Genomic DNA, 72,089 nt, shown 5'->3' with positions numbered 1-72,089 from the left:
CTTCCTAAACTATTCTTTCTCTCTCTAGACTCTCTCTCTAGCCCCCTAACCCCCCTAAAAGCCTAGGTAAACCCCCTAGCACCCGAAGGAATCCCCGAGGCTCCCGGAGTCCCGAGAAAAAGGGTCTTTCGGCTCCGAAACGCTGCTCCAACGAAGCCTGGTTTTCGAGAAAAACCCGCTGTAAGTGAGCTATGCCTACGCTATCTTTAGTATAGCTTATGTTTTAATATAGTAACATTATTAGGAACTTATAATGAGTATTTGGGCTATTATTATGAGTTATATTGAGTGTTATTTAACGCTTGTATAATAATAATAATAGTCAGACTATTAGTTTTTCACGGTTATCGTTAGACTAAACCCTAGTGGTATTGATACTAGGTTTTATCGAAGGAAATTGCTTTGAGAGTATCGAAGTGCTGTCCGAGTGTTGAGTCACCGCCTATCAGGTGAGTGCATAGTCCCTTTCATCTTACACATAGATATGAAGTATTTTATATAAACTACGTGCTATGTGTGCATATTATTTGAATACTTGCTGTCTATGCTGGATGAACGTTTTATACATGTTTTAAAGAATTTAAACTGTATACGTATTTTATATATACGAATATGTTGGGTATGAGATGCGTAGATGAATGATGAGAGGTAGAAGATGATGTGAGTATACATTGGCAGCTATAGACTTAGCGCCTATGGGACAAACACCGGTAGCTATGGACTTAGTACCTGTCAAATGTTGGTAGCTATGGATTTAGTACCTGTTAGGAGTTGGTAGCTATGGACTTAGTACCTATTTGTTAGACACTGGTAGCTATGGATTTAGTACCTGTAGGAATTGGTAGCTATGAACTTAGTACCTGTTGTGCACGGGTAGCTATGAATTTAGTACCCGATGAGTAAGATATAGCAACTATGGAATTAGTGCTTTACGAACGAATATCGGCAGCTATGGATTTAGTGCCAGTCCTAGAACCTTGGAAGTAAGGGACTTCGGAATAAACGAATGAAGGATAGATGACTCTTAGGTTAAATCCTTAAAGAGTAAAGAAGATAATGGGGATGTGTAATTGGGTTCATTGTTTGATTAAACATAATAATTATATTATTGTGGGTTGAAAACCCTATGTACTCACCAGGTTTCCCAACCTGACCCACTCAGTTTATGTATATCTAAAGTGACGAAATGAAGTGACATTACACTGAGAGATTTAAAGAGATGTAGATCACTAGTGTAAATAATTGTAAGTTCTGTTTATGCTTATGTTTCTGTATTAACGATGACATCCCAAACGTTTTAAGATGAATAAAAATACGTTTCTTCGAAAATGTTTTAATAACATATTTATCGTGTTTTTCTGGGAACAAATTCCGCAACCTTTTTATAAAATGAAGTACTCTGATTTTTATAAAGCATAAACAAAATCGGTCTTTTCTGGCCGTGATTTTGGGGATGTCACATGATCCATATCGAGTCCTGCTACGATTGCATAGGGTATACAAATCATATATAGCTTAGATCCGATAGGCCTTCGAATATGTGATACTCTAGAACCACATCCAAACGAGGAAAAGGAAATAGAGCGAAACCACACATTCTTAGCCTATGGGATCCTTATTATATATAACCTTGGAAGTATACTCTTTGTAGTTGTAGGTATATCAATAAGGATCTTTTAGTTCTCACACCAGGTTATCTATGTATCCTAAATACCCCTATGGTATTTTAATTCTTGTTTGGTTCTTATCTTTGAATTATGATTCTGGGTTTAGTGTGAATCTTTTAGCATTCTAAAATACTCCTATAGTATTTTAACTTTATGTTTGGCTCTAACAATCCTAGTTGGTAAGTTTCAGACCTGTTGCACACCACAATCACTCCCGAGCACACGTTCATCGCATCTCGAATAAAGGTAGTTGATCAGGTTACATTTATTCCAGCGTACGATTACATAACTGCCCAGATTTGACTGTAGTGCTCAACATCCGAAGACTTTTATTCTTGTTCTTCTTGTGATACTTGTGTTATAGTGCTTAGACTCTGCATGTTATTATACTTTGGTAAAATATGGTTATATTTTAAACTATAATTCTTGGTCAGAGTGTTTTATCCCTTTTGTATTTATAGGTTGTATATCTTTTATGAATTGATATACTTAGCTTACTATAAACAATGCTCTGATACCAATCTGTAACACCCCTAAAACCGGAACGGGGAAAACGTTCTGGGGTGGATGACGTCATGTCAAGTATCACAACACATGCATTATAGTAGTCAAAGTACAACAAAACATTGCATTAATAGTAATAGTTGTAGAAGGTTACATTACAATGCATCGAAGTAATACAAGTAATACAGACAGATATATATATATATATATATATATATATATATATATATATATATATATATATATATATATATATAAGTACAGCTAGGCACTAAGCCATCTTCATCAACAGCTCCGAGTTGTACCTGTCTAATGCTAAACTAAGAATACAAGTTATTTGAAAAGCGAGTATCAGCATTTTTACAAATGTCGGTGAGTTCATAGGCATTCAGTGACATTTTCATTCAAATAACTTTAATAAAAGTAGTAGTTTAATAGATTTCAGTGTATTAGAGAGTCCTTTCCAGAAAATCCTATATTTTCTTTAAAAAAAGTAGTCTTCTACCAAGACTGGTCAGTGATGTGTGGTAAAAAGTAGTTTTCCCTAAATTGCTATCGTTATCAAATACTTAATTTGATTTTTGAGGAAAGCAAACGAAATCAGGGAATATCATATGCCTCAGCAGTGAGGACTGCTGACTAAGGCCAGGAACCATAGACTCCCGGAAAGTATCAAACGAACGACATGCCTAGTTCAGTCTAACAATTAGAGACATAGACCCCAGAAGGTACCAAATGAAGGGTACAACTAGTATGGTCTAAACAGTGAATACCGACCGCAGACAATATCAAATGAAAGATACGTCTAGCAAGGTCTAGAACGGTGAACACAGTGAATACCGTGAATACAGTGGATTCTGTGAGTACAGTGGATACAGCCCCCAGACAGCATCAAATGAAAGATACGTCTTGTAAGGTCAAAACAGAGATAACAGACCCCAGACGGTATCAAATGAAAGATACGTCATGTAAGGTCAAAACAGTGTGACTCTGAAAATGAATTACCAACATACAATGTAGATTGCCGGTGAAATACCGTTACCTTAAGGCCAAAGAATTATAAGGTAACCCCGGATACTCGTAACCATACTAACCGACACTAGAGAACCAGACGCCCTACGAGCGTCTTGAGAATGTGACATTTGTCACCCCTTGGCTTGGTTTGCCGTGGACTGTAGCTAGCAGTCAGGGTGCGGGGGTGTCAATCCCGTATAGATCTATACACACAATGTCCGTTCTCCCTACAGGAAACTCTGGTTACCAACTAGACGACGGAGAAGGACGTGTCCTGAAGATGCATCCCAAATAGTGGGTAGAGACTTCCAAATAGTGGGTAGTGTGCAAGTGTTGAACTAGAGGTTGAGACTTCCCAATAGTTGGTTTCTAATGTAAGTGTAGACTAGAAGTAGAGACTCTTAACTGAACTGACTAGATAATTTCCTATATGTCCATTCTCATATACATAATATATAACTAATGAGTCAAACGACCTTCGGACGGCCATCCGATCCCACCAGACCACATCTCAACGAAGAAAAGGAAATAGGGCAGACAAGTCTTCCTAAGTCTTTCATTCATTACGTATATGTACCTATATAAGCACGGACATACATCTAACTACGACTGAGTGTGTATCCAGTAGAAGTGATCCTTGTGAAGTAGAAGTGTCTAACAAGTGAAGTAGAAGCGGTCGCAAGTGAAGTAGAAGTGTCGAACAAGTATAAGCGTATCACGAAGTAGAGGCGACAATAAGTGAAGCAAAAGCGTATCAAGTATAAGTGAAGTAGAGTCGTTATCAAGTATAAGCGAAGAAGAATCGTATCACTAAGTAAGAGCGTGAATAAGTATAAGCGTCATCAGGTATACGCGACTACAAGTATAAGTGAAAGCGTTACCGAGTAGGGGTATAAAATAAGTATAAGCGAACCAGCAGTATTTAACAAGTAAAAGTATACGTCTAAAAGGAAATCTTTAATGAAAAGCCTTTAAGTACAGAGAAAATCACAAATTGTATTCTTTTGTAAAATATGTTTAAAAACCTTAGAGGATCTTTCATAAACCAATTTAGAATGAATTTGGATAAATCAGTATAAGTAAAAGTTATGAAATAAGTAAAAATCATTATAGTGTCCCACTCGGTAAAACAGTGTAAAGTGGTAAAATCTTGTGCATGCGGGTTATCAATCACATGTGATTGACATGATAACTGGCATGTTTAACTTGTATTCCCCCCCCCCCCTTATAAAAACATTTAAACATTAAAAGGTTCATTCAGGGGTATGAACTCACCTGGTGTAAGTAGGTCCGACGAAGGTGCTGTTTGGGCGTTCGGTGTCACACAAGGACTTGAACACACACAATGACCTATTTTAACATATGGTAACATATGTTTACATGCAATTAGCACATTTAATACTAATTAAACAAATATACGTGCTCACAGGAGCGGAAAACACTTTGGCTAAGTGTTTGGGTGTCCCGGGTAGCGTTTAAGGGTGTGTATGGCTAAGGAATGAAGTTTACCCTCCAAGAATAAACCCTTATCAACTAGTTTACGGCCCAGGGACATCTCACCATGAGTTTACGGCCGTAAACTCATGGTGATGAGTTCTAGGGTGTTTAATGCTTCTACTTGCATCATGGAATTGTTCTAAGCATTTTTCTTCAAAGGCATGAGTGGATTCAAGGCTCCTAAGGGCTGTATATGGGAGTTTACGGCCTAGGGACACTCCTAAAGGAGTTTACGGCCGTAAACTCTCACCCTTAGAGTTTTGGGGAGTTTCAAGCTCCTAATGCCTTTCTAGTGATTTCTAATGAAGTGTGATGCTATTTTGGAGGATAAATCTATCATTTGAATGAGTTTTGGGGAGTTTACGGCCTAGACACTTGCTTGGGCCGTAAAATCCTTTTAGTCCCTCCATTTCTTGTGTTTAAGCCCTTCAATCCTTCCTAGTATTTTATGGTAAATGTCTAAGGCCATTTAGGGAAGCAAAACCACACTTTGGGCATGATTTGGGGTGTTTACGGCCTTGGTATAGACCTGGGCCGTAAAATCCTTTTTATCCTTCATTTTGATGTGTTTAATTGATCCAAACCCCAAATACTAAGTCCCTAAATTATGTATGAAGCCTAAGGGTGGTTTGGGAGTGTTTTTGGGGCATTTTGGCATGGTTTAGAGGGGTTTACGGCCTAAGCATGTGCTTGGACCGTAAACTCTCTTTTATGCCCTCAATCTTCGTGTTTTGATGTTTAAAGACTCCTAGGCTAGATCCCTAATTAGTTTCCAAGCTTAAGGGCAAGTTTAAAGGCATGTTTGGCACCATTTTAGGGGTTTACGGCCCTAGAGTGTTCCTGGCCCGTAAACTCCTTATTCCATGCCTTCTTGGATGGTTTTTGGGCTATAAATACAGCTAGTAATGTTTAGAACAAATTACGGTAAGCGGACTTACAATTTGGAAGCGTTTGGTTGCGGTTTCGGGGCGAAAACGGGTCTAGAGAGAGAGTATAGAGAGAGAGAGAGTGTAAAAAGTCTCCAATAGACTCCACTCACCCTTATATAGGGTTTTGAGTCAGGGCTCAGTGGGATTTTACCCGATACTGCCGTTAAACGGGGCTTTTGGTCGCACCCGATTTAGTGGTCGTGATAATAAACTAATATTTTCCAAGTAAATGGAAATATGTGTTATGTATTTTTATTTCCTTTTATCACGACTTAACGGCATATAAACATACACAATTGAAATTTTATTAAATTTGACGACTTCTCATTAACGGAACTTTTGAACAGTGGAATATTCCGTTAACGGTAACGGAGAAGTGTAACGGGGCAACTTGGGTTGTCACTCCATGAACCCCCCTCATGGCCGTGAACTCCTTTGATGTGTGATTTAGTATGTTTTAAGGTCCAATACTTGTTTATAAACACTTCTAGAATTTATCCCAAGGCTTTAGGTGTGTTAAAGTGGCATTTTAACACATTTATAGGAGTCTACTCCCCAAGAACATTGAGTTTACGGCCCAAGCATGTGCCTTGGCCGTAAACTCCCATTTACTCCTCAAAATTTATGTTCAAGGTGTTCCAAGGCCAAAACCATAATTCTACAAGTCGTATCTAAGCCTCATTGGTGTTTTGGAAGAGTTTAAGGGCATAAAAACCCCATTTATATGTGTTTACGGCCTAGCACTGTTCTAGGGCCGTAAACACATGAACAAGGCTCTAAATCATGGTTTAAGGCATTCTAGGTCCATTCCATAAAGTCATTTAGCCATATCTAAGGTCCAATTGTGGTTTGGAAGGGTTTTGTTGCTCCAAAAACCCCATTTATATGAGTTTATGGCATAGGACTGTTCTAGGGTCGTAAACTCATGATAATGGACCTAATCCATGGTTTAAACTCGAATTTGAAGGCTAGAGAGGTTGCATAACAAGTTAGTGAAGGTACCTCAAAGATTTGGAGCCTTAAATTGATGATTTGGACCCTTAAACTTGGATTTAGGAGAGAGGTTAGAGAGAGAGTAGAGAGAGGAAGCAAAAGCTTCAAATGAATGTTTAAACACGTTTAAATAGGTCCCAAAACTTGGACATGGTGGAATTCTACACGATACCGGCATTAAACGGGGTTTTAGGTCGCACCCGATTAAGTTTCCGTAACCCGGCAGGGATGTTTCTAAACTTTTTGAAATAAACATTTTTGGCCTAATTTCATGAGTTCCAAAGGGGTTTGGACACTCATTAGATTATAATAAACATATAAGTTTAATTAATTTAACCCAAAACGAAAACGGAACGAATTGATTAACGGCGAATTTTTACGGGTAGAACGAGTTTTCGACGATGGAAAACTTCGGGTTGTTACAGTCATGATTATCTCAACCAATGTACATAGTAATCATAATAAACACAAAACATTACGTTACATATGAATAATTACATTTGTTTGGAAGCAAACTGTTACAAAGGTTATACATATGTCATATGAACAAAAGTTAAGACGAGTCTTCTGTACGCTCTGTCTTCTCCAAAAGATCGTCGTGTACCTGTCGAATGTGGACCTAAGAATACAAGCAGTTTGAAAATCAGCATAAAGCTGGTGAGTTCATAAGAGGTTTGTTTTACTGAAAATGTACAAGTTTCCATTGGTTTTCCGAAAAAGTTTGTTATCCAAGAAAATCCCATATTTTCTTATAAGTAAAGTTTAGTTATTCGGTTATCCTATAGTTTAATTTGAAACATTTCGTTATCCAAGGAAAAACCCTTATTTTCCTTAAAAGTAAAGTTTAGTTGTTGAATCCAAAAGTAATGTACAGTTATCTTACATACTTGTTGTATTAGCTAGGTATTCTGATATCCTAGTTATTTTACACTCGAATGTATCCAAAGGCATGCTTTCGTATTCGTATTCGTATACCTATTCCTATCTGTATTCGTATTCGTATTCGTATTCGTAGTTGTATTCGTATTCGTATTCGTATTCGCATTCCTATTCCTATTCCTATTTCTATTTAAATTCGTATTCGTATTCGTATTCGTATACGTATTATTCCTATTTGAACTTTCTTATTCGCTCTGTTCCTAGTTGTACTTTCGTATTCGCTCTGTTCCTAGTTGTACTTTCGTATTCGCTCTGTTCCTAGTTGTACTTTCGTATTCGCTTTGTTCCTAGCTGTACTTTCGTATTCGCTCTGATCCTAGTTGTACTTTTGTATTCGTATTCGTATTAATCCTAATTGATGATTACCATGAATTATTCGTAAATTATGAAATATAACATAGATTATAACACTTTATAAAGGAATCTACATTTAGTCTGAAAGTTTACTTTGTAATTCGAACCATTGGTTAATACGATTTTTGATAATAAAAGCATACAAATTATGAAACATTTGAACTGAAAATAATAAGTTTAAGTACAAGATTTTCTTGTACTTTTGCTTGTATTCCACCCTGAAAACATTGAAAAACATTGAAAAATATTGAAAAAGGGTAGGGGTATGAACTCACCGGTCGAGAAGCCTGTCGGTTTGGGTGCTAAACGTCAGTTCGAGGCTTGAACGCGTGTGAGGTGCCTATGTAATATAAAAATATACACATTTGTATCTAATTAGGCTTTGTACTACTAATTAGTTGAGGATATACACTTCTAGTCGCGAAAACACTTCAAAATAAGTGTTTGGAGTGACCCGGGTGACATTTAGGGATGTATATTGCTTGGATATTGAGTTTACCCTTCAATAGTAAACTCATAGGAGGGTTTATGGCCCTAATGACCCATTCCCCATGAGTTTACAGCCATAAACTCATGGTGGGGTGTTCTAGGGTGCTAAATGGTCTTATATCTCTTGGGAAAATTAGCTAGGATCAATTCTAGGGTAAAGGAATGGATTAAACCAACATATGGACCATCTAATGGAGTTTATGGTAGTAAACTAAGAGTTTACAGCCATAAACTCCCCCACACACTTCCCTTTGATGTTTTGGTGGTCCTAGGTCATTACAAGTGTTTCTAGTTAATTCTACTAGCCATGGAATGAGTTTAAGGCACCATTTGACTAATTTTTAGGAGTTTACAACCTAAGAACCCATTCTTTGGGGTTTTACAGCCATGAAGTCCTAAGGGAGTTGTTTTCATCAAGTTTAAGGCTTCTAATTCGATTGTGGTTGTTTCTAGACTTTAATCCAAGGCTATTGTTGTGTTTAAATGGCATTTTAACACTTTAAATTGAGTTTACTACAAATGGTATGGATTTTATGGCCCAAGCATGATCTTGGGCAGTAAACTCATGTTTACTCCCTAAAATTTGAGTTTAAGGTGTTCTAAGTCCAATCCAATAAGTCTTTAAGCCATATCTAAGTTACAATGGTGGTTTGGAAGGGTTTTTGGGATCCAAAACCCATTTTATGTGAGTTCAAGGCTTAGGACTGTTCTAGGGCCGTAAACTCATGATATTGGTCCTATTTCATAGTTTGACCACGAATTTGAAGGCCTAAGATGTTATACTAGGAGCTAGGATACTTACCTTGATGATTTGGAGCTTGAAATGAGTGATTTTGTATCAAGAACATGGACTTGAGGAGAGAGGTTAGAGAGAGTGTGAAAAGGCTTCAAATGAGAGTTAATCAACTTTATATATGGTTAAATTTTAGGACACAGTGGAATTCTACCCGATACTGATGTTAAGCGAGGCTTTTGGTCGCACCCGATTAAGTTGTCGTAACCCGATATGGTCGAAACAAAAAATTTTCTAAATAATAGTTCGGGGCGTTTTCATGCGTTTCTAGTGTGTTTGGAGACCAATTAAGTCATAATGGAAGTCTCAAAAATAAATGACTTAATTTAAAAATGTAAACGAAAATGATTTGAAAAGGACGAATTTTATGGACGGAAACGGGTTACAACGATGGAGCAAACTTCGGGTTGTCACATTATCCGCCCGTTAGAGGGAATTTCTTCCCAAAATTCAAACTTTAAATACGACTCAAGGATATGGAAAAAGATATGGATACTTCTGATTCATCGGATCTTCACGCTCCCAAGTGAATTCGGATCCTTCACTTATCGGGATAGGGCTTTGTTTCGTACGTTAATCTCTCGATCTATGATTTCGATAAATTTACACTAGTACTTGGTTAGGGTTTAGACCATGCTAGGTCAAAATTTTTGATTTGTGACAATAACCTCAAGTGTTTGGATCATCCTCTCGCTATGGCCATCAATCTAGGGGTGGTACGTCGTACTAAAATGCAATTGAGTGCCAAGTTCCTCGTGGAACTTTTTCTAGAACCTAGATGTAATGCCAAAAAATTCCTATCAGAAAATACTGACACTGGTACCCTGTGTCTAGCCACCACCTCTCGCACATAAATATCCGCCAACTTTTCAGCAGATATACTCTCAGAGATCGGAATGAAGTGGGAACTCTTTTTTAATCTATCCATAATCATCTGTATGGCATCCACACCCCTTTCCATCCTTGGTAACTTCGTGATGAACTCCATAGTGCTCTCCTCCCACTTTCACATGGGAATGGTTAACGACTGAACCTTGCCATGAGGCTACTAATGCTCGGCCTTGACCTTCCTGCAAGTCAAGCACCATTCCACAAATCAAGTGATCTCCCGCTTCATGCAGGGCCACCAGTAACTCAATCTCAAATATCTATACATTTTTGTATCCCCTGGGTGTATAGAGAAATTGGACTTGTGTGCCTCCTCCAATAGCTTCTGTCTTACTCTTCCAGTCACTGGTATCTACACCCGGACACTGTGTTAGAAGACCTTGACTATCCTTAACAAACAAAAGATATACTCCTGGAATCCGCTCAAGCTTCTAATTTTCCTTCTTCACACCCTCAACTTGGGCCTTCGAGATCGTATCCAACAGTGGAGAGATCACCATCATCCTCAAAAAAACGTTACCAGTCGGGGAACCTGCCACCTTGCGTTTCAAAGTATCGGCCACCACACAGGCCTTCCCGGGATGGTACAAGATCTCATAGACATAATCTTTCAGTACATCCAACCACCTCCTCTGCCGCACGTTGAGGTTCTGTTGATCCATCAAGTAATTCAAACTCTTGTGATCAGTATAAATAGTGCACCACACCACATACATATAGTACCTCCAAATCTTGAGGGCAAACACCACTGCCCCCAATTCCAGGTCATGAGTGGGGTAATTCGCCTCATGAGGCTTCAACTGCCTTGAGGCGTAAGCTATGACATGCCTCCTCTGCATCAGTACCGCGCCTAACCCTAAGTTCGATGCATCATAGTACACCACCAAATCGTCTAACCCCTCAACCAGCACTAGAATCGGAGCCTCACATAACCTCCATCTCAAGGTCTCAAAACCCAACTGCTGATCCGAGCGCCATCGAAATGTCACATTATTCTTTGTCAAGCAGTTCGAAGGCACCATAATCTTCGAGAAATACTGGATGAATCTCCAATAATATCCCGCTAAACCCAAAAAGCTAAGGATCTTAGATGTGTTCTTTGGTACTTCCCACCACATCACAGCCTTAACCTTGGCTAGATCAACCGAAATGCCCTCCTGATTGATGATGTGCCCTAGAAACTTTACCTCTCTGTAACAGCCCGAAATTTTCAAGTATTTATTTTTGGTGTATTTTCGGAAAATTGTGAGTGGACTCGGCGAGTTGGAGCTCAAACTCGCCAAGTAGGATCGCGATTCTTGACGCGGGTTCGCGTCTGGACTCAGCGAATCCAAGAGTGGACTCAGCGAGTCCATGCTGTGTAATGAAACCCTAATTCCCAGGGTTTGAGACCTATTTAAAGGGGCTTATGGCCATAATTTGCGGCTACCAACCCCTAGAGAGAAACCCTAAAGAGATTTGAGCGTTTTGGGAGAGAAAAAAGGCCATTATTGACCTTTGGAGCTTGGTTTGGCAAGGCAAAGGAGATTCTAGCTAAGAAGAGGCAAGGGAAGTGGACATTCTGGGATTTTGGAGCTCAGAGCATCATCTTGGAGGTATATCTTGGCTTCCTTTTTCATTTTTATGATGAACATAGGGGTTTAGGGTTTCTTGACCCCTTTGTTGGCTAGATTTTATGTCCATTTCGTCCCTAATACTGATGTCCATTCCTTAAGCTTTATGAGTGTGCATGAGAGTATTGGCCTAAAGTTATGAGATATGGGGCTAAAACATAATTTATGAGCAAATAGTTGTTGTTTGAGCCCCAAGGTTTGGACTTTACGTGATTATCATGCTTGGGGCGGCCAGATCTATGAATGTATGGAACAGATCTGACCTCAGGAGTGAGTTTGATTCGTTGCATGGCATGGACTCGCCGAGTCTGAAGAACAGACTCGGCGAGTAGCATGAAGATTGCCCAGCACCACTCAGCGAGTGGTCTTGCCGAGTTGAGGGATTGACTCAGTGAGTCACGGAGATTCAGAGTGGGTTGACAGGTGGACTGAGTCAAGCTGGGACTTGCCAAGTTGTTATTGAGACTCGGCGAGTTGAGTCGTGGAGGCCCCACAACTCATGCCAAGTGGAACTCATCGAGCTAAGAGAATACTCGTCATGTCAAGCGAGGATCCCAGGGAAATCAGTGTATGCGCATAGACTCGCCGAGTTGCTATAGTGCACTCGCTGAGTCCGGTCAAATTTGACCGTTGACCATTGACCAGTGTTGACCTATGTTGACTTGTTAAGGGATAGTCAACCTTAGTTGTGAAGTGTTATTTAGAGATGTATTGTATTATAGGAGGACTATAGATCGGGAGATCGAGCACGAGTGATTTCAGGGACTTGAGAGTTACCGAGATACATGAGGTGAGTTTTCTCACTATACATACCTTGAGTAGGTAACTAGAGTTATGTGATACAGTGCTTGTATGCTATGTTTGTGTTATGTGTTGCGCTGCATTATTCTTTGTTATTTATGTTGTGCATGTTTACAGAGTTAGAACCTGAGGGTTCACAGAGTTTGGGTGCACGGACCCACAGAGCTATAGCCTCGAGTGGCTAATATGTGTTATATGTGGTATTTTGGGGAACTCACTAAGCTTTGTGCTTACAGTGTTTGGTGTTATTGTTTCAGGTACTAGTGACGACCGCGGGAAGGCGCCGGCTTGATCTGTACACACGCATGGGATTTATGATTTTGAGATCTTGGGATTTTTGTATTACTTGAATTGAATTTCAAACATGGTTGTTCTATGAATATTAAGTGAATTATGTTTTTATAAAATTTGAAAAAAAAATTGTCTTGAAATTTACGGTGTTACACTCTCGCAACCAAAAATCACATCTGGAGAACTTTGCTTCTCCGCCCTTAGAGTCTCCAATACCTCTCCCATATGCTGCTTATGTTGCTCCTTGGTCTTAGAATAGACCAGGATAGCATCAATAAAAATGATCACCGACCGATCCAACATCGGTCTGCACACTCTATTCATGAGATCCATGAATGTTGTTAGGGAATTAGTGAGCCCAAATGGCATTAGCACGAACTAATAGTGCTCGTACTGAGTCTTAAAAGCTTTCTTCGGTATGTCGTCATCCCGAATCCTCATCTAATGGTATCCCGACTGAAGATCAATCTTGGAAAACCAAAATGCACCCTACAATTGATTGAACAAATCATCGATCCTCGGTAATGGATAACGGTTCTTCATCGTTAGTTTGTTCATCTCTCGGTATAGGAAAAAGGCTTGAGTTCTCGATGTGATTATATGTATTGTTAGGGCATTATGGTGATACTTGGAACAAATATGGATAGGTATGGAAGGTAGTATGGGCACGTACTACTGAAAGCATAGGACCCATACGCGTGACAAGGAAGTCACAACTCCCATGCTTTTGTTGGGGGTTGGCCCCTAGTTGTTGTGTACGAAGTTATCTAATACCTTGTGTTGTGTTTCAGAATGGTGATGACCAGGCGCTTTGTGACTAGATCCGGGTCAGGATCAGGATCGAGATCCAGAGAGGGCGGACAGGGGGAGCTGACAGCACCCGAGACGATCGGCCAAATCAGGCCGGATGAGATGGACGACAGGATTCAAGCAATCCTACATGACGAGGTTGTTGCGTTGTTCTGGGCCGAATTGCCGAAAATGTTCGGGTCGATTAAGACCGCCATGGTGGAGTATTTCGATGAGCGTTATGCAGCCTTCGTAGAGACAGCCGCTGCAGCAGCTGCATCATCTGTAACTACGGCGGGGGGAGGAGTTGGTAGGGGTTTTCAATACTGGGACTTCGACAACACGAAGCCCCTTACTTTCGGTGGGACATAGGATTCCATCAAGGCTATGAGATGGATTTCAGATGTGGAGGGGTGTTACTTCACCTTCTCGTGTCCTACTGACCAAAAGGTCAAGTGTGCTCTTAACCTGCTTAGGTTCGGAGCCAAGGACTGGTGGAGGCTCGCAACTGGGGCTTACACTGATGATCAGAGAGCTGCTGTTACTTGGGAGCAGTTCATGGATATGTTCTGCGCTCGTTACATCCCGAGGGTTGAGCGGGAACGTTTGGCATAGGAGTTTCTGAGTCTGAGGCAGGATGGAGAGTCGGTGACGGAGATCACTCGTATGTTCACTGAGAGGGCGATGTTCTGCCCAGAGTTTGCTTCTGAGCAGTCTTAGATGACCCGTTATCTGAGTATGCTCAAGACTGATATCCAACAGTTCGTATGCACCCAGCAATGTGATATTCTTCCAGAGTTACAAGAATCAGCCAGACGGCGGGAGTTGGAGATTGAGTTGCAGCTGAGGGAGCAGCGGTCGGCCCCGGTACTGTCACAGTTGGCGCTGAAGCGGCCTGAGACTGTTGATGCTAGGACCGGGGGTCAACATGGCCGAACTTGTGGGAAGTGTAGCAAGGGTCATTCTGGGGTATGTCGGGCTGATAGTTGGTGCCAAAATGTGGCAAGGAGGGGCATTACACGAAGGCTTGTCATCAGACTGCCACAGTTCGGGGGAGAGTTGTAACGCCCCGATTCTCAGGTATTGTTCAATTATAGTTTCTTGGTTTTGGTCCTACTCGATGAGTTGGTTGCCATACTCGTCAAGTAGCAGCGGACTTTGATCGCAAATTAAGTGACTGACTCGGTGAGTCCACTAGTGGGACTCAGCGAGTAGGAGCTGGGAAGTGAAACTCTAATTCCCGAGGTTTATGTCCCTATTTAAAGGAGCCTTAGCCTCCCTTGGGCCTCTTTACAGTATTAGAGAGTCCCTAAGAGGTCTGATTCGAGTGTGTGTGCTTTGGTGAGTGTGTGAAGCTTGATTTAAAGATTTTGGAAAAATAAGACTTGAAGGAAGAGGAGGTTGGAGCAAGTAAGGTGGGGAAATCAGCACTATTCTCAGTTGTCATCTTCCAGAGGTATCCTAAATCACCATCTCTTCTGTGAGTTTTCCTTTTTATGAAGTTTTAGGGTTTTCTATGGACCTTAAGGGTTGATAAGTTGAACAATGAGTTGGATCTGAAGTTGTAACTTCAGATCTGAACCCTCTCCAAGCTCTAGCAACATAAAGTCGCAGAATTAATCATGCATGAGGTCCCTCTTGGGCATAAATCCCCATTAAGAGCTTAGAGTTGTCATTTAGAGCCTTAAAAGCAATGCATGTACGTAAAGTTTGTGACTTTACGTGATAAGTATGCCATAGAAGCCTAGATCTACGAATTTGAGCCACTGCATGGCTCAGAGTAAGTCTGTATGGAAAAAGGACAGGACAGACTCAGCGAGTCACAAGGATGACTCGGTGAGTCTAATGAAAAAAGCCGTGAACTCGACGAGTTTGATGAACAACTCTGCGAGTCCGATGCAGATCGTCGTGAAACTCGGCGAGTTAATGAACAACTCGGCGATTCAGATGAATTTCCCCAAGGTTATGCACACGTGTGTACCCATCGAGATTCATTTAGGAAACCTGACGAGTGGCTTTAGAATTCAGTCAAGAAACGATGGAAATTCGACGAGTCACTCGATGACTCGGCGAGTGCACCGGAAGCCAAGAAAACTCGGCGAGTAGTCGAGGGAACTCGGAGAGTCAGGTCAACATGGACTGTTGACCTTGACTGTTAACTTTGACCATTGACCCATGTTGACCCTTTGAATTTTGAGGACAGCTCTAGAAAGATTAGAAACTTATGTATACAATTTGTGATATATATAGGTGGTGGAGTTCGTGACAGTGACCGAGGGTTGGAGATTATTTCTGTGAGTCGACGTTGCAAGGTGAGTTATCCTCACTATACTAAGGGGTGTAAAGCACCAAGGTCAGCCCATTGTATTGGATATCCTAGTAGTCATTGATATGTTGAGTTGAGTTGGTAAGGTATGCCAGTCGATATGCTAGTCGGGTAGACCTGTAGGACTGCCTGTGATATTGATTGATTACTTGTATGTGCATTTATCTGTTACATGTCAACATGTTGTGTGGGGTGGGTTGAGGTTGTACTACTCCGTGCGGTAGCCAACAAACCCGAGAGTATTCCAGATATGAGTTGAGGGCCCGGTAGGCATTCCAGACTCATACTGAGGACTCGAGAACATTCCAAATACGAGCTGAGGGTCTGGAAGGCATTCCAGACTCGTACTGAGGGCTCGATGGTATTCCAGATACGAGCTGAGGGACCGATAGGCATTCCAAACTCGTACTGAGGGCCTAGGGGTAGTCCAGCTTGTAAAGCTGTGGACATAGTGCATGTTGTTCTGTTTTATTGATATAATATGCCAACGCTGATATTGCTATGTGAACTATATGTGTATTGGTATTTTGGGGTATCTCACTAAGCTTTCGAGCTTACAGTTTCAGTTTATTGTTTCAGGTACTCAGGGGATCACGGCAAAGCTAAGGCATGATCATACTGCTCCTCCTAGTATGTCATGTTTCTGGGAAAAGACTCTGATAAGCAATGTTTTGAAAACAAAGTTGTAATATATTGATGAACATGACATGTTTTAAAAAGTTTAAATTTATTTGAAATTTTGGATGTTACAAAGATGTTGCCCATCATGGAGTTCAACTCTTAAAATAAGACAATGTGCATTAAATATGTAAATAGTCTAGAGTGAATTATTAGTTGGCTTGAAATCTGAATTAATATGTAATGAAATTACAAATTAATTTAGGGACTATTAAGCAATAAACTTAATATATAATGGTGATCATCTATTTATCTTTTGATTCATATTTATATTTGTTTAAATTAACATGTTTTATACTTCCTTAAATAAAGATATTTAAGGAAGAAAGTAATGAATTAAGACTAATGTGGGATGTTGCAAGATTATCCATTGTAATGGATATTGCATATTGATCTTGCTAACATCCACGTGTACTTAATGGTGATTAAGTAATAGAGTAATCCTCGCCATATATTTATAATGAGAAACATAATACTTGAGTGTAAGAGCTAGATGAGATATCCATGTCTTGTGATTCAAAATAGATATAAAAATAAAGGATATATGATCACTTTTATGGGGTTGGATCAAATGCAAGGGTTTAGATGATCTACTAGTTGTCTGGAAGACAAAACATATATAGAAGTTGTGAGTTTGAACATAAAAATGTTGTAATGTATGCAAGTAGGAGACTGTTGGAAATATAAATACTACATAAAATTGGTTAACATAGGCATGTATAGGTTAGACATCTAACCCATGATGTAAAGCAAGAAAAATCTTATAAATAAAATAAAATAATGAATAACTTATTGTATGCAGAAGGAGTAATTAGAAAGTAATTTTTTAATTTGATTAATTTATAATTCATAAATTTAATATTGATAATTAACTAATTATGTCTACAATAATTGTATAATTATACAAAATAATTAATGTGTACATTTTTAATGATAATTACTAAGGATTAAGATAGTATTAACATGTGTTTTAAACATGGAAATGACATGGTTTCCTACTATTATATAAAAAGAGGAGCATCAAGGATTTAAGGCACCATAAGAAACCCTAATTCGGCCACCCTTAATTCAAATCCTCTTATCCCCTCCTCTTTTTCAATCACAAGCAACCCACATGGTTCTTTTCATTGAAAACATCTTGCTCCACATCTAGGGTTCTTATTTCCTTGTCTCATTAAGGGTGCGATACTATAAGAGGGACTCTAGTTTGCATCTTTTATGTTCCGAAAACTATTATATGCAACCCTTAACCTCTTTTTTATGGTTAAGGTTATTATTAATGGAAATAATCAAGATCCATGGCTTGATGATTAATGTTCTAATTTTGAATGCTTGCGTAGGTATTTGTTTATTTATATATTTTCCAAGAACACAAAGAATACCTTATGATCCAACACTTCCCATATACATGGCATCTCAATACCTAAGTCATGCATCACAGAATATTATCGGGGGCAACCTGGTAATGCTCAATACCTATTTTAGAGTGTGTGTGTGTGTGTGTGTATATATATATATATATATATATATATATATATATGCTCTGAAAGTATTTATGGAAAATCTAGTATTTGGTAGTGGTGAAAAGATTTCCTAAACCTGGTAATTCTCGACACGACACGAAATAAAAGAGTTTGGGTTGAGCTTTTCAATCCGCCAACCCGCCAATCTGTCAACCCGTTTATTAAACAGGTCATATATGGGTTTCTCAAAAAATATATGGGTTGACCCGCCAACCCATTTAAAATTTTAATAAAAAAATTCTACATTTTTTAAATGTATTAACTATTATACACTATATATTTTATACTTTATACTAGGATAGGATATCCAATATCATTGACCATTTGACATGTGGGTAACCATGTGCTGATTTGCATTGAAACGTGTTTGGTGTTTGCCCTAAATAATCTAAATATACGACAAAAGCGATGACATAAACGATTGAATCATTATCGAACAACGTCGACACATGCGATTGAATGTATCAATATTTGTATCAATGTTTTAGTTTGAACATATTTCCATATAATTTTCATTTGGATGTTTAAGTCTTAAGTTTATAAAATTCGGATATTCTTGCGTCATGAATTTATTCGTGTTTAATTATCAGTTTTATTTATGGAATCTGACTCACGAACATACGGACCCAAATCTGACTCACGAACCTGTCAACCTATGAACCCGTATAAATAAATGGGTTGACAGGTCATATATGGTTTTATGTTCCTAACCTGCCATCCCGTGACTTTTTATAATTAAATGAGTTGTGTTTGGTTTGGTATATATTGACCCACCAACCCGCCAACCGCGACTTGTCAACTCGATCACGACACGATTGTCAAGCCTAAGATTCCCAAATATTAAAAGGTTTTATTCAAATCTCCCTATTTAATAAAAGAAACCTAACAACCACATGTCATTTCTACATCCCATTTTCTTTCAAAGTCATTTTACCATTTTACCCTTAAAATGCTTTAATTTCCAGTAAATTGCCTTTCTTCCTAAACCATCGCATAAAATAAAGTGTAAGTTTCAAAATTGAAGGTAATAAATCAGGCTTGCGATTCTAATTATCCTAGGGTTTTATTCTCTATAACATTATGGGACGGTATTTGTGTCTTCCATTCTCTCGCCTAAGTCTTTGCATCAACCATCTGTATCTTTGATTATTTGTGTCTTCGTCTACCCCTTTTCCCAATGATATTCGATCACATATATACATGCACCACAATCTAGATTATTTGTGGAATTTTTCCTAGATGAACAGATACCGCTCGGACAGCTGGATAAATAATTTGAATATTCGACCTGTGTTCTCTCTCTCTCTCTCTCTCTCTCTCTCTCCCTCTCTCTCTCTGTCTCTTTTCTATGACGCGGAACATATCATCATTGGATTTGAATTTGTAAATGAGAAAGACTTATGCCAGATTTGAGTCTGTGCTCATAAAAACAAGGTTAGTATATCATCTTATATTATTGCGTTTTTAAATTTTTGTTTCAGTTGTGTTCAGGATTAAAGTTTTTTCTTACGTTTCTGATATATACAAATTAAAGAAATTACCTACATACCATAATTTAGCTTTCTCTAGGGATTATAACAAGGGAAATTGGTTGATTTTTTCAATTAATTATTCTACTTGTCTATAAATGTTGTTAGTTTGTTCATCATGTATAAATTCTTGGGTGTATTCACACATTATATTGTGGTTTCATCAGGTTGAAGGAAGGGTTTGTTTCTCCAGAGAGGACACATTGAAATTTCTGAAGCATAAGAGGCTTCGATGGATGAAAGATTGTATTGTGAATGATGCATTATTTGTGTCTAACCTAATAACCAAATTTGGAGGATATTCATTAAGATGTCTACATCTTGTCGTAATAGATTATTCAACAATCTGTACTCCTATCAGTAGCCTTACTTGATCAAAACAGGAGGGCATTGAGTAATATCACCAAGAATATCATCAAAGTTCCACCAACATATCCTTATGAATGTATGATGCTAATGGTTTAACCCAAATATTTCGTTTACATTATTCACTGTGCATTAACTTGGAGGTTTTTCCAGTGCAATTGGAAGTTGCTTGACCCAATCGTATACAAGTGGTGAGTACCCTTCTTCATTTTATTTTTTTGGTTTTCATGTTTTAAGAATTGATAGGTTTTGAATAAAAATGGTACCCCCTGTCTGATTCCAAAATCAAAATTGTTGTTTGTACATTGTAACTCAGTTTATTAGATTGTGGTTTGCAAAAGAGTTCATTAATAGAAACATACTTTAAAAAAATGAGTTTTTCGAATTCGTTTTAGAGGATTTGGAAAATTTTCATTTTTTACAGTTAGAGCTCATTAGTAGGTCATTAATATGATAATTTTCTGGGAAAACTTTTGTTTTTAGTATTGAACTTTTCACAAAAAAAAGTTCATTAACAACACTGTACTTTTAAAAAGTTATTATTTTGGATTATTTTTAGATAATATTGAAACGTTTCATTTTTCCTACATTGAAGCTCATTTGTATGATAGTGTTCTGAAACAAATTTCATTAATAGCATTGAACTTTGTAAAAAAGTTCAATAATAGCATCATACTTTGAAAAAATGACTTTTTTTTATTTTCTTTTAGATGATCTGGAATGTCACATGTTTACACAATGGATTGCTTATTTTTCTTTTATTTCCATGGCAAGTTCATTGACTTTTAGGGGTTTTCGTCTCTGCATTGAAAGGATATTAATTTGAAATTATATTAATTGTTTTTTCGAGGTTACTTTCAAATTTCTAAAATGTGAAACATCTTAATGTTTACTCCCTGGAATTTAATATTTGTTTAATGGATATATCTAAAAAATTTGAAACTATTGAAACCAAGAAAAGCATCATGTATATGTTTAACATATTTTGGTTTTTCTTTATTTTACATGTAGATGAAATATGAGTCAAAGAGTCCACAGAGGGATAAATAAGTAAAAACATGTTTGTTAAAACTCTCCATTTGGCATAGAGTTATTTGGCGAAGCTATATGTTTTGCCCATAGTCAAAAATCAAAAAGACTTTATGTCCTAAAATTGACAAATTTCTTTTATGAGAAAATTTTCCTCTATAAAGCAAGCAAAATTTCTTTTATTTTTCATTTAAATTTTATGAATTTCAATGATAATTTAATTTAATTTTTAAAAATTTTTATCCGTAGTTTCTACGGGTTGTAACCTAGTTAGTAAATATTACACGTTTAAACCTCATACACATGTCAAATCAACTATTAATCTCATTTATTACTTTTTTAAAATTGAAAAAAAAAAACTCGAAAATGCCATTTGGAACTAAAATCTTCAAAATGGAGTATTCAAAAATTCTTTGTACATAACACCCCACTAATGCAAACGATGGGCGAAGGGATTACTATCTAGGGGCGAAGCCAGGATCTTAGGATAAGGGGGTCTACATCATAATAATTTATTAAAATAATTTTTATATCAAAATATCATAAGAGTTCGTAAAATTCAAAAAACAATCAATAACAAAAAAATATCGTCTAGATAGAAACTAAATCGATTTTCAGTAGTATCACTAACTGAATGCAATTATAGGTCATACAAAAAGAATTTATGATTCTTTTTTAGTTTATGATGTACGTTATTATTATAATAAACCAAACCATCAAGCATAAATTAATAATTACAAGTTATAGAAAATAAAATATATAATAAAAAATGTATCATATAGAATTAAAATCTTCTTGATATAATAGTTTTGTCAAAACAAATTCTTAACTAAAATATTATACAGGAATAAAATAGCTATTGACAATAAAAAAGTATTTATACACAATGAGGATATTATCAAAATAGTAAGTGACAATTTGATGTAAATAGGGTATATAATCATTCGACAATTATAATAAAAGAAATAAGGTGGAGGCAGAGGGATTTAAGGTCACGTGGGCTTTACTTTTGGTCAAAATTCACATACCCTCATTGTATTTATATATAACAATTGAAAGGGGCTCACTGAACCAGGTTAAAAGGTTATCGATTCTTTTATTTTAATTTTTAATATTATATACATGAACTTTGCAAGAGATTAGGGGGCATAGCATCCGGTAACCCCCTACTGTCTCTGCCAATTATCGGTGGCATGCAGGTGACATCCATATTTTAAAATATATAAACAAAAACTTTTTAAGGGAAAAAAAACAATATTTTTTAGAACAACGAGTTAGTATATATCTAAATTGAACCTACAATCATTTGTTAGATAAGTGGCCCTAATTTTTGAAAAAGAAAACATGATATGTCGATCACTTGTGGAGGTATCAAGAAGACAAAAGGTTGAGGCTGCCGACAAATAAGGGTAAAGATAATGACGGATGTCGTAGGTTTGGGGTTCATGATCATACATTACAAGTCCTAAAAATAATATATCATACCATAAATTCATAAATATAAAGTTGTTTTGATTTATTTTTCTTTAGGCCCCTAAAAAATTTACCTTCGACTTTAAATTAGATTGTGATGTTTTTCTTTTCTAATTGCTAATAAAATTAATAGATAATATGACTATTGAATTATTTTAAAAAATAGTTTGGAACTAAGGAGTGTGGGGAAGTAGGGGTCGCTAAGACCCTCTCTAGCATTGTTAGCACAAGGCAAACAACCAAACACCACCTCCTACCATGTGCTGAGGCAAGTGTTAAAAAAAATCACCTACTTGTTAGCGAGCTGAGGGAAGTGTTAAAAAAAATCACCTACTTGTTAGCGAGAAGAGAAAGAGGAAAAAACAAAAAAGGAAAAAACTGCTCTTGGTCTTTTCCTTGGTATTTGGTTTTTTTTTTTTTTTTCTAAAAATAAATGGCTTTTGTTGGTTCTTTCCCCATTTGTTTTTTTTTTCTTTTTTCTTTTTTTTACAATTGTATATGTTTTTTAAGAAAAACTTACCTGTCAAGTAAAATATATGATATGGCATGTTTTAGCAACCTAATGGTTTATAAAAGATATCAATTGTAAAATTAGATTAATAAACGAACTGTAATTGATGGTAGCATTATTGAAAGAGAAAGAAAGGGCCTCCTGCAACGCCTTATCCACCCGACATAAACATTAAAGCGATTGGGGCCACAGTTCACTTTTATGTACTTTGGCCTCACACACCACATTACCACTCCAACTAGATTAGGATCGTACGGATCCGTCATCAAATTCGATTTTCCCTCTCATATATATATATATATATATATATATATATATATATATATATATATATATATATATATATATATATATATATATATATATATATAGAGGTGAGTTTAATTGAGAAAACAAAAAAAGTTGAGAATGGGGGAATCATTCTCAGCCACTCATTTAATCTAAGCATAAAAGACACGGTGACAAACTTGTAAATATCGTAATAACCTTCAATCTCAAATACGTAATTATAGAGAATTCGATAACTACTCGTTCATCATCAAAATTTTTCCTCTAACTTTCAATAATCATCCAGATTTCTTCAACTAAACCAGAATTTCTTCGTTGTTCATGAAATTGAAATCGGAGTTCTGGACTCGCAATCACAGTCGACATTGAGGGACTTAGAATCGGTACTCACAGGTTCTCAATCGGATTTTCGGAAATCAAAATCAAATTGAAAAATCGATCAGAGATAGGATGTTGCATCTGAAGTCGAAATCGGAAGTATATGATGATTTGGATTTGATAACTTGATGTTTTTAATATTTTTAAAACAGTTAACTTGTTTGCACTCCAACTGTTTGATGAAATGCATAAACTAAATCACCACGTTACATATGAATATGTTTTCTCATCTGAATCAGTATATGATTATTAAAAACACAAAACAAATATGCAAGTCTGTATGTTATTCATATGTGAATAACATATAAAAATTATATATATTTGTCAAAATACCTTCAATATTCATAAGTGAATATACCTTGTAATATTCATATGTGAATATACTTTGTAATATTCATAAGTGAATATATCATCTAATATTCACAAGTGAATATACTCTGTAATATTCACATGTGATATACCGTGTAATACTATGTAATATTCACATATGAAATATCATTTAATACTCAAAAGTGAATATACCATCTAATATTCACAAGTGAATATACTATGTTAATATTCACAAGTGAATTCATCGTTCAATATTAAAATATGAATATAATATGTTTATTATATGCTATATTCATATATGAATGATACTTAAATTGTAAAAAAAAAAATAAAAAAAAATCATACTTTTTATTTATAAGTGAATAACGAATGTATAGTAATAAAACCTGATTCATTGTTATTCATTTATGAAAAACGATAGCTGAAAATATAAAATATATATATATATATATATATATATATATATATATATATATATATATATATATATATATATATATATATATATATATATATTATCTTAAAACTATATCAATATCGATGTCTACTTGTAGAGAATAAAAAATCATGAATTTTGGTATATTTAAAATCATTTTTTGATAAAAATAGCTTACAAAAATTTAAAAAAAAAAAAAAAAAAAACTATGTTTTTGTATATATTAAGGTAATGATTAGCATAGTTTAAGGAAATATGTTATGTTGGAAAAACATGTGCATTCGTTTCTCATTTCCGCATGTACGTTGGAGCCTTTTGCGGCAAAAATAAATGATTGGCTGAGAATGATTCCCCCATTCTCAACCTTTTTTTTCTCAATTGAACTCTCCCCTATATATATATATATATATATATATATATATATATATATATATATATATATATATATATATATATATATATATATATAAAAGATAGTTCAAATAAAAACAGTAAATAGAATAAGAACGTAAAAACACTAATTTTATATTATTATTCTGCAATAAATTTTATATCCACAACTTTATGTTATTATTCAGCAAGGAATAAATGAATTGTCACAGATTAAAACTTAATTTAGAATTCACTACAAAAATACACATACATAAGTTTATAATAGAATAATAGCATTGTAATAAATATATGACTAATCAAAGGTGAATATCAATATTAAAATTACTTCAACACTATATATATATATATATATATATATATATATATATATATATATATATATATATATATATATAATTATTACAGAATAATAACATAAATATAGTGTTTTTACGTTCTCATATTATTTACTGTTTTTATTTGAACTTACTTTTATATATATATATATATATATATATATATATATATATATATATATATATATATATATATATTAGATATTTTATTTAATGTTTCATTTTTTATGTTATTCTACAGTTAATAGAAATGTCTAAAAAATTACATATTAGATCAAATTTTCAGATTTTTTTAAAAATGATATTTTTTCAGTTTTTTTTTAAATGCATATGTTTAAATTTCTTAAAGAAACACATGAATTTTTGAAAAAAAAAAAGTTTCAGTTTTTTGCAGATTTTAAAAAAAAATAACATTTTTCAGTTTTTTTTAAATATTATTTTTCAGTTTTTATTTTTAAGTATAGATTTTTTAGTTTTTTTTTTAGAAAACATAAATTTTAAAAAAAAAGACTGCATTTTTTAAAAACATTTAAAAATCAATAAACAAATTAGAATATTTAAAAATACTATATTTTTTTGTCACACTCCAAAACCGAGAACGACAGAATACGTTCTTAGGTGGAGGACGTCTTGTACAGTATCATAACAATTACATAATAGTAAAAACAAGCGACAACAACCATTGCATTAATATAGTAATTGTAAATGCAAACGTGTTCTGTACAGTTAATAGATACCAAAAGTATAACAAAAATAAAAGATGGGTCTTGTATATGCTCCATCTTCTCAAAAATTGCACCAGTACCTGTCTATCTTTGACCTGAGGATACAAGTTATTTTGAAAACGAGTATCAGCATAAAGCTGGTGAGTTCATAAGAATTTAGTGTTATTGTTTGTAAAAACTATTTACAATCATGTAATATAAAAGCTGTAAATACTATTTGAGAATAGTAGAAATCCCTAGAAAATCCTATATTTTCCATAATTGAACATTTGTAGGTTAAATCCTTTGAGTGTGTAAAAGTATTTCCATTTGAACTTTCAGTTATAAAAATAAGGTAATAAATTTCGTTCAAGTAACGTAGATGAGGAAAAGTATTGCTGGTTGGCTGTAGTAGTGTTGCAAACTTCAATATGTATATTTATTTACTTCGGGAAGTTAGCTTAGACTTTAAGTCTTAGTGTGTTAATTTGGATATGGATGTGATCTCCCATGTAACCAAACTGAGTGATTATAGAGGGTCCGATGACCGAGGTCATATGCAGTGTAATGATGTAGTGCCACCCCTGGGCCTAGTCGGCTCGGACTGTAGTTAACAGTCAGGATGTAATAGCGTCCGTCCTGTATAAATTTATACATTTAGTGTTGCTTTCCTTCCGGGAAGCTCTGGTTACATGGTATTTACGTTGTAGAATGCCGTATAGAGGGATAGTGTGTTATATTCTGGATTAGTGTATTCTCTTGTATTATAGTATAGTAACGTTTAGTATAATATAGAGAGTGTTCTCTTTAACGTGCCTTAACTAGTATTAGTAGTAATTATAGTGGGTATCATAGTGATAGAGGTAATGAGCAGTAGTGTTAACTATACCCATTATAGTTAAATAGAGTGTGGAGTTGCATGCCTTTGATTTACATAGATATTGAAATAAGATGAATACTTTCATACCTAACACAAATATATATGATATATAACTAAGAAATCAACGACAGTCGGATGGATAACAATATACCCTAAGACCACAATCAAATAAGAACAGGAAATAAGGTGATCTATCGGTCCTAAGTCCTTCAAGTCTTACTTATATAAATATATTGATGTAGATATAGTTTTAAAAAAAAGTAGTTTAAACACAGTTTAAAAATGGTTTAACAACAATTTAATCTAGAAAATGCTTTTGATAAATATTTAACACAGTTTTATTGACAAATAGCTAAAGGTATAGAAAATGATTTTTGGTTGTAAGTTATAAATCACATATGATTTGAAACTAAAACTTGTTGCATTTACTTGTATCCCCCCGCCCCCCTAAAACAATGTAAAAACATTTGAAAAGGTTAATTAAGGGGTATGAACTCACCTGTAGCGAGTAGATCGGGTGGAAGAATGAGCGTTTGGTGTCAAGTAAAGACTTGTACACACTCTATGACCCTAGTAACATATGAAGACATATGTTTACAAGTAATTAGTGATTAAGACACTAATTAAACACATATAGACATCCTAATGCTAAGAAAAACTCTATGGTCAAGTGTGATTAGGCTATTGGGTTGCAAGGAAGGAGTTTTAGGCCTCACTATGGTGTTTACTCCTCACATACTCACCATAGGTGAGTTTACGGCTGAAGGACCACTTCCCCCATGATTTTACGACCATAAAATCATGGGAGGAGTGTATTTGTGTGTTTTCAAGTCTCTTGTGTCTCTAGGAAGGGTTCCAAGGTAAATTACAAGGCTTGAGGGGCATTTAAGGTTCAAAAGGGACACTCCCATGGAGTTTGCGGTCCTAAGACCACTCCTTGGGAGTTTACGGTCGTGAACCCCATGGTTTACGGCCGTAAACGCATGGACACACCTTATACTTTGATTTTGATGTCATTACTTCACTCCTACATGTTTCTAGGTGAAGGTATAATGCTAATTAGGGGGTTTAGGGCTTGATTTGCATAGTTTGATGGAGTTTACGGCCTAAGAATGTTCTTGGGCCATAAACCCTCTTTCAAGCCTCCAAACTTGGTGTTTAATGTCTAAAATACTTCAAGGTTAAGTTCTAGGCTAATCTCTAAGCCTAAGGAACGGATTTGGGGCATTTTTGGCACATTTTTAGAGGTTTACGGCCTAAGAGTGTTCTTGGGATGTAAACTCCTTACTCTTGGCCTTCTTGGATGAGTTTCAAGCTATAATGACATGTAATGAGTTGTAGAACAATCTAGGGTAAGAGTACTTACAGTTTGGAAGCGGATACTTGCAGATTTTGGAAGAATCGGGCCTTGAAGAGAGAGAGTAGAGAGAGAGAAAGAGTGACTAGAGTGGTAAAAAGTCTAACTTGGTGACCACGCAACCCTTATATAGGGTTTGAGTTTGTAGCCAGGTGGAATTCTACCCGATACCAATGTTAAATGGGGCTTATGGTCATACCCGATTAAATGGTCATATTTTAATTTGTTTGTAACTAAAACTTTTTAAAAGAATATTGAGGGTGTTTCCCGCATTCCTAATTTATTCCGATCCTTATGAAGTCATAATAAAAGTTCAAATTTTTATTTGTCTTATCCCAATGTTAACGGAAAAGTTTAATAAGAACGAGTTCTATTAACGGAAAACAGGTTACAATGACGGAATAATTTCAGGTTGTCACATCATCCCCCCATTAGAGGGAATTTCGTCCTGAAATTAGAATTCAAACAATCATGTTATTATGTGATAACTAAGCGATAAGATGGGGATACTTAAGCTTCATTTGATCCTCGCGGTCCCAAGTGAATTCCGGCCCTCGCTTGGCGTTCCATCGACCCTTGAAAAGTGGGATGCGGCTTAGTTTCGTTCGTTTGATATCCCGATCCATAATTTCCACAGGTTCTTCCACAAAGTTGAAGCTTTCGTTGATCTCGATCTCGTCTAGTGGGATTACTAGGGTTTCGTCAGATAGGCACTTTTTCAAGTTCGAGACGTGGAAGGTAGAGTGTATGTTACAGAGCTCGCGGGGTAGGTTAACTTTGTAAGCTACGGGGCCGATTCTGGCGAGAATCTCGAAAGGCCCTATGTATCTTGGATTCAGCTTTCCATGCTTCCCAAAGCGTATCGTACCCTTCCAGGGAGAGACTTTCAAAAGGACTCGGTCTCCCACATGGAATTCTAAGGGTTTTCTCCGTTTGTCTGCGTATCTTTTCTATCGATCTCTAGCGGCTTTTAGTCATTCACGTATCTGTACGATTTTCTTGGTCGTTTCTCGAATTATTTCCAAACCCATGAGAGAGCTGTCAGGAACACGTCCTTAAGCTAATTGAGTGTCACCCACCTCAACCCAACACAGAGGGGATCTGCACTTCCGGCCGTAGAGGGCTTCGAATGGTGCTTCCTTGATGCTCGTGTGATAACTGTTGTTGTAGGAAAACTCGACAAAGGGTAAGTGGGTATCCCACGCCTTACCAAAGTCAATCACGCAGGCTCGTAGCATATCTTCTAGGGTCTGGATCGTCTTCTCACTTTGTCCGTCAGTTTGCGGATGGTAGGCCGTACTCATGTCTAGCCTCATCCCTAATGCCTTTTGCAGTGATTGCCAGAATCTTGAAGTAAACCTAATATCTCTATCGGAGATGATAGATATAGGGACACCATGCAGTCGTACGATCTCCTTAATGTATGTCCTTGTGAGTTTCTCCATCTTGTCTGTTTCTTTGATGGGCAGGAAGTGTGCGGATTTGGTCAATCTGTCGAAGATTGACCCATATGGTATCAAGTCCACCCGTTGTCTTAGGTAGCTTAGTTATGAAATCCATAGTGATTCGCTCCCACTTCCACTCTGGTATCTCTGGTTGCTGTAGAAGACCTGATGGCTTCTGGTATTCGACCTTGACCTTGGTGCAAGTAAGGCATTTAGTCATGAAGGTAGCGATCTTTGCCTTCATGTTAGGCCACCAGTATAACTTTTTAAGATCTAGATACATTTTATCTGATCCTGGGTGAACGGAGTATCGAGTGTTGTGGGCTTCCTTCATGACCAAGTCTCTAAAGCCACTGTAATGCGGTGTCCAGATTCGGTCCATGAGATATAAAGCTCCGTCACCCTTGACTTCCAAGTTCTTATCCATTCCTTGTAGGGTTTCTCCCGCCACATTTTCAGGCTTCAACGCTTCAAGCTGAACTTCCTTGATCTGTGCAGAGAGATGCGAATGGATAGTCATTGTTAACGACTTGACTCTTCGACCAGAATGTTCCTTCCGGCTTAGGGTGTCCGCTACCACATTGGCTTTACCCGGGTGATAAAGAATTTCACATTCGTAATCATTGAGTAGCTCGACCCACCGTCGTTGTCTCATATTGAGCTCCTTCTGGTTGAATATGTGTTGTAGGCTTTTGTGGTCGGTGTAAATCGTGCTCTTCGTAACGTATAGGTAATATCTCCAGATATTTAGGGCGAACACAACCGCTCCTAATGAGGTTGTGTGTGGTGTACTTGACCTCGTGTGTCTTCAGCTATCTTGAGGCATACGCGATGACCTTACCTCGTTGCATCAGAACACAACCAAGACCCTGATTTGATGCATCGCAATATATCACAAAGTCTTCTGTCCCTTCGGGGAGGGAAAGTATCGGTGCGGTGCATAGGGCTCGATCCAAGGTTTGAAATGCCTTCTCCTGTTTCTCTCCCTAATCAAACATCACGCCCTTCTGAGTCAATGCGGTGAGGGGTTTCGCAATCCGGGAAAAGTTCTAAATGAATCTGCGGTAGTAGCCAACGAGGCCTAGAAATTGACGAATTTCTGTAGGCGTCTTCGGTGCTGACCAGTTCTCAATAGCTTTGATTTTGGATGGATCCACATGGATTCCCTCTTCGCTAACCACGTGTCCTAAGAATTCGACTCTTCGGATCCAGAATTCGCACTTCGAGAACTTCACATATAGCTTCTTTGACCGTAGGGTTTCTAGGACTTGTCGTAGGTGATCGTTATGCTCCTCCTCACTTTGACAGTAGATGAGTATGTCATCAATGTAGACGATGATGAAGTGATCCAAGTAAGGATGGCACACCCTATTCATTAAGTCCATGAATACGAAGGGCGCGTTGGTCAGTCCGAAGGACATTACTACGAACTCGTAGTGTCTGTAACGAGTTCGGAAGGCTGTTTTTGGAACATCCTCCTCAAGCACTTGTAATTGGTGATATTCGGACCTAAGATCAATCTTGGAAAAGTAACTCGCCCCTTGCAGTTGGTCGAATAGGTCGTCTATACGGGGAAGAGGGTAGCGATTCTTGACCATCAACTTGTTGAGCTCTTTGTAGTCGATGCACATACGGAATGATCCATCCTTTTTCTTTACGAAGAAGATCGGTGCTCCCTAGGGTGAGAAGCTTGGTCTTATGAAGCCCTTGTTGAGCAGCTCATTAAGTTGACCAGATAGTTCTTGCATCTCAGCAGGCGCTAGACGATAGGGCGATTTAGCTACAGGGGTAGTCCCTTGGATTAGGTCGATTGGGAATGAATGATTATCTAGTGTGAGAGTGCAACCTATGTAGATTTCATTAGAGCTCCCTGTCTTTCCGTTAGCAATTTCTACGACGAATGTTTCTTTTAGTGGTTGTGGGGATTGCTTAAGTAAGTGTTTAAAGTTTTGGTTTATGAAGCTTCTTTCTGCTCCACTATCGAATAAGACACAAGCATAAGAGTTGTTGAGAAGGAACGTACCCATGACTACTGTAGGGTCCGCTACTGCTTCATTGTGGCCAATAGCGAGTAGTCTTCCTGTTCCTCCCGTATTCCCGGCCTTCGGACAGTTTTTCTTGAAATGGCCAACTTCACCGCAGCCATAGCAGGCCTGGCTCACTCCCGAGCTGGGGACTTGGGTGATAGGTTTGGGTTGGGATCTGCAAAACCGGACAGTATGGCCCTTCCGGTCGCAGTTGGTGCAGTGTAATTCATGGCAGGGGCCGTTGTGATGAAAGGGGCACATGGGACACTTAGGTAAGTTTCCAGCATAGGATTTGGCTGGTACGGCGGTAGTAGGAGTGGTGGCAGCATGGACGGCCACAATTTGTTGGTTCTTGGGGGAGGATTGAGTTTTCTTGCCCTTCTTCTGATCCCAATGCTTCCTCTTGTTGTCAGTCGATTTGGGTGGTGCAGCAGTAATCGCCGTGGTTGTTAATGGGGTGGAGGGAGTTTCATGATCAATTAACCTCTGGGCCAATTCCTTGGTACTATCAAAGGTCATAGGATGTGATGCTAACACGTTTCCTCGATACGGGGGCACTAAACCCCAGATGTATCATTCTATCTTCTTGCTTTCAGAAGGGATCATGTTAGAACACAAAGCTACTAGGTCACAAAACCTGGCAGTATAAGCTATTATGTCAGTTCCCTTCATCTTGAGATTCCAAAGTTCTTCTTCTAGTTTTTGAACTTCGCCCCTAGGGCAGTACTGATTCATCATCAGGTCCTTTAGTGTGTCCCAACCCATGGCGTTCGTTGTTACCAAAGAGAGTGATTTGACATGGCCCTTCCACCATGTCAATGCCCTTTCAGTGAAAGTGGCAGCAGCGAACTTTATTTTGCTTTCTTCGGGGCATGAGCACATTTCGAAGACAACTTCAGTCCTTTCAATCCATTGGGACAAAGCAAGGATTCCTCCGGTCCCATTGAAAAATGTCGGTTTGCAGTTCATAAAGTCTTTATAAGTACACCCCTGTGTACGTGAGGGAATTTCACCGTGTCTGGAGTTAATGCCCATTCCAGCTCCACTAGCATCACCGGAGTTCATTTGAGCCATAGCGGCTGTTACAGCTACAGTTACAGCTGTTTGGAATATCACAGGATCGATCTGTGGAGGAGGAGGTGGTGGAGGTGGAGTTTGAGTTGCAGGTCTGCCTTTGTTCGGGCGCTTGCGGGGAGGCATCTTTTACTGAAAGTTCATAGGGATAATGACAGTAGTGAGAATCAATTGCATGTATGATGAGAGCATTTCATAGACTAAACCATAGTACAACTATCAGATAGAGTCATAGTAACAGAGTAGATAACTGCCAATATTACTGATATTAATGATGTAATATGAGTTCGGGAAAAGTGACCTAACAGTAGGTCTTACGTCAAACCATAAGGAAAATGTTGGCAGCCTAGAGGCCTAATTAGAGTACTTTTAAAGTTAGGAATGTTTACAAACAAGTGCTCTACCGAGCATAGGAAGAGAAAGGCTATTCCTTAAACAAAAGGGAAAGATAAGTAGATATATTCTATTGACGACGGGTACTCATTGGGCGAACCCTAAGATCAGCCAGTTGGCGAACAACTTCCTGAAGGTGTCTCTCCTGAACCCTCTGATGTGCTCGGAGTTCCCTAACTTCGGCTCAGGATGCAGCTAGTTGTTGCTGCAGAGCCTCATTGGTCCTCCTAGTCCTATCCATGGCTTCTTCCAGTTGGCGGATGCGGGCAGTGTTAAGGTTGGAGCTGGCATCAATTTCCACGACTCTGCCGATGGCTGCTTGACCTTGTTTGGTGTTCCTGTCAATCCTACGGACCATGATGGGCAAGACCCGGTCCACTGATCCTCCTTCGCTTATGTTGTAGAAGCTTCGGTCTCCGTTGAAAGGTACAGGCTGACCCTGCTCATCGCTCCACCGGTTCAAGGTTATTGCCCACATGGGGGTGGGACCTTGAAATGTCGAATGACGATTTGGGTTTGGAGCTACTGGAGGCAGGTTGATGACTTTTGGTTCGGAGTCGAAGCTATCCGAAGAGCCTTCAGCACGGTGATCATCCAAAGGGATCGGGTGATCATCTTCTGGTTCCTCATCGAGCCATCCTCGATTGCCTTGGTTCGGATAATACGGATCGCCGGGATGGTGGAAGCCAGCCATGCTATCTACACGAGAATGGGGAAAGAAAGGTTAATAGATGTACTAATCTAAGATACTTATAAGATGATCGTTATCAGTCGACCCAATACTTGCATAGTGCATACCAATTACATGTAACCGAAGCAAGATAGCCCTTCGAATAGGCGACCCTAACTCCAGATCACATCAAACAAGAAAAGGAAATGAAGCAAAGGTCACAGATTCTAAGTCTATAGCGCCGTAGTCACATGTAACCGTGATGTATTCACTTAGTAATTATTACCCTACTAGTAACGACCCGTTTTGTTATCACATATGCAGTTAGTAGAATACAGAATACTCATATAGTATTCTTGTTCCAACGTTCTTGTGGTAGTGTTGGTAAGTTTTTAGACTTGTTGCAACACCACAATCACTCTTAGGCACATGCTAGTCACTCCTAGAAAAATGTAGTTGATCAGGCTACATCCACCCAGATGTTACTATATGTCTCTAAGCATAATTGTGTTGTTCAACAATCTTAATACTTTTGTTCTATTCTAGTATGATACTGACCCTTTGTATTGGCGAATGTATATATATACGTAATTAAATATTTTAGTAAAAAGCATATATTCTTGATCAGAGTGTTTTAGTCCCAAAGTTTTTATAGTTCATATATCTTTTATGGGTTGATATACTTGATTCACTATAAACAATGCTCTGATACCAATCTGTCACACCCCAAAACCGAGAATGACAGAATACGTTATGGGGTGGGGGACGTCAGGTACAGTATAATAACAATTGCATAATAGTAAAAACAAGTGACAACAACCATTGCATTAATATAGTAATTGTAAATACAAACGTGTTCTGTATAGTTAATAGACACCAAAAGTATAACAAAAATAAAAGATGGGTCTTGTATATGCTCCATCTTCTCAAAAGCTGCACCAGTACCTGTCTATCTTTGACCTGAGGATACAAGTATTTTTGAAAACGAGTATCAGCATAAAGCTGGTGAGTTCATAAGAATTTAGTGTCATTGTTTGTAAAAAGTGTTTACAATCATGTAATATAAAAGTTGTAAATAATGTTTGAGAATAGTAGAAATCCCTAGAAAATCCTATACTTTCCAGAATTGAACATTTGTAGGTTAAATCCTTTGAGTGTGTAAAAGTATTTCCATTTGAACTTTCAGTTATAAAAATAAGGTAATAAATTTCGTTCAAGTAACGTAGATGAGGAAAAGTATTGCTGGTTGGCTGTAGTAGTGTTGCAAACTTCAATATGTATATTTATTTACTTCGGGAAGTTAGCTTAGACTTTAAGTCTTAGTTTGTTAATTTGGATATGGATGTGATCCCCATGTAACCAAACTGAGTGATTATAGAGGGTCCGGTGACCTTCCTGGTCATATGCAGTGTAGTGATGTAGTGCCACCCCTGGGCCTAGTCGGCTCGGACCGTAGTTAATAGTCGGGATGTAATAGCGTCCGTCCTGTATAGATCTATACTTGTAGTGTTGCTTTCCTTCCGGGAAGCTCTGGTTACATGGTATTTATGCTGTAGAGTGTCGTATAGAGGGATAGTGTTATATTCTGGATTAGTGTATTCTATTGTATTATAGTATAGTAACTTTTAGTATAATATAGAGAGTGTTCTCTTTAACGTGCATTAACTAGTATTAGTAGTAATTATAGTGGGTATCATAGTGATAGAGGTAACGAGTAGTAGTGTTAACTATACCCATTATAGTTAAATAGAGTGTGGAGTTGCATGCCTTTGATTTACATAGGTATTGAAATAAGATGAATACTTGCATACCTAACACAAATATATATGATATATAACTAAGAAATCAACGACAGTCGGATGGATAACAATATACCCTAAGACCACAATCAAACAAGAACAGGAAATAAGGTGAGCTATCGGTCCTAAGTCCTTCAAGTCTTACTTATATAAATATATTGATGTAGATATAGTTTAAAAGAAAAGTAGTTTAAACACAGTTTGAAAATGGTTTAACAACAATTTACTCTAGAAAATGTGTTTGATAAATATTTAACACAATTTTATTGAAAAATAGCTAAAAGTATACAAAATCCTTTTTGGTTGTAAGTTATAAATCGCATATGATTTGAAACTAAAACTTGTTGCATTTACTTGTATCGCCCCCCCCCCCCCTCTAAAACAATGTAAAAACATTTGAAAAGGTTAATTAAGGGGTATGAACTCACCTGTAGCGAGTAGATCGGGTGGAAGTGTCGGATGAGCGTTTGGTGTCAAGTAAAGACTTGTACACACTCTATGACCCTAGTAACATATAAAGACATATGTTTACAAGTAATTAGTGATTAAGACACTAATTAAACACATATAGACATCCTAATGCTAAGAAAAACTCTATAGTCAAGTGCTATTAGGCTATTGGGTTGCAAGGAAGGAGTTTTAGGCCTCACTATGGAGTTTACTCCTCACATACTCACCTTGGGTGAGTTTACGGCTGAAGGACCACTTCCCTCATGAGTTTACCGCCGTAAACTCATGGGAGGAGTGTATTTGTGTGTTTTCAAGTCTCTTGTGTCTCTAGGAAGGGTTCCAAGGTAAATTACAAGGCTTGAGGGGTGTTTAAGGTTCAAAAGGGACACTCCCATGGAGTTTGCGGTCCTAGGACCACTCCTTGGGAGTTTACGGTCGTGAACCCCATGGGTTACGGCCGTAAACTCATGGACACACCTTACACTTCGATTTTGAGGTCATTAGTTCACTCCTACATGTTTCTAGGTGAAGGTATAAGGCTAATTAGGGGGTTTAGGGCTTGATTTGCATAGTTTGAGGGAGTTTACGGCCTAAGAATGTTCTTGGGCCGTAAACTCTCTTTCAAGCCTCCAAACTTGGTGTTTAATGTCTAAAATACTTCAAGGTTAAGTTCTATGCTAGTCTCTAAGCCTAAGGAAGGGATTTGGGGCATTTTTGGCACATTTTTAGGGGTTTACGGCCAAATAGTGTTCTTGGGCCGTAAAATCCTTACTCTTGGCCTTCTTGTATGATTTTCAAGCTATAATGACATGTAATGAGTTGTAGAACAATCTAGGGTAAGAGTACTTACAGTTTGGAAGCGGAAACTTGCAAATTTTGGAAGAATCGGGCCTTGAAGAGAGAGAGAGAGAGAGAGAGAGAGAGAGAGAGAGAGAGTGACTAGAGTGTTAAAAAGTCTAACTTGGTAACCACTCAACCTTTATATAGGGTTTGAGTTTGTATCCAGTTGGAATTCTACCCGATACCGACGTTAAACGGGGCTTATGGTCGTACCCGATTAAATGGTCGTATTTTAATTTGTTTGTAACTAAAACTTTTTAAAAGAATATTTAGGGTGTTTCGTGCATTACTAGTTTATTCCGATCCTTGTGAGTTCGTAATAAAAGTTCAAATTTTTATTTGTCTAATCCCGAAGTTAACGGAAAAGTTTAATAAGAACGAGTTCTATTAACGGAAAACGCGTTACGATGACGGAATAATTTTAGGTTGTCAAATTTTTAACCAAAAAAAATCAAAATTTTTTGTACATTTATGCATATTTTTACAAATGCATATATGCATTTTTCATATACTATAATATTTGTAAGAAAATAATAAGAAACTCATTTTATTTACTAATCTAGAAACAAAATACAATAAATATTTTATTCGATACAATATAAAATATAAAAAACAAAAAAATGCTACAAAATTTCAAATCATTTTTCATGTCTTCATGTCAACATTCTCATATTTTCTTCATTTTACCATTTTCCACCTCTTCAATATTCATCATAATTTCTTCCAAATCTACAAGAAAATTAAAAAGAATTTGATTGATGCAAAAACACTAACAAAAATACATATGTGATTTACTTGTGAATCACATGTAATTCATATGTGAATCACATGTAATTCATATGTAATTTCATGTAAATCACATGTAATTCATATGTGATTTACATGTGATTCACATGTAAATCACATGTGATTCACATGTAAATCACATGTGATTCACGTGTAAATCACATGTAATTCACATATGAATTACATATGTGAATCACATGTAATTCATATGTGATTTACATGTGAATCACATGTAATTCATATGTAATTTCATGTAATTCAGATGTGATTTACATGTGAATCGCATGTAATTCATATGTGATTTATATGTGTGTCACATGTGATTCTGTGACAACCCGATATTTCGAGACAATGAAATGTAACACCAGTAAAATATAGATAAAAATTGAACTTTCCTAGAATCTTATTTGGGTTAAATAAAGTAGTAGGAATCGTGTCAAGGTTTTCATACATATAAAGAACCCTAAAATTCGAGTTATAACGAAGAAGTTATGGCCAACCGAAGATTCTCGTTAAAACCGGCAATACTGATAAACGTAAAACGTGAAGTTTCAATACAATAGTTTTTGGCCTTAGGTATCTAAATGAAAGTTTTAGATATCATTAAACCGTAAGCGTACACAAAAAGAACGTCCAAATCTGACTTCGTATGAGGAAGTTGTGATTTTTCTAAGCTACACATATAACAGTAGACAGATAAAAACTCGAAATAGAGATCGAGAGAGTTTTAGCCGACACAATCTAAATGAGAATCGAAGGGCTCAACAATACTAGTGCAATGGTAAAAATTCTGATGAAAACGGACGTCGGATGAAGAAGTTATGGAACTTTAACGGACTTTTCCTATCCTGACGTATTAAAAATATAATATTAAAAATAAATTCAAAACAAGACGACGGAGTCTAAACGAAAGTTGTAGATCGTAGTCTCACCTTCACGTGGATATAAAGAACATCGAAAACGGAGTTCGTATGAGAAAGATATGAATTTTTGAAGTTTGCTAATTAATTAAAATATAAATTTAATTAAAATCCGATATTATCCGAAGGAGGAGTCATCGGACCAATCCAGGTTACGCCCCGCGTACCCTTGTACGCCTAGTGTTCTTGGATGCAGGCTCCGGTCCGTCCACGTCGCTCCGATGTTTCGACCGAGGATGCGCTCATGCATGACGCATGAGTACGCACCGCGTACTCTCGTACGCCTCGCGTAACAAGGTCCTCCAGCCCCTATATAAAGGGTGCGAGGGTGCCGGCCATATTTGCTAATTTCCTTCCTTTCTCGCGCCGAAGCTCTGCGTTTCAACCCTCGGAGTCATCCCAAAGGACCGGTTTTCATATCCAAATTGGGAAGAAAGTTTTACATTCCCGAGACTCCCGAGATTTCCCGAGAATCTCAAGAGATCCGCTTTCTCGAGTAGAAGTTCTGCTCGGTTTTCGTCACGCTTTCTTCAATCAATCAAGTGAGTTCATACCCCTACAATCCGCACTTTTAAATGTTTTATAAATGCTTTTATATGCTTTTAAGGGGGGGAATACAAGTAAAACACACGATTATTATCGAGTGTTATATAAAGTTTCATTATACACTTTTTATAAATGGAAATCATATGTGATTTATAACTATTATAGGGAAACTTTTGTATGCAAAATATATCACGATAACATCATATTCTTGGAAATGAAAAATGTGGTTATATATGTATATATGTTTATATTGGTACTATTTAACTTATAACTTTTTCATAACAAGTGAGCATTTCACTAGGGATTACTATACAAACGAGACACACTTTTAGAAAACTATAATAGATATAGTTTTACATGAACATCACGAACTTTTACATACTAGAAATACTATTTCAAGGAGATACATTCTTAATACAAGAACAAACAAACATTTTCATAGGTACTTCAAATAGTTTTCACAAATGTTTTTACATGTTGAAACACTTTTTAGAAACTGTCTTACAAACTGTAGGTTCCTTTTGAATCTATATAGTTGTGCTTTCAAACAAAGGTTTTCTCACACTTAAATTGTTTTGTCAAACGGTCTTTCGAACCGATTTATAAACTGACATCACGTCATAAATTATTATTTATTAAACTATTCAAAGGTTTTACAAAACTTCTTTTATGCTTTTATATTATAAATTGCATGTCTCTATATGTATAGTTATATAAGAAATGTTTAAAAGACTTAGGAAGGCTATTGTGACAACTGCCAAATTTCGGTCAAGTCAAAGTCAACTAAAGTCAACAAGTCAAACCGTTTGACTCAATTTGCCCTTGGGTACTAGAATTTACATTATGAAATTTCTACACAACTCTCTATTCTAATGAGAGATCATAAATCAAAAGTGCGAACATCTAGATCTCCTTAACCAAAAACTGTGGTACGTGGCTAGCCAAACCGATAAAACAATGTTGCATACTCATCGGGAGTGTGTAAGATCCTTAAACAAGGCTTAACAGTGTTTACGGACCTTGCATTGCGAAGCCGGACACTCACAAATGCCACACTCGAAACCTCTCTCAATCGTTTTCACTCTATGTCTCTCTATTTGAAATCTCTCTAGGTATGTGAAACCTCTCCCAAAACTCTCTTTGTATGAGAAATCTCTCTAAGTATGTGAAATCTCTCCCAAATCTCTATAAGTATGTGAAATCTCTCCCAAATCTCTCTAGTTATGTGAAACCTCTCCCAAAACTCTCTTTGTATGAGAAATCTCTCTAAGTATGTGAAATCTCTCCCAAATCTTTCCAAGTATGTGAAATCTCTCCCAAATCTCTCCAAGTATGTGAATTCTCTCTCAAATATCTCTCTGTATGAGAAATCTCTCCAAGAATGTCAAATCTCTCCCAAATCTCTCTAAGTATGTGAAATCTCTCTCAAATATCTCTTTGTATGAGACATCTCTCCAAGAATGCCAAATCTCTCCCAAATCTCTCCAAGTACGTGAAATCTCTCCCAAATCTCTCTCCAAAGTTTCCCATAACTTTTTAGAATCATTCGGGTCATTCCGACCCTTAACCGGGTCAAAAACGGCTTAAAACGGGGTAAAAACGAGAAAAATGGACATTAGAAACCGAAACCTCTCGAGAAGAGAGAGAAGCTTCTTAGGACCCGAAGGTCCTCTTAGGGACCGAGAGCAAGAGGGCCGAACCCGAGAGCAGGGAACCGAACCCGAGAGCAAGGAACCGAACCCGAGAGCAAGGAACCGAGCCCGAGCCAGGAGGAACTGAACCTCGCTTAAAAGGAAGAACCGAACCCGAAGACATTGTTCACTACTGTTCATTCGGTTCATTTCGGGTCTGACATTCGCCTCTTATATCCGGACTGAACTCTCGCCTTCGCCTTCGCCTCTCGCTTCCTTGCCTCTTCTCGCCTCCTCGCCCCTTCGTTTCCCTCTGTTCGTTTCCGGCTACAATCCTCAGCATGGACCGAGTCTCGGCCTAGGGACCGAACCTCGGCCTAGGACCGAGAGGTCTCGCTGGGAACTCAATTTCTCCCGGTTTTCGCGTAGTTTTGCGTTTAAGGCCCGTTTTTAATTATTTTAACGCGGGATTTTCACCCAAAATCATATTTTAACATAATAAACCCTAAATATTCACAATTTAATCATATTTTCATAAAAATCTTTATTTAAATAATAAAAGCAAGTGAGTAAAGTACAAAGAGGTGGAGTGTTGACTTTGCTTTACCTTATGACACAAGCAACCACTCCCACACTCACTCTATGACCAGCCACACCTCCCCACCTTACCTAGGTCACATCAATGTCCTTTCCACTCAATTATCACTCTTTCCCACGTTTTTGAGAGCTGAATATTCATCCTCTCTCCTCACTTCTCTCATTTCACAAGAAGATCAAATTCTTTCCTCTCTCACTTTCTCTCTCTATAAATTCGAGATTCAAGGGCTGATCTTGAGTTTTCCCTCCACATTTGGTAAGCATAATCCATTCTCTTTATGATTATCTCACTTATTTCCACTCAAATCATGGATATCTTACACAAATTCCATTATAATTGTGTTAGAGCTTCGAATCTTCAAGTGATTCTTCAAGTGTTCTTGGGTTGAACACTTCTCTTCTTCAACACTTATCTACTGAAATCACTCAAGGTGAGTTCATACCCCTACATTTTCATGTTTTCTCAAGTTTTCAGGGGGGGGGGGATACAAGTTAAAACACCAAGAACATAACTAAAATTTTCTAACAGCCTTCATCAGAAAAGTTCAACTCCATTCACGGACTGTTTTGGGCATCTTAAACACTTTTGTTTTCAAAACTGTACAAGGTGCAAATAGTTCAAGTTTTTATCTTTAAAATGACTACTTGCACATCTCCATACGATTTTTATACAATTTATGGTGATTTTTACAAAACTGCCTATCATTTCAAACAACAATCCGGACCAGTCTGTGATTATGGACTTTTTCACCCAAGTTGGAGGTCATTAAAAATCGTGATAAAAATTATGAGTAAACTAGACACATTTTGTGAACTTTCAGAATTTACGGATCTAGTTTTCGACTTCGTATGATTTTTCCAAAACAGGGCAGAATGGCTAAAGTTAGCCACCAGCATGTAAATATCATAACACTTTGTATTATGTTGAGCAAAGTGTATAATCATAAGTTCTAATTATTGAATGTGTTTCTTTGTTAGTTTATCATCATGAACTGAAACTAATTCATTCGTAATAAATATTATGCATTCATTTTAGAACAAGTATAATAAACTATAAAAGTATAATTTAATAAATTCATAACACTAATGCATTTCCATAAAAGAGTTCATACATATTACATACATTTTAGATAAACTATAATAGGTATAGTTTATGATACATCACTCAACACACTCGTACAGAAAGGGTACATTCATACAGAAAAGATTTATATTCACACACATTTCACGTAAACTTGTTAACCTATATTGTGAGATTCTCTCTCTCTCTATCTCTCTCTCTCTCTCTCTCTCTCTCTCTCCCCGTACGTCCGAGTGCGGGATATAATTCCTGGTAGTTATAATCAGAATCTCCTTGAGGGAGAACGTGATACTTGTATATAGATCTATATTGGGTTTGACACCCCACACCTTGCTGCTAGCTACAGTGGGACCTACAGGTCTACGGGTGACAAATGTCATTTCAGTTTTCGCGACGCCTGAGAATGTCGTGGCAGGTTCACATAGTCATAGTATGATTATAGCGACTCACATAGGGATATAACAATCCATAAGTTTGCGGGATTTTATTTTTAAAACCTAAATGAGTTTTATGTCGATTTAAAATCACTTTTTATCTCAATGAGTACAGATATTACTGTACACATTTGGTTTTGGTAGTTACGACTACACATCATTTGAAACCAAATTTATACCTTTAAGTATGGTCAATACTTGTTATTGCTCGGTCCTCTAATTTAGGACTACATATATATAAAGTATTAACAAACATGAGAACATACAAAAATTTCATTTAATTCAAACGCGTCCATGTCCATTTAAGTACATAACATTTTCTATTAATAAGAAAGGTTACTTATACATTTTGGTCATCAGTCATAAGACTACATTACACAGATTTTAAGGAAAATATCGGATTTTATGGATACATATTCTAACGCTTTTACAAGGAAACAATTTACTTTTCTAACGAAATCTCTTATGAACTCACCAACCTTTGTGTTGACACTTTTCAAAACTACTTGTATTCTCAGGAATTCAGTGAAAACAGGAAATCAACAACGTTTTGAGGATGGGACGATAAATCGTCAAACAGTTCATTTTGTGTCATAATGTAATTGATGTGAATCATGTAAACATGTGCTTTGATGTAACGTTTTCAATTATATTTGTGTTGGTTGTTTTTACTTTGAGCACTATTATACTCATTGTTGTGATACTCTACATGAAGTCCTCCACCCCCGGACGTTTCTGCCATCCTTGGTTTGGGGGTGTGACAACTATCCACCCTGCTTCCTTTTCCTCGATTTGGATGTGGTCTGGTGGGATATCGGGTACTCGTCCGAAGGTTGTTTAAATATTAGTTATATATATTATGTGTACATATATAGTCATAAATGTTCCATCAGTTATTTCAGTTCCGACACTCTTGAGTAGCAAGGGTGTACAAACTTACCTAGACACTCATCAATTACATTCTAGTAAACTATTATAGGAATAGTTTAGGGTATACAAGACGTTATACCTATTACAAGAAATTACACCAGAGTCAGTTCATTCATGAGTCTAGCCTACATGCTATATGAAGGGATACTCTTATAGAGATTCCGCTTACATGAATACGTTTACAGAGATTCCTCTTACATGAATACGTTTACAGAGATTCCACTTACATGAATACGCTTACATAGATTCCACTTACATGAATACGCTTACATAGATACGATTACATGAATAATCTTACAGAGATTTCGCTTACATGAATACGTTTACAGAGATTCCACTTACATGAATACGTTTACATAGATACGTTTACCTGAATACGTTTACATAGATACGCTTAGATGAGTACATTTACGTAGATAAAATGTGATGAGTTACTATTGCATATTATATGTGTAGATACTGTTATATAGTTCTCCTTCTTATCTTTACCTTGTGATACAATCATATCATCGACGAGATAGATTGGACTTTATATCCTAGTACCAAAGGATACTTTGTGGGACTAACCGTTCCTAGAACCACTGTTAGCTACAGAGGTAAATGAACATCTACGGATGTTTTCGGTTGATACCATTACAGGTATACTTAAGGGACTAACTATTCCTAAACCCAGCTGTTAGCAACAGAGGTAAATGCACATCTACGGATGTCTATGGTTGAACTATTTACGACGAGTTTCCACGTCGTGTGTATCTTAGTACCCAAGGATACAACATAAGTTATTATATTATTATTATTTTTAGTTTTATAATAATAGTTAAATAGGGAAAAACCATCACATTTTCAAGTAATGCATATTTTCAAAACAGCCAGGTCTTGGTTAAAGACTACTTACAAAACATTTGGGTCTTGGTAGAAGACTACTTTTTATACTAGTAGGAAATATGAGATTTTCTAGGGTTTTCATACTTATACTAAACGTTTCATCAAGCATTCACCAGTCTTTCATAACAACTTTTCAAAGCAATAAAATTGAAATACTTATGAACTCACCAGCTTAAATGCTGATCTACCCTTTCAAAACAACTTGTATTCTCAGGTCACCGGCAGACAGGTACGATGACCAGGTTTTAGAGAAGACGGAGCAGTCAAGACTCGTCTTTCATTTTGATTAGTTATCATGTTGTCTTGTACTATGAAAGAACACACTTGTAATCAAAATTATACTATTAATGCAATGGATGATGTTGTTGCTTATTTACTACTTTACATTTGTTGTGATACATTACATGACGTCCTCCGCCCCAGAACGTTTCCGCCGTTCTCGGTTTTGGGTGTGACAGATTCACATGTGAATCACATGTAATTCATATGTGAATTACATATGAATCACATGTAATTCATATGTGATTTTGTAACGATCATTTTCCGAGGTATTAATTTATTTAAATTCTTAAGTTCTATTTTGGGCTATACTAGAATTGTGTATGAGAGTCTGTGACAACCGTCAAATTTCGATCAAGTCAAAGTCAACTAAAGTCAGCAAGTCAAACTGTTTGACTCAATTTGCCCATGAGTACTAAAATTCACACTATGAAACTTCTACATAACTTCTATTCTAATGAGAAATCATAAAGCAAAAAGTGCGAACATCTAGATCTCCTTAACCTAAAACGGTAGTACGTGGCGAGCCAAACCGATAAAACAATGTTGCATACTCATCGGGAGTGTGTAAGATCCTTAAACAAGGCTTAACAGAGTTTACAAACCATGCATTGCGATGCCGGACACTCACAACTATCCCACATGGAACCTCTCTCAACCGTTTTCACTCTATCTCTCTCTATGTCAAACCTCTCCCAAATCTCTCCAAGTATGCGAAATCTCTCTCAAATATCTCTCTGTATTAGAAATCTCTCCAAGAATGTCAAATCTCTCCCAAATCCCTCTAAGTATGTGAAATCTCTCTCAAATATCTCTTTGTATGAGAAATCTCTCCAAGAATGTCAAATCTCTCCCAAATCTCTCCAAGTGTGAGAAATCTCTCCCAAATCTCTCTCAAAAGTTTCCCGTAACTTTTTGGAATCATTCGGGTCATTCCGACCCTTAACCGGGTCAAAAACGGCTCAAAACGGGGCGAAAACGAGAAAAATAGGCTTTAGGAACCGAAACCAAGAAGAGAGGCTTCTTAGGCGAGGACCGAGCCTCTGTTGGCTGTGGCACGCGAGGACCGAGCCTCTGTTAGCTAATGCACGCGAGGACCGAGCCTCTGTTGGCTAAGATGCGCGAGGACCGAGCCTCTGTTAGCTAATGCACGCGAGGACCGAGCCTCGGTCTCTGTCGCTTCTCACTCTCTGTTCGCTTCTCGCTCTGCTTCTTCTCTCCTCTCTGTCTCTACTCTGCCGCTCTGTCTCTATTCCGCCACTCTGCTCCTCTCGGTCTCTACTCCGCCTTTCTGTCTCTTCTCTCCTCTCTGTCTCTTCGCGCCCCTCTGTTCTCTCCTCCCCCCTCTCGGTTCCTTCCCTCTCGGTTTCTGCCTCCCTCTCTCTCGGTTCAGCATCAGAAGACCGAACCTCGGCCAGAATTCGGAAATTTGTCACTTTTAGCCCATTTTTGATATTTTTAACATTTTAAGCCCGTTTTTCGTGATTTTTAAGCGGGATTTTCTCCAGAAATTATATTTTAACATAATAAACTCTAAATATTCATAATTTAAACATATTTTGATGAAAATCATTATATAAATAATAAAAATCAAATGGGTGAATTATTAAAGGTGGAGTGTTGACTTTGTCTTATCCAATGTCACAAGCAACCACCCCACACCCACTCTTTGACTAACCACACCTCCCTACCTTACCTAGGTCACTTCAATGTCCCTCACACTCAATTTAGACTCATTCCCACGTTTTTAGAGCTGGAACAAACATCCTCTCTCCTCATTTCTCTCATTTGCCCTCATTTCACTAAGTATCAAACACCACTTTTCTCTCAAACTTTTCCCACTCCAATTTCGAGATTCAAGGCTGATTTTCAAGTGTTCTTCCACTCTTAGTAAGTTAATTCATCCTCCTTATGATTATTTCACTTCATTCTACTCAAATCATGAATATCTTACACAAACTCCATCATATTAGCGTTAGAGCTTCGAATCTTCAAGTGATTCTTCAAGTGTTCTTGGGTTGAACACTTCTCTTCTTCAACACTTATCTACTGAAATCACTCAAGGTGAGTTCATACCCCTACATTTTTATGTTTTCTCAAGTTTTCAGGGGGGGGGGGGATACAAGTTAAAACACTAAGAACATAACTAAAATTTTCTAACAGCCTTCATCAGAAAAGTTCAACTCCATTCACGGACTGTTTTGAGCATCTTAAACATTTTTGTTTTCAAAACTGTACAAGGTGAAAATAGTTCAAGTTTTTAGCTTTAAAATGACTACTTGCACATCTCCATACGATTTTTCTAAAATTTATGGTGATTTTTACAAAACTGCCTATCATTTCAAACAATAATCCGGACTAGTCTGTGATTTTGGACTTATTCACCCAAGTTGGAGGTCATTAAAAATCGTGATAAAAATTATGAGTAAACTAGACACATTTTGTGAACTCTCAGAATTTACGGATCTAGTTTTCGACTTCGTATGATTTTTCTATGATTTTTCCAAAACATGGCAGAATGGCTAAATTTAGCCAACAGCATGTAAATATCATAACACTTTGTAATATGTTGAGCAAAGTGTATAATCATAAGTTCTAATTATTGAATGTGTTTTTTTGTTAGTTTATCATCATGAACTGAAACTAAGTCATTCATAATAAATATTATTCATTCATTTTAGAACACGTATATTAAACTATAAAAAGTATAGTTTGATAAATTCATAATACTAATACATTTCCATAAAAGAGTTCATACATATTACATACATTTTAGATAAATTATAATAGGTATAGTTTATGATACATCACTCAACACACTCGTACAAAAAGGGTACATTCATACAAGAAAGATTTATATTCACACACATTTCACGTAAATTTGTTTACCTATAGTTTGATAAATTCATAACACTAATACATTTCCATAAAAGAGTTCATACATATTACATACATTTTAGATAAACTATAATAGGTATAGTTTATGATACATCACTCAACACACTCGTACAAGAAGGGTACATTCATACAAGAAATATTTATATTCACACACATTTCACGTAAACTTGTTAACCTATATTGTGAGACTCTCTCTCTCTCTCTCTCTCTCTCTCTCTTTCTCTCTCTCTCTCCCCGTACATCCGAGTGCGGGATATAATTCCCGGTAGTTATAATCAGAATCTCCTTGAGGGAGAACGTGATACTTGTATATAGATATATATTGGGTTTGACACCCCACACCTTGCTGCTAGCTACAGTTGGACCTGCAGGTCTACGGGTGACAAATGTCATTTTATTTTTCGCAACACCTGAGAACATCGTGGCAGGTTCACATAGTCATAGTATGATTATAGCGACTCACATAGGGATATAACAATCCATAAGTTTACGGGATTTTATTTTTAAAACCTAAATGAGTTTTATGTCGATTTAAAATCACTTTTTATCTCTATGAGTACAGATATTACTGTACACTTTTGGTTTTGGTAGTTACGACTACACATCATTTGAAACCACATTTATACTTTTAAGTATGGCCCATACTTGTTATTTCTCGGTCCTCTAATTTAGGACTACATATATATAAAGTATTAACGAACATGAGAACATACAGAAATTTCATTTAATTCAAACGCGTCCATGTCCATTTAAGTACATAACATTTTCTATTAATAAGAAAGGTTACTTACACATTTTGGTCTTCAGTCATAAGACTACATTACGCAGATTTTAAAGAAAATATCGGATTTTCTGGATACATATTCTAACGCTTTTTACAAGGAAAACGATTTACATTTCCAACGAAATCTCTTATGAACTCACCAACCTTTGTGTTGACACTTTTCAAAACTACATGTATTCTCAGGAATTCAGTGAAAACAGGAAATCAACAACGTTTTGAGGATGGGACGATAAATCGTCAAACATTTCATTTTGTATTATAATGTAATTGAGGTGAATCATGTAAACATGTGCTTTGATGTAACGTTTTCAATTATATTTGTGTTGGTTGTATTTACTTTGAGCACTATTATACTCATTGTTGTGATACTCTACATGAAGTCCTCCACCCCCGGACGTTTCCGCCATCCTTGGTTTGGGGGTGTGACAGATTGGTATCAGAGCATTGTTTATAGTGAACTCAGTATATCAAACCACATAAGATATACAAACTATAAATGCATTGGGACTAAGTCTCTGATTTAAAGTTTCAAAACAACTATACTTTTAGAAATAAATAGTTTTATATTAAAGGTATACATGCATACATGCATATTAAGGTCAGCACCACTCTAGAATAAAAGAAAAGTAATGATTGTTGAATATCACAGGTAAGCTTGGGGATGTATGGTCAGTCTTGGGAGTGGCATAGCCTGATCAACTATGCTGCTCCGAGGAGTGATTAGCACATGCCCAAGAATAGTTGTGATATGGCAACAAGTCTAAAAACTTACCAACACTACCACAATGAGAACATTAGAACTGAACATGAGTTTAAAATACTATAGGAGTATTTTGTAATATCATAACTTATATGAAAAGTGAATAGATCCTTAATAATAGGTCTATAGTCCCTAAGTGGATACTTTAAGGTTATATATAACCTAGAAATTATAGACTTAGAATTTGTGGTCATTACTTTACTTCCTTTTCCTTGTTTGGATGTGGACCTAGAGTGGGATCACTTATTCAAAGGTCTATCGTATCTTGTTATATGTAATTAGTATGCACTATGTCATTATAGAAGTAACTAATAAGGATTACCCCCTATAAGTAATTGAGAATAGGGTTAGACGCATAGTACTTATCTCCTCCACTTCTATTCTCGCAAATACGGCGTAACAAAATCCTACTTACCGGACGACCCTTACTTTCCTAATCCAAACTCGAGGAATGGTGAATGATTATGAGAAGAATCATAAGCAGGACCGAAGGTAATCAATCCTCCATGCATAGCAAGGGTTCCGCGAACCGTTTCGACTATATCGAACCTGTACCCCTTTGGACAATCGTGATCGAGGGTTGAATGTCGACAACAATGAAAACAACCACCATGTGGAGACCAACGAGGGTGCTATGACCTCAACCACGGGGGACTGACGGACAGAGCCCTCCCGGCAAAGACCCGGCGGATCGTGATCATCGTGGATCAAAACAGGAAGACTACAATCTGAGTTCAGAAAACTGCGCGCTACTATAGACCCCACCATCTCATGTACCGGTGACTCAGAATTATACTACTATTCCCGAGACCAACTCTCTTTTTAGGACCTTATCGCCATTCGTGAAGAGGAAAGAGAGTAACAGGGTAGGACACACAGCATTCAAAGAAAGGATGATTGTAGCCAAGCGTTGATTGGCAAAGCTACAAAATTGCATCGACCTTGCCTTAGGCATCACAAGGGATGGATCATCGTAAGTAGAGTTCATGCCGCTCACCAGACCTGGTAAATTAGCTTCATAAGTATGCGCTGGTGCTACTCTATTATAAGTAAAATCACGACACTACAAATTAAGTGGTCATACTAATCGAGAAATCTATCTACTATCAGAGCCCGCCCATGCACAAATGTGAAGTAGACCTGCATCGAGGTCAAAATTTTCGCTGAAACCATGATTTCTAGAGTCATATTAACAGGATGGGCTTAGGATGTACCTAACAGACTCGAAGGACTATCTAGCCTTAATTATATAACTAAGCATACATCAATAGGTCGTGATAAGGACCTAGCTTGGGTCAAGTATAAGGTTTCACTTGGATACAGAACTACTAAAATACATGAGTTTATTATACAAAGAACCTCGTTATAAATTGTTTCCAGAACACCCTAAACAACCGAACTTTGATACAAATCGATATGAGATAAACTTAGTTAGAAAACTCGCGACATATATCCATTCTAGAAACTCATTATCATCTCACCTTTAAGCATTTGTTGAGAAGTTTCTTCTTCATAGACCTATGGGTGCGATCATACCAGCACTAATGCACCAGATCCCATCAAAATTCCTCAGCCAAGTGTGTTCGGACAAACATGATTCTAAGAGGAGTAAAGCTTAACGTCCGTATGAAACCTACTCCTACCTAATGCCATAACTCCATCTCGGGAGCGTTAGCAGAAACACTAAGGATAGTACAGTAATGTGCAAAAATTTATATGCGTAAATATAAATTGTAAGGATGCACTTAAGACAATCATTTCCACTAACGAAGTCGTTTTTCCGTCATGAAACAGAGCTATGTCTTCACCATGAGGCAACAAACCAACTAGCAAGGCGCCAACACTTCAGATAGACGCTGCTACTTTTCAAGCTGCAGTCACGGCAGCCGTGGCAGCCGTCATGGTGCATTTCAATACTTACAACGTCAACAGGGGTGGAAGCAGTACTAACAATACAAATTGTGGTAACAATCAGAGGCACCAATGGGTACCTACCAACAAAAATACCCCAGGCCACGAACCTACGAACAAGACGAGAAAGTTTTGGGACATGAAAGAGCGCCACCAATCTAAGGGATACACTAAAAGAAAACAACGTAGGGCCGACCCTACCATTACAACAGCAGTCATGACACATGCCTCGACACTAGCCTCGGGGTCTACCACCCAAATGCCTGCCAGACCATATGAGGGATCACTCTCAAAGTGCAACAAATGTGGCTTTCATCACCATGGGGCTTGCCGGGAGATGCACTATAAAAACTGCAACAGCAAAGGGCATACCGTTCGTTTCTGTAGGGCCCCGGCCCATCACCTCCCTTCAATCACCTGCACCAAGGTAGGCCCAGTATGCTACCTATGCGGTGAAACGGGACACTTCAAGAGAGAATGTCCAACTGAGAAGAATGACGAAGGAACAGGAGGAATGTGATGAACACACCAACAAGAGCAGCAAGGGAACCATGTTAGGACTTTTGTAATGTTCCCAACGACAATACGTTTAAGTACTATATGTTTGTAATGAATTTGGTACGCTTACTAAAGTAACCTTCCTTCTAAAAAGTAGCTAAAATAATTTCTCTCTCATATAAATCAAACCAAAGACATTCATATGTGACCTTAGGAGCATTACTTGTAAGTTGTGATGACCTTGTCCATACATCGGGGTTAATTTAAAACCAAAATACTAAAGTCTTGAAACAGATAATTCCATCCTGACTCCGATTCCATGTCTAGTATTAGGGGTTGAGTGGGGTCACCCACTCGACGATTGCACGATGTCAATTTACATACAACAAATCATATACCGCTCGATCGTAAGGAGACCTGTCAGGAATCATGATATCAAGTATCATTACTGGCTATCGAAAACACACCCACTACCAGTGCTAGACACTGTGGTAGGAATCATCTACAATAATCATAACATCAAACAAAACGGAACACACAGAATAGAAATACAGGACACTCTATCGCTCTATTGATCTCTTCCTTTGAATACAACTTATCTCATGTTATCTAAAAAGATAGTGTTGTCGTATTCCAATTTTGATTGATATTGCCCTCGTCTTCCTGATTAAACGACTACAAAAGGGCCCTTCGCCTAACCCCCCGAATATCGAAACTATCGTCTCTCATAAACATCCAGCACGGACCTTTGGGTCATCTCTCGCTGTGGAACTCCAAAACACGCACCAGAGGAGTGTCATACCTCCCGAAGCCTTATCACATGTATTTACAGGAGACCTTCGGGAATGTCGCGCATGTAGCAGACAAAATTCAAGCATAGAAGCTTGGGAAAGATAGAGTATGAGTCCTGCCATGAGCTTCGGGCTAAGGTTGCCCAGAAGGACGAGTAAATGTCCTACCATTCAAAAAGTCATAGTCGCGTGAACCAAACCCACATACTTCCTACCCAGCTACAAGAGCTGTCGGGGAAAACCTGTCGAGCTACTCAACAATGAAATTGAAGAACCAAGTTTCTCACCCTGAAAAGCTCTCGTCTTATTCTTCAAACTAGAAAGACAAATTGCTCACAATTCCATCGAATTCAGAGGCCCCGACAACATCTCTAATAGAAACCTTTACTATCTGCCTCACATTGACGAATAGGCCGACCAACCTCAAGAAACGAGGTACCCTTCAGAAATTGGACCTAAGATCTGAATATCACCAGTCACGAGTATTGAAGAAGGATATCCGAGAACAATCCTCCAATTTCGATGCAGACGCTGAAAGTTCGTAGTGATAACCCTCGGATAGGACCAAACCACTCGTTGGAGTCATGAACGTAATAAATAGGATATACCCTTCTTGCTAGGATCAGTTCATCATCGTCATTACAAATGACTTACTTATCTGCCCTCGTAGTAAGAAGGAAACCAAGGAGAGCAGCTACAACAAACCACGGAAGAAATACGATCAGAGAAGTATTACCCGAAGTTCTCTAGATACGAGTTTTGGAATTGAGGAGTTCAATTCGCAAGACACATCGTTACCAAGGTGGAAATTCTTAAGGACCCTTTCAATTGATCAAAACTGTTGAGAAACAGTCAGCACCGAAGGCGTTAGTAGAAATACGCCAAAATTCTAGGTCTCGCTGATCTACCGTCTTAGTTCCTTTGGAACTTCTCGAAAAATACGGACCCCCTCCCAACTTTGACCCTAAAGGGAGCAACCCTTGACAGGAAGAGAAGCAAGAGGAAGAAACCTTTAGAACGCCGGTATAACCGACAAAATTCCTCTAGAAACACTCACTCTGGGAAGGCTTAGTACGCTTCGGAAAGCATGGAAAGCCAATATCCCAAATAATTGTGTCTTCCGAAATTCTTGTCAGAATCAGCCATGTAACTCACTACTTCAATCTACTCCTGCAAGCTTGGTAAAGTACACCCTACCCAACACGTCCCAAAATTTACAGGAAGTATCTATCCGACAAGACTCTTACAATTCCCCTCGACGAGATCGAGTTCCACAAGAGCCTCACCTTCTTAGAAGAACCATGGTGACCATGGATCGAGGTCAAGCGGATGAAACAACGCCACTTCCCATTAGTGAAAGTTCGCTGGAATACTAACCAAGGACCTAGAGTCACATGGGAGCGCGAGAATTAGTCGATTAGGAAGTATCCTCACTTCTCGGCTTGATTATTCATGCCTACTCCTTGCCTAAATTCAAATTTCGGGACGAAATTCCCTCTAACGGGGGGATGATGTGACAACCGTCAAATTTCGATCAAGTCAAAGTCAACTAAAGTCAGCAAGTCAAACCGTTTGACTCAATTTGCCCATGTGTACTAAAATTCACACTATGAAACTTCTACATAACTTCTATTCTAATGAGAAATCATAAAGCAAAAAGTGCGAACATCTAGATCTCCTTAACCTAAAACGGTAGTACGTGGCGAGCCAAACCGATAAAACAATGTTGCATACTCATCGGGAGTGTGTAAGATCCTTAAACAAGGCTTAACAGAGTTTACAAACCATGAATTGCGATGCCGGACACTCACAACTATCCCACATGGAACCTCTCTCAATCGTTTTCACTCTATCTCTCTCTATGTCAAACCTCTCCCAAATCTCTCCAAGTATGCGAAATCTCTCTCAAATATCTCTCTGTATTAGAAATCTCTCCAAGAATGTCAAATCTCTCCCAAATCCCTCTAAGTATGTGAAATCTCTCTCAAATATCTCTTTGTATGAGAAATCTCTCCAAGAATGTCAAATCTCTCCCAAATCTCTCCAAGTGTGAGAAATCTCTCCCAAATCTCTCTCAAAAGTTTCCCGTAACTTTTTGGAATCATTCGGGTCATTCCGACCCTTAACCGGGTCAAAAACGGCTCAAAACGGGGCGAAAACGAGAAAAATAGGCTTTAGGAACCGAAACCAAGAAGAGAGGCTTCTTAGGCAAGGACCGAGCCTCTGTTGGCTGTGGCACGCGAGGACCGAGCCTCTGTTGGCTGTGGCACGCGAGGACCAAGCCTCTGTTGGCTGTGGCACGCGAGGACCAGCCTCTGTTGGCTAAGACGTGCGAGGACCGAGCCTCTGTTGGCTAATGCACGCGAGGACCGAGCCTCGGTCTCTATCGCTTCTCACTCTCTGTTCGCTTCTCGCTCTGCTTCTTCTCTCCTCTCTGTCTCTACTCTGCTGCTCTGTCTCTATTCCGTCACTCTGCTCCTCTCGGTCTCTACTCCGCCTTTCTGTCTCTTCTCTCCTCTCTGTCTCTTCGCGCCCCTCTGTTCTCTCCTCCCCCCTCTCGGTTCCTTCCCTCTCGGTTTCTGCCTCCCTCTCTCTCGGTTCAGCATTAGAAGACCGAACCTCGGCCAGAATTCGGAAATTTGTCACTTTTAGCCCATTTTTGATATTTTTAACATTTTAAGCCCGTTTTTCGTGATTTTAAAGCGAGATTTTCTCCAGAAATTATATTTTAACATAATAAACTCTAAATATTCATAATTTAAACATATTTTGATGAAAATCATTATATAAATAATAAAAATCAAATGGGTGAATTATTAAAGGTGGAGTGTTGACTTTGTCTTATCCAATGTCACAAGCAACCACCCCACACCCACTCTTTGACTAACCACACCTTCCCACCTTACCTAGGTCAGTTCAATGTCCCTCACACTCAATTTACACTCATTCCCACGTTTTTAGAGTTGGAACAAACATCCTCTCTCCTCATTTCTCTCATTTGCCCTCATTTCACTAAGTATCAAACACCACTTTTCTCTCAAACTTTTCCCACTCCAATTTCGAGATTCAAGGCCGATTTTCAAGTGTTCTCCCACTCTTAGTAAGTATAATTCATCCTCCTTATGATTATTTCACTTCATTCTACTCAAATCATGAATATCTTACACAAACTCCATCATATTAGCGTTAGAGCTTCGAATCTTCAAGTGATTCTTCAAGGGTTCTTGGGTTGAACACTTCTCTTCTTCAACACTTATCTACTGAATTCACTCAAGGTGAGTTCATAACCCTACATTTTTATGTTTTCTCAAGTTTTCAGGGGGGGAATACAAGTTAAAACACTAAGAACATAACTAAATTTTTCTAACAGCCTTCATCAGAAAAGTTCAACTCCATTCACGGACTGTTTTGGGCATCTTAAACATTTTTTTTTCAAAAATGTACAAGGTGAAAATTGTTCAAGTTTTTAGCTTTAAAATGACTACTTGCACATCTCCATACGATTTTTCTAAAATTTATGGTGATTTTTACAAAACTGTCTATCATTTCAAACAATAATCTGGACCAGTCTGTGATTTTGGACTTATTCACCCAAGTTGGAGGTCATTAAAAATCGTGATAAACATTATGAGTAAAGTAGACACATTTTGTGAACTCTCAGAATTTACGGATCTAGTTTTCGACTTCGTATGATTTTTCTATGATTTTTCCAAAACAGGGCAGAATGGCTAAATTTAGCCAACAGCATGTAAATATCATAACACTTTGTAATATGTTGAGCAAAGTGTATAATCATAAGTTCTAATTATTGAATGTGTTTCTTTGTTAGTTTATCATCATGAACTGAAATTAAGTCATTCATAATAAATATTATTCATTCATTTTAGAGCACGTATATTAAACTATAAAAAGTATAGTTTGATAAATTCATAACACTAATACATTTCCATAAAAGAGTTCATACATATTACATACATTTTAGATAAATTATAATAGGTATAGTTTATGATACATCACTCAACACACTCGTACAAAAAGGGTACATTCATACAAGAAAGATTTATATTCACACACATTTCACGTAAATTTGTTTACCTATAGTTTGATAAATTCATAACACTAATACATTTCCATAAAAGAGTTCATACATATTACATACATTTTAGATAAACTATAATAGGTATAGTTTATGATACATCACTCAACACACTCGTACAAGAAGGGTACATTCATACAAGAAATATTTATATTCACACACATTTCACGTAAACTTGTTAACCTATATTGTGAGACTCTCTCTCTCTCTCTCTCTCTCTCTCTCTCTCCCCGTACATCCGAGTGCGGGATATAATTCCTGGTAGTTATAATCAGAATCTCCTTGAGGGAGAACGTGATACTTGTATATAGATCTATATTGGGTTTGACACCCCACACCTTGCTGCTAGCTACAGTTGGACCTACAGGTCTACGGGTGACAAATGTCATTTTATTTTTCGCGACACTTGAGAACGTCGTGGCAGGTTCACATAGTCATAGTATGATTATAGCGACTCACATAGGGATATACAATCCATAAGTTTACGGGATTTTATTTTTAAAACCTAAATGAGTTTTATGTCGATTTAAAATCACTTTTTATCTCTATGAGTACAGATATTACTGTACAATTTTGGTTTTGGTAGTTACGACTACACATCATTTGAAACCACATTTATACTTTTAAGTATGGCCCATACTTGTTATTTCTCGGTCCTCTAATTTAGGACTACATATATATAAAGTATTAACGAACATGAGAACATACAGAAATTTCATTTAATTCAAACGCGTCCATGTCCCTTTAAGTACATAACATTTTCTATTAATAAGAAAGGTTACTTACACATTTTGGTCTTCAGTCATAAGACTACATTACGTAGATTTTAAAGAAAATATTGGATTTTCTGGATACATATTCTAACGCTTTTTACAAGGAAAACGATTTACATTTCCAACGAAATCTCTTATGAACTCACCAACCTTTGTGTTGACACTTTTCAAAACTACTTGTATTCTCAGGAATTCAGTGAAAACAGGAAATCAACAACGTTTTGAGGATGGGACGATAAATCGCCAAACAGTTCATTTTGTATTATAATGTAATTGAGGTGAATCATGTAAACATGTGCTTTGATGTAACGTTTTCAATTATATTTGTGTTGGTTGTATTTACTTTGAGCACTATTATACTCATTGTTGTGATACTCTACATGAAGTCCTCCACCCCCGGACGTTTCCGCCATCCTTGGTTTGGGGGTATGACAGAGTCGCTCTTTTGTTTTGGGCCAAGTTATACCCTGTCTATAAGCCGTACATGGGGCGTAACCCATTGTACGCTGGGCGTAATGGCTAAATGAAATGCGGGGAGGAGAGGTGTATGTGAAGCGTACCATAGTGTATGCCCAGCGCACGCGACCAGAGGAAAAACCCTAATTTTAGGGTTTGAGACGTATTTAAACCCCATTATAGCCTCCCATTTGGTCTCCTCACTTATCCTTCACCCCCAGAAAACCCTAGTTCATCCCTTTCTCCTTGTTGTGTGTGTGTTTGATCTTTTGGGCTCATTTTTGTAAAGAAAATTTGGAAAGAAGAAGAAGAAAAGTGGAAGAAGGAGAACATGAGTACCTTAAGCTCATAGATCTGGGATCATTCCTTCATTTGGTATTCAAAAGATGTATAAAGCTTCCAACTTTCGTCTTGTAAGTTTAGATCTAGGAGTTTTTGGAAGTTTGGACCTTTTAGGTCCAAAGGAAGGACCTTTATCTTGCAACTTCGTTTTTGGAGCTTGGGATTGCTATCCTTGAAACTTAAGTGTCCCCATACCAGTAAAGTTTCGATCTTTATGGCTTATATGGAACCATGCATGAGATCTAGTTAGCTTCATGGAAGTAGAATGTTATTTGTGGAAGTTTGAGCCTTTGTGAGACTTGTAAGCCATCAAGTAAGCAACTTTATGGTTTAAGTCATGGAATAAGCTTAGGATCTGGATTTGTAGCTTCTGGATCAGATTGTTAAGCACTTAATGAGATGTTGGCTTAACAGAGCTGTACGCTAGGCGTACAAGGAAGTACGCGCCGCGTACAAGCCAGCAACCAGTACGCTCAATGTACCTTGGTGTACGCCCCGTGTACGCTGCCAGTTTGGGCTTTAAGTGCTGGGCTGGATTTCAGGCTTATGGTCCGTGGGCCTTTATTGCCCATCAGAATTCAGTTGCTAAGGACCAAGGATTTAGTATTGGGCTTGAGTAAGGCCCAATAAAAGGGTTCTAGGCCCAATATAGCAACTTGGGCTATTAGTGGGTTTATAGTGGGGCCATGAATGGACTTATAAGGAATTGAGGGTTTTTGGGCCATGTTGTGACCCATGCCATAGCAAGGGTAAAATGGTCATTTTACCCAAAGGAGAATCCCTATTCTAATTTAGTATTTTATTTTCCCATGATAGTTGGGAAGCAGCCGGAGCAGCAGTCAGGGATTTCTCTTTCAGGAGCTCAGCAGTCGGCATCGTGAGGTGTGTTTCCTTCCAGTAGGAACATGTCTAAGGCCACAATGCCGGCCTGTTTAGCTAGCAGTAGTTTCCAGACTTCGGTCCGATGCAGTAGTTAGTATGTTTGATGCCTTCGTGGCTCAGACAGGATTTATGTGTTATGTGTTTCGGGCTACGGACTGATGCAGTATGCAGTACATGTGTTTATGCTAGTTGATTTGTGTTTATGCTATGCCATGATCAGTTAGTTCCAAACTTCGGCCCGATGCAGTCAGTTTTGGACTTCGGTCCGATGCAGCTAGTTCTGGACACCGGTCCGATGCAGGGAACAAGGTCCCAGTCAGTTCCGGACTTCTGTCTGATGCAGTGGGCAAGGCCCAATATGTGATTTATATGTATTGTATGGTATGTGGTAGTCTGGGGGAGCTCACTAAGCTTCATGCTTACAGTTCAGTTTTGGTTTCAGGTGCTTCTGCAAGTAAGGGGAAGAGCTCGGGATGATGGCATCGCACACACCATAGCTTCAGTTTGTCCTGGGAGTTGATTTAGTTTTTCATTGATGTGTTTGATTCAGTCTTGATACAGTTTTCTTGTGATACGTGTTATGGTTTTGATATATTGACGTATGGGTTTTATTGTATGGTATTGAAAGGATGATTTTAGTAATGATTAAGCAAAAATTTTTAGGTCGTATTTTGGGATGTTACAAGTTTGTATTAGAGCCTTGGTTTGAGGGATTCGGATACACTTTCAGGTGTGTCTAAACTCAAAATAAGGAAAACGGTAAAGATTTTCAAAAGAAAAAATATTTTTGAAAAGGATTTTGAAAAATAACTTAGAAAGAAGAAGAGTTTTTATAAAAGGAAAAGGGTGTGGTGCATGCGATCAGCCGAGCTCAAGTAAGTACTCCCAAATTACCATACAAGTTATATTATGATTATCTATTTCAGTTTCAGTAGAACAACATGCTAGAATAGGACTAAGGAACTAGGAGGATGCCTTATGTGCCTGCTATATGTGTTTCAGCTTTATGAGAATTGCCTGCTAGTTTTAAGTATACAGCAGAACGATAGCCTATTTAGGTTATGCCTGATAGTATGAGCTTAGCACTGTATGCTAGTACAGTTTCTTGTTAAGAGGATAGAATTGCTTGAGTAGTCTCCTATGTCTAAATGTTGCTTGTTTTGTGCATTGTGGGACTCTGAGTGATGGGAGTTAGCCATTAGGTGAATACGACACATCACATGTGAACAGGGTTGAATAATCTCAGAGTGCTAGATTTGGCCCTATTGCGCAGCTCTTGTTTGAGTCTAACCGTTGTAGGGACGAGTCTTTTACTCGAAGGATTATCTGGGCCTCGCCACATGTGATGGTATTCAGGTGATGTGTAATTGGCATTACAAGGAGACCTTCAGCAGCAGAGGACATGATTGAGTAGAGTCATAGATTTCCTTAGGGCAAGCCTGGGATGGGAGTAGCAGAGATTATTAGTAGTAGTAGTGACTCGGTGAAGTCAAGGCAATACTTGAGGAAAGTATGGATAGATGTGGAAGGTAGTATGGGCCTGTACTACTGAAAGCAGAGGATCCGTACTCGAATCAAGGAAAGATGAGATGAGACCAGGAAACTTGTGGTAGTAGTGATTCCTCGAGATATATCAGTGTTCCTGACATTTATTATGTTGTGTTTCAGAACGGTGGTATTACGCCCTAGACCAGCAGTCGGCAGTTCAGGTGCCGGAGGGGGATCAGGATCAGGCCCGGAGGCTAGGCAGTTGGATGAGCAGACTAGGGAGTTTCTCTCTTTAGAGATTACTCGCACCATACTTGAGCAGACTCCTGTGATCTTTGGTTCGATCAAGGGGGTATCTTAGAGTTGATGGACGAGAGGTTGAGCACTTTCGGTGCTGAGGTGGCGGCCATGTTGAGGTCGCACATGCTTACTTTTAGGGAGTTCCGGGCACGTGGAGCTCCGGATTATCATGGTGCAAGGGACCCCATAGAGAATACTAGATGGTTGGCAGATGTGGCCAATGCTTTCCGCATGAGCAGATGTCCAGAGGGGGACAAGGTCATATTAGCGTCCTGTCTTCTAAAGGACAGGGCACGAGATTGGTGGGAGGAGGTTGGACATGCCATTGGAGATGACATAGCTTTGGATGCTATGACTTGGACTATTTTTACTACTAGGTTCAGAGCTGAGTTCGCACCGGTCTCTAAGGTGCAGCAGATAGCCAAAGAGTTTCAGGATCTTACCCAGACTACAGAGACAGTGGCGGAGACTGCCACCAAGTTCAGGGAGAGGGCTCTTCTTGTTCCTCTGTACGCGACTGATGAGGAAATGAAGAAGGCTCAGTATCATGAGATGCTTCAGAGTGATATCCACCAGTTTGTGAGTCGGTCCAGCTGTAAAACGCTGGATGACATGATTGCTAGGGCTCGACAGAGAGAGAGAGAGAAAGAGAGAGAGAGAGAGAGAGAGAGATTGATCTTTAGATGGAGAGAAAGAGGAAGTCGGAGGCGGCTCCAGGTACAGGGAGTGCAGGCAAAAAGCCCAATGGTTCAGATCAAAGAGCTAGGAGTCAGCAGAGCCACGCTCGGTGTGGCAAGTGCGGGAGATTGCACGATGGGGCGTGAAAGGCAGGGAGTGCCGGCTGCTACAAGTGCAGTCGGACTAGGCATATGAGCAGAGATTGTACAGCCACTACTACCACCGTTGCGGCATCAGATCTGATTTGCTTCCATTGCAATCAAAAGGGATATAAAAAGTCCCAGTGTCCGAGTTTAGCTGCTGCAGGGAAGGTGTCAGCACCTGCGCCTGCTAATTTGAGGATTAGAGATGGCCGTCAGGGCCGAGCTGAGACGCTAGTGGCAAAGAGTAGGGCTTTTCAGTTGATAGCAGAGGAGGCGTGAGCGACTCCTGACGTGGTGACGGGTATGTATTTTTCTCCTTACCTCTACATTTATTGTTGATTGTTTCTTATGGTTATATGTTTTGTATAGGGTCGCTCTCAGTGAAAGGCATTTCAGCCACAATATTGTTTGATTCGGGGGCTACCCGATCGTTTGTTTCACTTGCGCTTAGCAAGAGGTTTAGTAGATCTCTGGGGGAGCTAGATTTTCCACTTGAGGTTGAGATAGTAGTCGACAGGACCGTTAGGGTGGTAAGAGTACACAGAGGATGTTCTCTAAAGTTGTTCGATGAGCAGTTTTCGGTGGACTTGGTCCCTATTCCCCTGCAAGGTAATAAAGTCATAGTAGGCATGGATTGGCTGAGCCCCAATGGGGCGGTGATAGATTGTGAGCTGCAGTTGGTGAGAGTTCGCACTCCCAGTGGGGGAGAGTTAGTGATTCAGGGTGAGAGATCACAACGTCAACCAGTTTTGTGTTCAGCGGCGAGAGTGAGGCGCTATTTCCAGCAGGGTTGCGTCGGTTATATTGCCTATGATATAGATGCTCGGGAGAAGGGCAGGATGACGGTTGATGATGTTCCGATACTGCGAGACTAACCGGATGTATTTCCAGAGGAATTATCTGGAATACCTCCCAAAAGGTAGGTTGAGTTTAGGATTGAACTGATCCCTGGTGCGGCTCCGATAGCCAAGGCACCGTATCGGTTGGCTCCTCAAGAGATGCAGGAGTTGTCTACGCAGCTACAAGAGCTGCTAGACAAGGGTTTTATCAGGCTGAGCAGTTCTCCCTGGGGAGCACCAATTTTGTTTGTAAAGAAGAAGGACGGGTCGCACCGTTTGTGTATAGATTACCGGGAGTTGAATAAGGTAACGGTGAACAACTGTTACCCACTTCCGAGGATTGATGATTTGTTTGATCAGCTGTAGGGAGCATCTTGGTTTTCCAAGATTAATTTACACTCCGGGTATAATCAGATGCGAGTCAGAGTCGAGGACATGCATAAGACTGCTTTGAGGACCCGGTATGGTCATTGTAAGTTTGTGGTGATGCCGTTTGGGCTCACCAACGCTCCAGCCGCGTTCATGGATCTCATGAACCGCGTGTGCAGGCCGATGCTAGATCGGTTTGTGATGGTATTCATAGATGATATCTTGGTGTATTCCAAGACTCAAGAGCAGCACGAGGAGCACCTGAGGGAGGTGCTAGAGATTTTCAGGAGGGAGAGAGTTTTCGCAAAGTTCTCCAAGTGCAAGTTCTGGTTGCGCGAGGTGAAGTTCCTTGGACATCTTTTCAACCAGAAGGGTATTTTGGTAGATCCGGCCAAGATAGAGGTCGTGATGTAGTGGGAAGTCCCGAGATCTCCATTTGAGATTAGGAGCTTCCTAGGTTTAGCAGGGTACTACAGGAGATTCATCCAGGATTTCTCCAAGATAGTTGTACTGTTCACCCAACTAACTAAGAAGTCGGTGGTGTTTCACTGGGGGCCTAAGCAGTAGGCAGCATTCGAGACCCTCAGGCAGAAATTGTGCGAGGCACCGATTCTTACCCTGCCATAGGGAGTAGAGGATTTTGTAGTCTATTGTGATGCTTCGATCACAGGTATGGGAGCAGTGTTGATGCAGCGAGGATGTGTGATAGCTTACGCCTCGAGACAGTTGAAGCCTCACAAGGCTAACGATCCTACGCATGATTTTGAGTTGGGGGTAGTGGTGTTTGGCCTCAAGATTTGGAGACATTACCTCTATGGGGTCCGTTGTACCATTTACACGGATCACAAGAGCTTGGGGTACCTCATGGACCAGCCGAATTTGAACATGAGGCAGAGGCGATGGTTAGATGTGCTGAAGGATTACAATTGTGAGATCCTTTATCACTCAGGGAAGGCCAACGTAGTGGTTGAAGCCCTGAGCCGTAAGGCAACATCAGCCCCGATCAGAGACATTTGTTTGAGGATGATAGTGATTACTCCATTCCTGGAGCAAATTAAAGAGGCGTGGGTTGAGCGCCTCAAGGAGGAGAGGCAGAAGTGTGAGAGGATCGTGGGCCGAGTAGCTTCCTTTGACTATGATAGTCGAGGATTGTTGACCCTTCATGGGAGGTTCTGGGTGTCGTACTAGGGCGGAGTACGACAAGTGCTGATGGACGAGGCTCATAAGTCTCGATTCTCCATCCATCCAGGGGCAACAAAGATGTATAGAGATCTTAGACCCAATTATTGGTGGCCCTGCATGAAGCGGGATGTGGCCTGGTACGTGGAAAGGTGCCTGACTTGCAGGAAGGTTAAGGCGGAGCACCAGAAAACCTCACGGCAAGATGCAGCCGTTAGATATTCCTGTGTGGAAATGGGAGGATATCACCATGGATTTCATGACTAAGCTTCCCAGGACCGCACGAGGAGTGGACGCGATTTGGGTTATAGTGGATCGGTTGACGAAGAGTGCTCATTTTATACTGATCCAGGAGAGCATATCAGCTGAGAAGCTAGCCGATATTTATGTACGAGAGGCGGTGGCACGGCATGGGGTGCCTGTTTCAGTGGTGTCAGACCGAGATGTCCGTTTTACTTCCAGATTTTGGAAGCGGTTTCATGACGAGATGGGTACACGTCTCCATTTCAGCACTGTTTTCCACCCTCAGACGAACGGGCAAAGCGAGAGGACGATTCAGACCCTTGAGGACATGCTCCGGGCATGTGTCCTAGATTTCGGTGGCAGTTGGGATACGTATCTTCCGTTAGCAGAATTTTCGTATAATAATAGTTATCATGCGAGTATTGACCGCCCTCCCTTCGAGATGCTCTTTGGGAGCAAGTGTAGGACCCCGATTTGTTGGGGTGAGGTCGGTCAATGTAACAATCGTCAATCTTGAGTCAAGTCAAGTCATCAAGTCAAACCGGTCAACTCGATTAAACCTTGTGTATTAGGGTTTGTGTTATGTTCATACTGTATAACTTGCTATATTAATGGGAAAACATCACTTGGGAAAAGTCTTGTGTTAAAATTTCCTAAACCTTGGTGCTAATCAATAAACTAAACTGATAAAAACCATGTTGCATACTCATCGAGAGTGTGTAGGATCCTTAATCATGACTTAACGGGGCTCAAGAACCTTGCATTGCGGAGCCGAACACTCACAATTGTCACACATGGAACCTCTCTCAATCGTTTCGACTCTATCTCTCTATGCCAAATCTCTCCAAGTATGAGAAATCTCTCCCAAATCTCTCTCAAACATCTCTCTGTATGAGAAATCTTTCCAAGAATGTCAAATCTCTCCCAAATCTCTCCAAGTATGTGAAACCTCTCTCAAATATCTCTTTGTATGAGAAATCTCTCCAAAAATGTCAAATCTCTCCCAAATCTCTCCAAGTATGAGAAATCTCTCCCAAATCTCTCTCAAAAGTTTCCCGTAACTTTTTAGAATCATTCGGGTCATTCCGACCCTTAACCGGGTCAAAAACGGCTTAAAACGGGGTAAAAATGAGAAAAGAGGACCTTAGGAACCGAAACCCTTCTCAAGGAGCCGAAGCTCCTTAAGGCCGAGACCTAGGACCGAGAGTACCAGGACCGGACCGAGCCTCTGTTGGCTGAACCCGGAGAATCGAATCCCTGTAGCTGAGACCGAGTCTCGATCTCTGTCGCCTTCTCTCCTCTTTGTCGCCTCTCGGTTCCTTCTTCCCTCTCTGTTCCTCCCGCCTCTCTGCTTCTGTTCGCCTCCCGCCTCTCTGCCTCCTCTCGGTCTCTGCTATCTCTTCTCTTCTCTCGGTCTCTGCTCTCTCTTCTCTTCTCTCGGTCTCTATCGCCTTCTCTCCTCTCTGTCTCTTCGCGCCTCTCTGTTCTCTCTTCCCTCCTCTCGGTCTCTGCTCCCTCTCTTCTCTTCTCTCGGTTTCTCTTCCCCTCTCGGTTTTGGCCCTCTCTCCTCTCGCTTTCAGCATCAGAAGACCGAAACTCGGCCAGATTTCGGAATTTTGTCACTTTTAGCCCCTTTTTGATATTTTTAACATTTTAAGCCCGTTTTTCGTGATTTTAAAGCGGGATTTTCTCCAGAAATTATATTTTAACATAATAAACCCTAAATATTCATAATTTAAACATATTTTGATGAAAATCTTTATCTAAATAATAAAGATCTAATGGGGGATTTATTTAAGGTGGAGTGTTGACCTTGCCTTAACTTATGTCACAAGCAACCACCCCACACCCACTCTATGACCAGCCACACCTCCCCACCTTACCTAGGTCACTTCAATGTCCCTTACACTCAATTTCCACTCATTCCCACGTTTTTAGAGCTGGAACAAACATCCTCTCTCCTCATTTCTCTCATTTGCTCTCCTTTCAGTAAGTATCAAACACCACTTTTCTCTCAAACTTTTTCTCCACCAAATTCGAGATTCAAGGCTGATTTTCAAGTGTTCTTACACTCTTAGTAAGTATAATTCATCCTCCTTATGATTATTTCACTTCATTCTACTCAAATCATTGATTGCTTACACAAACTCCATAACTATGATGTTATATTCTCGAAAATCTTCAAGGCATCTCCAAGTGTTCTTGAGTTAAACACTTCCATTATTCAACAATCATCTACTGAAATCAATTAAGGTGAGTTCATAACCCTACATTTTCATGATTTCTCAAGTTTTTAAGGGGTGAATACAAGTTAAAACACCAAGAACACAACTAAATTTTTATAACAGCCTTCATCAGAAAAGTTCAACTCCATTCACGGACTGTTTTGGTCATCTTAAACATTTTTGTTTTCAAAACTGTACAAGGTGGAAATATTTCAAGTTCTTAGCTTTAAAATGACTACTTGCACATCTCCATACGATTTTTCTACAATTTATGGTGATTTTTACAAAACTGCCTATCATTTCAAACAACAATCCAGACCAGTCTGTGATTATGGACCTTTTCACCCAAGTTGGAGGTCATTAAAAATCGTGATAAAAATTATGAATAAACTAGACACATTTTTTGAACTCTAAGAATTTACGGATCTAGTTTTCGACTTTGTATGATTTTTCTATGATTTTTCCAAAACAGTGCAGAATGGCTAAAGTTAGCCAACAACATGTAAATATCATAACACTTTGTATTATGTTGAGCAAAGTGTATAATCATAAGTTCTAATTATTGAATGTGTTTCTTTGTTAGTTTATCATCATGAAATGAAACTAAGTCATTCATAATAAATATTATTCATTCATTTTAGAACACGTATATTAAACTATAAAAAGTATAGTTTAATAAATTCATAACACTAATACATTTCCATAAAAGAGTTCTTACATATTACAAACGTTTTAGATAAACTATAATAGGTATAGTTTATGATATATTGCATAACACACTCGTACTAAAAGAGTACATTCATACAGAAAAGATTTACACTCAAACACATTTTACATAAACTTGTTACCCTAAATTGTGAGACAATCTCTCTTTCCGTACGTCCGAGTGCGGAATATAATTCCTGGTAGTTATAATCAGAGTCTCCTGGAGGGAGAACGTGATACTTGTATATTGATCTATATTGGGTTTGACACCCTACACCTTGCTACTAGCTACAGTGGGACCTGCAGGTATACGGGTGACAAATGTCATTTCATTTTCGCGACGCGTGAGAAACGTCGTGGCAGGTTCACATAGTCATAGTATGATTATAGCGACTCACATAGGGAGATAACAATTCATAAAGTTTACGGGATTTCATAAAACCTAAGTAGGTTTTAGGTTGATTTAAATTCACTTTTTATATTAATTCAAACTCATGACATTTCTACTAAGTAAGAATGATTTCTTATACATTTTGGTCTGTGGTCTAAGGCTACATTATACGGATTTTAAGGAAAATATCGGATTTTTCTGAAACAAACGCGACATTTACATGAGAAAGACTTCTATTAAGTTTTATAGCAAAAACTTAAGAACTCACCAACCTTTGTGTTGACACTTTTCAAACAACTTGTATTCTCAGGAAATCACTAAACAGGTAATCAAGTGCTTTTAAGGATGGGACGTTAAGGCGTCAAACTTTTCATATTTTGTCAACATATTGTAATTGATTTTGAAACATGTAATTCATACAAGTGATGTAGCTTTTTCAATTATATATATGTTGGTTGTGTTTGCTTAAATTACTATTGAAATTGTGGTTATGATACTATACATGAAGTCCTCCAACCCCGGATGTTTCCGCCATCCTTGGTTTGGGGGTGTGACAGATTGGTATCAGAGCATGGTTTATAGTGAATTAATTATGTCAAACCACACAAGATATACAAAATATAAACACATTTGGGACTAAAAGTCTCTGATTCTTAAAACGCTTTAACGAGTTGTACTTTAGAAAACAAATAGTTTCTTGATTTAAAGTATACTTACATGTATCATATACTCGAATGGTGTCATAACTTAGGAGAACATAAATTGAAAGAGGATGAGTCGAACATTATTAGTACGCCTTAGCATGTGTAATCAGTTCTGGGAAGGATATAGCCTGATCAACTATATCCGTCCGAGAAGTAACTTACGTACACTAAGGAATAGTCGTAATGAGCGACAAATCTGATAACCTAACTACACTCTATAAAGAACACGCTAAGAACCAAATATAAACATTTAAAAATACTATAGGAGTATTTGTACGTTTCTATAGCGCCATGTTATTATTTTATGATATTTGCTTCTTAACCCCCCCCCCCCCTGTTTCTCGTGTAGACGACATGGCAGGATTTCACATACACGGGGACCCATACCTTCCCAATCAGGGAAACGCGGGGTGGATCGATGATGAGCCTGAGCAACAAATCAAAGAGGATCCCGAGGACGATCCCGAAGAGGAACCCGAGGAGGAAGACGAACAAGAAGAAGAAGAGGAAGACGAACAAGAAGAAGAGGGGGAAGACGAAGAGGAAGATGAAGAGGAAGATGATGAGATAGTCATGTTTGGGAACGAAATGGAGGAACCACCGGAAGTATTCAACCCTCCTTCCATCGCGAGGGTACCCGCGCACCGTTTTGGATACAATGGACCTGAACCCCCTTGGGTAACAACGATCGAAAGGTGGAGCCGACAACAACGCTAGCGGTCACCATATGGTTACCAACGAGGTTATTATGATCTCACTCATGGTGGACCGGCTGACAGAGCCCTCCCCGTCACGATACAGCGAATAACAAGTATGGATGATCGTGGTAGGACGACGACCGATCAGGTCCGGGAGCTAAGCGCCATCGTACAGTCTACCACTGATCGTACCAGAGACCTGGAATGAGACTCCCACCATAGAGACAAACTCATTCAAGACCTTCTCGTTGCTCGAGCAGAAACAAGAGAGTATCGGAAAAGATACATGGCACTCGAAGAGAGAATGGTTGTAGCCAAACGGAGATTGGCAGAACTACAGGGTGCATCGACATCATCGCAGACTCCGTCAAAGAAGGGTCGTAGTGATTAGAATTCATTACTATTCTCACGTCTTGGTAGTAAAAATTTATGAGTACGCGTTGGTGCTGCTCTCTGTATGTAGGTTGACCCTGCGACTAAGTGATTACACTATTCAAAGGGCTTTTGTAATGTCAAAGCTATCTTTTGTAACGATGTAATGTAGACCCTTATGTGGTCAAACTTTTCCCTCTAAACATTATGTACTAAAAGTTATCAATGAAATTTGGCATGCGTTTTATTTATTGAATGTTTGGCACTAGACATCATAACCTATTCACACAAACAGTATACGAATAATAAAGTTTTGATAAAATACAAGAGAGATGAAACCAGTAACACTCGACTCGTTATCACTATTGAAGTCTTACCGACTGGTCATTTTTTATTATTACAGAGCCATTCCACCAAGGAGAAGACCAAGACCTTCCGACAACACAGTGCCGCCTCCACCACCACCTCCGCAGTTTGATCTTGCGATGTTTCAGGCTGCAGTAACGGCAGCCGTGGCGGCAGCAATGTCGCAAATGGGTACCAATGGTTCTGGCGGTTCTGGATCCGGAGCTACCAATTCCATTCATGGGGACAGGACGGGGCGTACGAGGGAGTGCTCTTACAAAGACTTCACGAATGGCAAGCCCGACCCTTTCAATGGAAGCGGGGGCGTCATCACGCTAGTGCAATGGTTCGAAAGGACCGAGGCAGTTTTTGAAATCTGCGCTTGTCCCGAAGCGAGCAAGGTCAAGTATGCAGCATTCACTTTCACTGGAAAAGCACTTACTTGGTGGAATGGCCGAGTTAAATCACTTACTCCTGCAGTAGCTAACACTATCAGCTGGGAGGATTTGAAAGCCTTAATGTTAAAGGAATATTGCCCGAGGGGCGAAATCCAAAAACTTGAAGAGGAACTTTGGAACCTCAGAATGTCAAGCACCGATATTGAAACTTATACTACCCGTTTCAATGACCTAGCACTCCTCTGTCCAACAATGGTTACTCCAGAGGAGAAGAAGGTGGAACGATACCTCTGGGGGCTGTCATCCCAGATTCAAGATAGTGTATTGGCCTCGAAACCCACTACCTTTGAGAGTGCCAAGGAATTGGCACAACAACTCATAGATCACAGGGCTAGCTGTGGTACCGTGATAACCACCACCGACCGAAAAAAAGGAGGGAACAACAAGAGGAAATTCTGGGGCAATAAAAAGAAACAACCGATGCAGGACCCCGCCAAAAAGCAACAGATTGTTGCTGTCCGTGACGCCACTACTGCTGTCACTCCAGCACCGCCGAAACAGTACACGAGAACTCTTCCCAAGTGCAACAAGTGTAACTACCACCATAACGGTGATTGTCGAGAGTTACACTGCAATAACTGCAATAAGAAGGGACACACTGCACGATTCTGTAGAGCGACTACCCAACCTACCTCTCAAGCCGCTACGACCGCCAACACCGGAGCAAGCCAAACCTGCTATGGATGTGGTGAAACGGGACACTTTAGGAGGAACTGCCCCAAGGTACGAGCCCCTAATGCTGGGGGTGTAGGAAGAGTCCTAAATTTACGGCATGGAGAAGCAGTCAAGGATCCCTCTGTGGTTACTGTTACGTTCCTCCTCAATAACTCTTATGCATGCGTACTTTTCGATAGTGGGGCAGAAAGAAGTTTAGTAAGTCACCAATTCAAACATATACTTAAGCAAAATTCCCAACCACTAGAAGATTCTTACGTCGTAGAAATGGCAAATGGAAAGGTTGAGCGCGCTAACGATATTTACATAGGGTGTACTCTCACTATAGACAACCATTTGTTCAAAATTGACCTTATGCCGGTCACCATAAAAAGTTTCGACATAATCATTGGTATAGATTGGTTAAGCCTTCATTGTGCCGACATTCTATATTACGAAAGGGCCGTCCGCCTCAATCTATCGAATGGCAACATTCTCACCGTTTATGGCAATAAACCTAGTGCGAACCTACAAATCATCTCTTGTGTTAAAACCCAAAAGTAGCTCCGAAAGCAATACCATGCATTCTTAGCCCACGCCTTAGACAAGAAACAAGAGGTGAAGGAAATCAAAGAAATTCCAGAAGTATGCAACTTCCTTGATGTATTCCCAGACGATCTGCCAGGTGTACCACTTGCACGACAAGTCGAATTTCGGATCGACTTAATCCCAGGAGCTACCCCCGTCGCCAGGGCTCCATACCGCTTAGCACCGGCAGAAATGCAAGAACTGTCCAACCAGTTGAATGAACTGTTGAGCAAAGGGTTCATCAGGCCATGCTTCTCACCCTGGGGAGCACCAGTCCTATTTGTAAAGAAGAAGGATGGATCTTTTCGCATGTGCATAGACTATCGAGAACTAAACAAACTCACTATCAAGAACCATTATCCCCTACCCCGAATCGATGACCTCTTCGACCAACTCCAAGGATCTAGCTACTTTTCAAAAATCGACCTGAGATCGGGCTATCATCAACTACGAGTTCAAGAAGAGGATATCCCCAAGGCGGCATTCAGAACTCGCTATGGACACTACGAATTTGTAGTGATGCCATTCGGATTAACAAACGCGCCTGCGGTGTTCATGGATTTTATGAACCAAGTGTTTCGACCCTTCTTGGATAAATTCGTCATCGTATTCATCGACGATATCTTGGTCTATTC

At 38.7% G+C, this 72,089-nt stretch overlaps 1 long non-coding RNA gene across 4 annotated transcripts; it reads left to right on the top strand.

Annotated features, from left to right (window-relative positions):
• The first annotated feature begins 19,120 nt into the window (after positions 1–19,120).
• LOC145008598 (uncharacterized) lies at positions 19,121–44,977 on the top strand. Of its 4 annotated transcripts, none has more exons than XR_013663560.1 (3): positions 19,121–19,522; positions 19,785–20,174; positions 44,820–44,977. It is a non-coding gene; the product is annotated as an uncharacterized LOC145008598 (long non-coding RNA). The 4 variants fall into 4 exon arrangements; XR_013663559.1 differs by lacking the exon at positions 44,820–44,977 and adding an exon at positions 43,309–43,461; XR_013663561.1 differs by lacking the exon at positions 44,820–44,977 and adding an exon at positions 23,571–23,828.
• The last annotated feature ends 27,112 nt before the right edge of the window (positions 44,978–72,089 follow it).

This window comes from Lactuca saligna, chromosome 8 (genome assembly GCF_052625555.1).
Source record: "Lactuca saligna cultivar CGN05327 chromosome 8, ASM5262555v1, whole genome shotgun sequence".
Lineage (NCBI taxonomy): Eukaryota > Viridiplantae > Streptophyta > Magnoliopsida > Asterales > Asteraceae > Lactuca > Lactuca saligna.
This window is presented reverse-complemented; position numbering and strand designations above follow the sequence as displayed.